The sequence below is a fragment of the Coregonus lavaretus genome (genome assembly GCF_964263955.1).
Source record: "Coregonus lavaretus genome assembly, chromosome: 2".
In the NCBI taxonomy this organism is placed as follows: Eukaryota; Metazoa; Chordata; class Actinopteri; order Salmoniformes; family Salmonidae; genus Coregonus; species Coregonus lavaretus.
The window spans coordinates 43,139,420-43,203,310 of record NC_139989.1 but is presented as its reverse complement, the minus strand read 5'-3'; the positions used below and the strand labels follow the sequence as shown (position 1 = coordinate 43,203,310).

Genomic DNA, 63,891 nt, shown 5'->3' with positions numbered 1-63,891 from the left:
TACTGGTGCATACTTCAGGTTTTTGTGTCTGAATAGACTAGAGAAGTGACATCAAACTGTCTTGTGGCTTTTCTTAGAGACCAATTATATTTAACTTATTGTTTTAGGCCCCAATGGGTCGTTTTGGATAGACATTCTGTTGGTTTAAGATTTACACAACCGTGGTTCATGGTATTTTAGATGATTATTTGCTATCCATTGCACAACATTAGTATGGAGAACTGCAGTGTTTTTTATAACTTTTTGACCACAGATGTATATTACTGATAAGACAGAACAGCTCTGAAGGAATCTTAAACCACAGTACTAATTCTAGCGATGTATTAAATATATTGTGACAGAATGATACTGATTGATGTTATGAACTGTTGTGACTGATGTCATAGGGCGGCGCACAATTGGCCCAGCGTCGTCCGGGTTTGGACGGTGTAGGCCGTCATTGTAAATAAGAATTTGTTCTTAACTGACTTGCCTAGTTAAATAAAGGTAAAATAAAACACAATGCAAAGTTCCCCTTAGGGGATCAGGATGAACTGCGTAAAATAATGGTTCACTTCAGAACAGAATATAATGAATATCTTTATCTTTTTTCTTCAACAGAGATTAACAAATACAACTTTTGGGAGCCAGTTTGCGCAGCCTTTTCCCCTCCTATTTTCTCATTTCCCACAGGAATCAACATAGAACAAACATGATTGATCACAACTCTTCTTGTCATGATGACAAGTTCCAAGTGCAGTTATTGCCTTCAATGTACGGTGTTGAGTTCTGCGTGGCGTTGGCTGGAAACCTGTTTGCCCTGAGACTCCTGGCGACCAAGGAGAGGAACAATTGGCACACTGGTGTGGTGTTGTCCTGTAACCTGGCCATCAGTGACCTGCTCTATGTCCTCACCCTGCCCCTGCTCATAGTCTACTACATGCAGGAGAACTGGCTGTTTGGGATCGAGGTCTGTAAGATAGAACGCTTCCTCTTCACCTGCAACCTGTATGTTAGCATCTACTTCATCATGTGCATCAGTGTGAACCGCTATGTGGCCATTGTGTACCCCTTCTTCACCCGGAACCATGTGAACCCCGCTAAAGCCAAGGCTGCCAGTGTCATCATCTGGATCTTTGTGACAGCCATCTCCTCTCCTGTGTTGAAGTTTGCCTCCACATGTCAACAGGGAAACAACAAAACCAATTGTGTATCCTACTCCTATTGCACCACCAGTCATGAGGTTACAGTTGCATACTCTCACATGTTTTACAAAATGTTTCTGTCTGTGGTTGGGTGTTTTATTCCCTTCCTGGTCACATTTGCATCATACTGCGCAGTGTTGAGGGTGGTGTGGAGGAATGCGAATATAACCTCCCTAGAGAAACGTAAGGTGGCCCTGATGGTGTTTGCAGTGGTTGTGCTATATGCCATTTCCTTTGTGCCTTATCACCTCCTCCAGAGCTACCATATCTACCGGAAGGTTAAACTGGGCTCTGTCTGCGACTGGGTGCACAAGGCCTACCAGGTGTCTAAGGGACTGGCTACACTGAACATGTGCATCCATCCACTGCTCTACATGGCTGTGTTTGATAGCATCAGAGTGGCCTGCTGTGGAAGGAACTCTGCAGACACACCCGTCGCTATGGGCGGGCCATAGGGGGCCGGGCCCGCCCCCAAAAATGCTTGTGCCCCCCCCCCCCACTTGAGGCACAGATCTCTTTTAAAAAATTACTTTAATTTTATAGTATAATAGTTGCTAATTTTGTGTTGCATTAATGTTGCATTCTTTATCATTAAAACATTAAATATATAAAGAAACAACAGTCCCTCCTGTCCCGCTGTACTGACAGGAGGGACTGGAGAGAGGACAGCGCTGCCTCCACTCAAAGTACCGGTAGGTTCAAAGTCTCTGTGTGTGTGTGTGTGTATGCGTGTGTGTGTGTCTCATGGCAATGCATATCCCTCTGTTGACTGCTTTAAAATGCAATGTTTGAGAGATGCTTCTGGTGTTACATCTAATATGTTGTATAGTCAAGTGTTTTATGGATATTCATAACATTGCTTCTATGTAATGTGGTGTAGGCTATAGGCTACCTGGTCATATTGCTGTTGGTTATGTTTAAATTGATGATTACGTGCTGCGCAAATAGAGTATACGATTATTATAAATATATGTACTGTAGGCTAATAATAATTGTGCCCTGCCCTCCCATGCATTTCATATGCCCCCTTAAGACTGAGGTCTGGCGACGGGTCTGTCTGCAGATAAGGCTATGTATACTACATGAACAAAATGATGCTCTCTCTGCTCGTTCGATGCTTGCACTGATGGTGTTTCTGATAAGCAAGTGTTACACACAGTTGATTTACTTTTCTGTAAATAACTGCAGCTATATGCACTTCCTTCCAATGTACTGATATAAGATGTTTTTGATGGTCATGTTTCTTTTAATAAAGTCTAAACTATATCCTCTTCCATATTCATTATTACAGTATCGGATAATACAAATTGTACACATTCAAAATAAATATTTTAAATGTAGCTACCTTCCTACATAATAACTTAAAGTTTTCACATGATGAGAAATATACATGAACACCAAAAGCACACGAGAAAGTTATTATAACCACCATTTTGTGCCCTAGGAGACAGTGGATGGTGGTTGGAAGAGCGCGCATGTTTGAAATGGAAAATAATCTGGTAGCTATTGATAAAGAAGAACATCAAAAGGAAGCAGCTGCTTTACAAGTGGGATGCACTGTTGAGCGCTACATCCTGAGTTCATGCTGATTGAACAGCGATTGTGACAGCCGGTTAAATGGCGTCCCTTTAGAGGGCAAGAAAAAGATGTATGTCAGGAGAAATGCAGTATTATCATAAGGATACATATACTTGGAACATGGAGGGGAAAAGAGAGGCAGAGGAGGCCTAATAGAGAGGGAGGAAAAGGGTGAGCTTGAGTCGGTTAAAAATGGCGGGGAAAGGGGAGATGGTTTGTTAAAGAAGAATGGTAGAAAGCAGTGGCGGCTCCTGAAAAAATTCTCAGGAGGGGCAATTTTTCTGATGATTTAGGTGACCTACACACATTTTAAAAAAGATATGTCCAGCAACAACATGAAGACAGGGGCAGCATATAAGTCAATACCAGAAGCATTTATTGACTGATCTGGGGAGATGGATTCCAGTTTCTGTGACAGATTATATATAATCTCTGATGCCTTTGTTATATTAGCTTTTGGTTGAATGTACTGTCGTAGTAAATATATAATGTTATAGCTTGGTCTGACTAAAATCTTGTGCATGACCCATTTTGTGTTGGGCGTTTGTTTTCAATCAATGCTGTTCCTATCCTATAACAATGGACAAAAGAGTCCTATCTTGTCAGCCTTGTCAGCAGGTGGCCAAGGACAACACCCACGCCATAGGTCTCTCAGTTCTTCCAACTCACGAGTTCTTGCTCTGAGGACACACACACACACACACACACACATCATCACTGATAACACACACACACACACACACATCATCACTGTTAAACACACACACACACACACACACACACACACACACACACACATCATCACTGTTAAACACACACACACACACACAAAAATCCCCTCTCTTTAGGCTGAACATTTGAAGACAGAGAACCCGACTCAGAGCCAATGCAACAGTGGAGGGGACCTCGCCCAACTCATCAGGACCAATCAGAAGATCAGAACTACTAGATTCAACCTACATCATTTATTGTATAAAATGTCAGCACACAATGTTTTCGGGGCTCTCTTCAGATAGCTCCCTAAGAGTTTGACGAACGAGTCCGTGCACGCGATTCCAGATATCTTTACCTCTGAATAAACTGCCTTTATTATACCATATCCACCCTGTCCAAAGTCTCTACTTGGTCTCAGTTCTCCAGTAAACTTGTGATTATCAACAGTACACAACGGTAACAAACAATTGGGGGAACTCACGGGGCAGATAGTAAGGTCACAGTGACACAGAAAGCAGTTCAATGTCGGGGCTCGGGGGTACAGAGTCGCTCTCTTACCAGGATCGATTTTCCCTGTGACTGTCAGATCGAGGTCCGCTCCGACCAGGGTGAAGCCGGCCGGCTCCACTTCTCTGTCCGGGACTCTGTCATCCAGCCAAGTCTCCCAGCTGTATTGGATTCCGCTGCCAGCAACGTTTTCATTATTTAGTCCGTTCGTAGCGGGTATGTACACGATCAACAAGATCAGTCCAAAACCCACCACTCGAAATCCATGGTTGGCAGAATGTTTGTAAACTAAGTGTACAAATTAAAAACATAAAATAACGCCACTAAGTGTACAAATTAAAAACATAAAATAACGCCACACTGCAGGTCGCAAAGAGACGCTGCTAGCCGCTATTTGCTTAGTTACGTTCATGGTTACGTCACGTATGACGAAAGCGCGTAAGTGCAAGCCCACAGACACCCATAGAGAATGTATTGAAAGCTTTGAAATTTGAAAAAAATAGATTTTACATGACAGGCTATGAGAGACTTCTGGGCGATTTTCAACCTGACTGAAATCGCCCAAAAACGGGCGGGGCCATTTGAAGCACGACTTTAGCCTGATTTGACATTTAGTGGCAGTCAGATCAGATTACAACACTGATAACTACTGTTGCCGTGATATAATTGATTAGAAAAAAAATCCCTTCCTTTTCCCGTTTGGCAGTGCGTCGCCCATATCGCCCTATTGAACAGGCCGTCCCTGGTAGAAAGTAACGGCTCGTGTACACTAGCACGCGGTAAATTGCCGCTTGCCGCTTTGGCCGCCTGGAGTGGCTCGCTTGTGGGACGCACAATCAAACGTGCTGCCATATGCTGCCAGCATCCCACAAGCGAGCCACTCTGGGCGGCCTAAGCGGCAGAGTGAGCTTTTCGCCAGATCGAAGACGGGAGGAGAAATGGAAGTGAATCAGGGCAAAGTATCGGAGGTGCAGTGGCGACCAGTCATTCAGTCAGGTAGCCCCACCTGTTTAGCTAAAAACTATATTCACTACCAGTCAAAAGTTTGGACACACCTACTCATTCAAGGGTTTTTCTTTATTTGTACTATTTCTTACATTGTAGAATATTAGTGAAGACATCAAAACTATGAAATAACACATATGGAATCATGTATTAACCAAAAAAGTGTTAAACAAATCAAAATATATTTGAGATTCTTCAAATTGCCACCTTTTGCCTTGATGACAGCTTTGTACACTCTTGGCATTCTCTCAACCAGCTTCATGAGGTAGTCACCTGGAATGCATTTCAATTAATAGGTGTGCCTTCTTAAAAGTGAATTTGTGGAATTTATTTCCTAATGTGTTTGAGCCAATCAGTTGTGTTGTGACAAGTTAGGGGGGGTATACAGAAGATCGCCCTATTTGGTAAAAGACCAAGTCCATATTATGGCAAGAACAGCTCAAATAAGCAAAGAGAAACGGCAGTCCATCATTACTTTTAAGACATGAAGGTCAGTCAATACGGAACATTTCAAGAACTTTAAACGTTTCTTCAAATGTGGTCGCAAAAATCATCAAGCGCTATGATGAAACTGGCTCTCATGAGGACCGCCACAGGAATGGAAGACCCAGAGTTACCTCTGCTGGAGAGGATAAGTTCATTAGATGATATAATATGCCAGCGATATACAGTACCAGTCAAAAGTTTGGACACACCTACTCATTCAAGGGGTTTTCTTTATTTTTACAATTTTCTACATTGTAGAATAATAGTAAAGACATCAAAACTATGAAATAACACATATATGGAATCATGTAGTAACCAAATAAGTGTTAAACAAATCAAAAATATATTTTATATTTGAGATTCTTCAATTAGCCACCCTTTGCCTTGATGACAGCTTTGCACACTCTTGGCATTCTCTCAACCAGCTTCACCTGGAATGCTTTTCCAACAGTCTTGAAGTAGTTCCCACATATGCTGAGCACTTGTTGGCTGCTTTTCCTTCACTCTGCCATCCGACTCATCCCAAACCACTAAGCCCAAACCAGATTGGATGGCGTATCGCTGCAGAATGCTGTGGTAGCAATGCTGGTTAAGTGTGCCTTGAATTCTAAATAAATCACAGACAGTGTCACCAGCAAAGCACCCCCACACCCCCACACCATAACATCTCCTCCTCCATGCTTTACGGTGGGAACTACACATGCCGAGATCATCCGTTCACCCACACCGCATCTCACAAAGACACAGCGGTTGGAACCAAAAATCTCAAATTTGGACTCCAGACCAAAGGACACATTTCCACCTGTCTGATGTCCATTGCTCATGTTTCTTGTTCTAAGCAGGTCTCTTCTTCTTATTGGTGTCCTTTAGTAGTGGTTTCTTTGCAGCATTTCGACCATGAATGCCTGATTCACACAGTCCCCTCTGAACAGTTGTTGAGATGTGTCTGTGACTTGAACTCTGTGAAGCATTTATTTTGGCTGCAATTTCTGAGGCTGGTAACTCTAATGAACTTATCCTCTGCAGCAGAGGTAACTCTGGATATTCCATTCCTGTGGCGGTCCTCATGAGAGCGAGTTTCAACATTGCGCTTGATGGTTTTTGCGACTGCACTTGAAGAAACTTTCAAAGTTCTTGAAATTTTCCATATTGACTGACCTTCATGTCTAAAAGTAATGATGGGCTGTCGTTTCCCTTTGCTCATTTGTCTTTGTCGGTCATTGTATATGTTGCCTGTTTTCCTGAGAGGAATCTCTCCTACTATTTCCTGAGTACTTTATAATTTTGCACTTTGGGTTTCGTCCCGCTTTAAGCTATGGTGCTTTAATAAATTCAGTAGTTCTAAACCTGCGACTGCCTCCTGCCTACTACTCTCTACACTTGTGACAGAATGACCAACCCAAGAAAACAGGAGGCAGCAGGACATCCCTACCTCTCCGCCTGGAGCACCTCGGGATTGCCATGGACGAGGTGATCCGGACCGTAAGCCAACTCCAGGCTACACCTCCACCTTTCCAGCTCCTCACGGTCGTTCCAGCCACTCCACCACCATCTACATAACCTGGTCCAATCAGCAACGTCCACCTGCCCCACCCGGAGCGGTTTGACAGCACCCCAACTCACTGTAGGGGGTTTCTCCTGTAGTGTGACCTCCACCTTGCACGTCATGCTGGAATGGCCTCCGAGAGGGACAAGGTGGCTTTGGTGATTTCAGTGCTGACAGGCCGGTCTCTGGAGTGGGCGCACACCGTCTGGGAGAGGGACGGTCCAGAAGTACAGTCCAATGAGCGCATCACCCAACTCTTCCATGCCGTTTTCGACCACACTTGTGACAACCTTGTCACAACACAACTGATTGGCTCAAACGCATTAAGGAAAGAAATTCCACAAATTAACTTTTAAGAAGGCACACCTGTTAATTGAAATGCATTCCAGGTGACTGCCTCATGAAGCTGGTTGAGAGAATGCCAAGAGTGTGCAAATCTGTCATCAAGGCAAAGGGTGGCTATTTGAAGAACATAAAATATAAAATCAAGTTTGATTTGTTTAACAGTTTTTTTGGTTACTACATGATTCCATATGTTTCATAGTTTTGATGTCTTCACTAGTATTCTACAATGTAAAAATAAAGAAAAACCCTTGAATGAGTAGGTGTGTCCAAACCTTTGACTGGTAGTGTATGTATACTGTAGCTAAGAAAGTAATACTAAGTGTATGTTGTGTAGTAAGCTGTTAGTAGTCAATTTGCCTCACACTAATAATTTGGTCCCTTTCCCCCTCATAACTTAGCCTACTGTTCTGACTTGGTGGTGCACATGTAGCCTATAGCCTGTTTTAGAGAAATGTCATCATTGAATATTGTAAGAGCTTTCATTGTCTGCTTATATGCCCCCTTTATTTATCCTACGGTTTTGACTTGGTGTACAGGGAGAACACTGTAAGAACGGCCCATGTTCTGATTCTGTCGCTGTACATTTCAAAAGTGCTGAACAAATAGTTATATTGACTACGTCTGTCTTAGCTCACTCATTAATGTCTTAATCGAAATTACGGATTGCCTCTTATCCGCCCATCGCTCCCTTATGCCATAGTTTGTACATCTCAATTGTCAGTAAAATACACATTTGTTTACCCAAGTCAGCCATATCAGCTATGTTTTTTAAAAAGGCAGCAAATGAACTGAATGAATTGTTTCGCTGCCAGAAAAGGCTCCGCTGATAGCCAGGTGTAGCGGTGGTAAGGATTCACTCCATGGTGCTGAAAAGAAAGCTCTGCTGTTGGGTCAGCTTTATGTAAGCTCTAACAGTTATTGGCCACCGTTTTTTACCGTTATAGTGCAATGAATGTATTGTTTAGTGTTGTGTAGTGTAGTGTAGTGGCTTTGCTGGCATGCATAAAACATTTTGGGGGGGAGTTTGCCCTACCAAGATTGACATGCTAAAATCGCCACTGTGGAGGTGGTAGGTGTGGTGAAGTTCTCGGAGCCCGAGGCTTGCACTGAGGGTCAGGATAAAGATGAGTCTGTGACAGTAGGAGTGAATTTTTGGGAAAACGTGGACCCTTGCCTTTTGGCTGATCCATTTGTGGTTTCAGGGTGGGTGAAAACAGAGTTGGGTGCTGTGGAATCGGTGAAGGTAACCAGAAGTGGTCTTGTGATAATTGTTTGTGTTTCAGGCGCTCCACGTTAAACGAATGGGGGGCAAGAGATGTGAATTGGTTTGCTCTCAAGAAAAGGGTGCCATTGAAAGGAGTGATTACTGTGGTAGCGGTAAATGTGAAAGTTGACCAACTGAAGGTAGTTTTGCCAGGTTCAGCTAAAAGGTCTAGCCCAATGACCTCTGAATACCTGCCCACAAGGCCTGAAAACGAGCCCCAACATTTTTTTGCGCAACAAGAGAGGAGTTGCCACATTTATCCATGAAACCCTTTTTCCATAACATTATAGAGCATGACCCCAGAACTGAGCATGAGTAAAACCCTTCGCTTGACACGGTTATCCATAAGAAAAGTCGACATTTGAATGCAGTTTACTTTAAACCACCTCTGAGCGAATTTACTCACTCACTCACTCACTCAGTAACAGCCTGCTCACTGCCTGATAGTCAGCAGCCGCAGGTTACAGTTAAATATATATATATTTTAAGAGAAATGCCATGGCGGCCATGGTGCAATTTAGAAGTAGCCCAAAAACCAGCCACCCGCGACCAATACTTTTCACCCGCGACATCGTATTCAATGTAGCCCAATTAGGAAAGAAAACTGCGAACATGGCAACCCTGAATAAAGGGGAAGATTCCCGGTGTTTGTGATGCTTGTCGTTTGGTGCGACGCAGATAGGGTGGCATGAGTGTTGAAACAGAAGGGTCGTTGTCTGTTCTTTTGAGTCTTTGCCCGACAAAGTGATGTTAGGATATATAAGTTATCCTGTATAAGTTATAATAATGATTATATATGTATTTATAAATTTTTTACCCCCAATTTCATCATATCCAATTGGTAGTTACAGTCTTGTCCCATCGCTGCAACTCCCATATGGACAAGGGAGAGGCGAAGGTCGAGAGCCATGCGTCCTCAGAAACACATCCCTGCCTAGCCACACTGCTTCTTGACACAATGCACGCTTAACCCGGAAGCCAGCCGCACCAATGTGTCAGAGGAAACACTGTACACCTGGCGAACTTGTCAGCGTGCATGTGCCAGACCCGCCACAGGAGTCGCTACAGCGCGATGGGACAAGGAGATCACGGCCGGCCAAACCCTCCCCTAACCTGGACAATGCTGGGCCAATTGTGCGTCGCCTGGTCGCGGCCGGCTGCGACATAGCCGGGTATCAAACCAGGATCTGTAGTACGCAGCTTGCACTGCGATGCAGTGCCTTAGACCACTGCACCACTCAGGAGGCCCTAGGATATATAAGTTATCCTGTAAGAGCTTTTGTGCCGAATACATTATGTTGTTACAGGTGTCAATATTATGGTCAGGGTTCCCCAACTGGCGGCCTGCGGGCCGAATTTGGCACGCTGGTAGTTTAATTTGACCCCCCAAGTTTTCTGGGCAAAAATGTTTAATTGTTGGACAAAAAGGACTGTAAAAACACCAGGAAATCAGCTCCACGTGATTTTAATTTAAGTAATCTGTTCCCAAATATTCCCACGTATAATAGAGAGACACATGATCGTATACAAATGTAAGCAAGGTTTGAAATGATTGTTTTAGTCAAACATATCTGTTTGGGCTTATTGCGGTCAATTTGTAATCTATAAATTATTTGTAATTATGTTCTGGCCCCCCGACCATCTGCTCAAGACAAAATTGGCTTGCGGCTGAATCTAGTTGATGATCCCTGCTTATAAGCATTCTGCCCCAGTGTGTAGGAGGGAGGTTCCTAGGTGTGAGAAGTGTGCAGAAGGGCATGAGACAAAGGAATGTGTAGCATTGGGGAAAGTAGTGGAATGTGTTAATTGTAAGGGTGCCCATGGGGCTGGGGATCAGAAATGTCCGACGCAAGAGTGGCAGGTTGAGGTTTCCAGGGTTAGAGCAGTGCAGAAGTTGTTATATGCTGAGGCAGTGAAGAAAGTAGAGGAAGATGGGTCAAGGGGCGGGATCCTGAGAGGAGTGGTGTGAGTAGTAGATCTGTACCAGTACAGACGGATAGGCCAACAAGTGATACATGTTTCAGTAAGATTGGAGTTTTAGCAATTATAGCAACGGTTATCAACTGAACTGTAGGGATGGAATGTAAATCGCAAAAAATGGAGGTTGTGGTGGCAGCTGCAGAGAGGTATTTGGGTGTGCGAGTCTTGACGTCAGAAGAGTTACAGGATGTGTTAAGTGGTTGTGTCCCATCCTTTCAGGCTGTTGACCTGAGGTAGGACTAAAGAGATTTAAATAGTGGAGTAGGGTGGTGGTTTCTTCTTCTATTTTTATTATTATATACTTTGTTTGTGAAGTGTAGGTTTAGATGGTAGGGTATTTGTTCATTTATTTATTTATTTCAAGCAAAGTATAAGGGAGTTATACTCCAGTCTAGTAGGTGGCGGTAATGCAACATTAATTGGATGCCAACCGCCGGTAAACCTAATCGAATAAGATTTTGTGCCCTATCGTTTCAGTTACATTAAGTAGCCTCCGTACCCGTTGGTGGCGCTCTAGCTTACCTATTTGGTCAGCTTTTCAGCTTGTCTCGTTCGTCAATCTTTCCTTGTTCTCTGGCTGCTGCGCACACCGACAGAATGCCGTCGATTGAATACGACGAGTGAGTTCTTCAATACAAATATGATAATTATCGTATATATCATGTGTTTGAATTCTCAAATACTGTGTGTTAATCCTTCTTTCTAGTTCCAAGCCTAGTTGGGCCGATCAGGTTGAAGAGGAGGGAGACGAAGGTAAGAAGCTGGCTAACTAGCTAACATTAGCTTGCTAGCATTGACATTAACTTGCTAGCTAAACCAGGCGATTTCCACGTGTACTCTTTCTTCATTATAGTCGTTAGTTTCTCTGTTATACCTCGTAGTCAGTAAGACAATATTTGTGATTTGACAGGGAGAAGACAACCCCCCCCATGTAACTTTAGTTGGCTTGCTAGCTACTAAGTAACCTTGGTGGTAGCTAACTAGTCTGTCAGGAAAATAATGTATACTGTTAATCGTCATGATGTAATTGGCCTGCCTTATTTGATTGCAGGCAGCTAACAATCTATTAACAGACAGTATCGATATTATTGTTAACTATCAGGACTTAATTTGTGTGTTGTCATCCCCACCACCAGGTACCCTACCCCCTCCAAAAGAAACCGTCAAAGGAAATATTAAAACCATCACGGAATACAAGATCGATGAGGATGGAAAGAAGGTCAAGGTGATTTTTCTTTTATGCTCATCCAAATAGGAGAACAGGTTTCTTGATTGCTTCCCACAAAGTCTACTGCACCTGATGTCTGTAAATCGTGAATCAGATGTAACTAACTAGGAAATTAAAAACATTTGTAATTTGTGTTGTAGATTATTCGCACCTTCAAGATTGAGACTAGGAAGGCCTCCAAAGCTGTTGCCAGGAGAAAGGTCAGTGTTTTCTTTGGGAACTTAGCACAATCTTAAACTTTGTTGCACAACACCTCAGTATTGAGTTTGACAGGATTGTACATTAACCCTTTGCACTCCTACCTGTATATGGGTGGAAAAAGGGCAGATTTGGACACTGATAAGCGCCTAAACTAGAAGGCAGTGGCTGTACAGTAACATGCTATGCACGACGTCAGAGCTCAGGGTCTCCTCTTCACAGCTTTGTATGGGGTTTTGACTGACCGCTGTTCTGAAGTTGAGCACAGCGTGTGACAAGAAGTTGCTCCCATCTGTCCTGCTAATTGGGTAACTTTAGAATTGTTTTGTCTGAGTGAGGGAAATGCTATAAATTACGAGGACTCAATGTGTTTTGAAAGATGAGACGTTAAGGATTATAGTAAATATCACTGTCATACAAGCAAGCCAAACACACCTGAGTCCAAATGGGCACTTCACATTTCCATATCCTAAGACTCATGTAATATACACTGTCAACGTTTATGATCCCTTTGTTTGATGTACAAGATGACATGGTGTTATACCCCCCCATCCTGAACAGAATGAGCCTACGGTTGTTGTATTGTGAAGAAAATCTGGCACTGAATACACATATGAATGCACTCATGACACCAAAATTACGATCTGCTTCTCTGAATTGCCTTGTGAAAGCCTAACATTAAGATCATATTTAATAATTTAGCTAGTCATGTTGGCAATAGAACAAGCTTTCAAATTATGCCCACCTGACCCAGATTTTGATTTATAATGGACTGTTTTTGTATTGCATAAACAACAGTAATTGGGTAAAGGTGGGGATGCAGGGCTGTGTTCCAAACAAAATAACTGCAAGTGTGCTTCCTCTAGTTCCTCAACAGCACAGCTAGGAGAGCTCAAAAAAGCACCATATAGTTGAATAATATTCTTTGAGTCATAAAAGTGCATTGAAATTGCTTAGGAACTGTGCACACTTTGGAGAGGTGTGTGGCCACTTGGAAACACCAGTTAGACCTCTCACTCGAACCCCAGTAATGTTTTGTTCTTTGTTGCACATACCCAAAATGTATCCATAGTATTTTCAAATTTCACTATCAACAAATGCGGCAAAAAGTACAGTACATTTTAAATGCACATAAAAACAACAGTGTAATGTTTTGATTCAGTCGTGTCAGGTGAACGGTTGGGTCCTCACCTTTAGTCTAATAATTTCCCCATAATCTCCTAACTGTTCCCTTTGAATTGCTACCATGGTTATTCATATGCTTATTCACTTTTCAATTTAGCCCTATCCATATAGGCCAATTCCCACGAGTGTAAAGGGTTAAAATGTGAAGGTATTTTGATTTGACTTATCATTGCTTTTCTATCCCCGCCAATCAGAACTGGAAGAAGTTTGGCAACTCAGAGTATGACCCACCAGGTCCCAATGTTGCTGACACCACAGTCAGTGATGATGTCTTTATGGTGTTCATCTCTAGCAAAGAGGTGAGGAGCCACTGAGATGCTGATCTAGAATTGTTCTCTTTGAGCCATCAGAGATCTTTTGGGAAGTAACTGCCTCTTCATATCTTCAGTCACAACAATCCACCAGTTAATTTGTTTTTGTATGATGTAGTTATATGATCCTAGTTCATTGTCACCTTTAGTTCTGGTAGGAATCAGTGTTGATGACATGTAATAATCTGAAACCTTCTCTCAGGACCTGAATGCCCAAGATGTGGAAGAGGACCCCATGAACAAGCTGAAGGGACAGAAGATCGTGTCCTGTCGAATCTGTAAAGGAGACCATTGGACCACCCGCTGCCCCTACAAGGACACTCTGGGCCCCATGCAGAAGGAGCTGGCCGAGCAGCTGGGCCTGTCCACTGGAGACCCGACGAAGACTGCAGGAGGTATTGTCATATTTGCCCATAGCTTAAAGTGATATTGTGCTGTACATTTACACAGTCATATTTGTGGTTCATGATTTTGTTAAATGGACATCACTGATGGATATAATTTTTTTGACTTTGTTTCAGACGAGCCTGAGCCTGCCGCACCAGCTGCAGGGAGCAAGACTGGGAAGTATGTGCCCCCCAGCCTGAGGGACGGCAGCACACGCAGAGGAGAGTCCATGCAGCCCAATCGCCGTGGTGCATGTACGTATGATTTGACTCTTCCACTCTGTTTCCTAGAATAAGGAGCATACTAGTCTAGAGTTACCAGAACTCAACACTGTAGTCTCGTTTGAGAAGTATCTTGATGTCTGGACAACACTCATGGTCCCGGTTCAGCATGGAGCAGTCCAATCTTGATTTCATTGGGAAATTCCAACAAAGCCAGGCATTTTGGTAAGATGCCTAAATGGCTGGGGGTGGGATAACACAAACCCAGACCTAAACTGTAACAAACAGTGTGTATATCCCTCCACAGCTGATGACAACGCCACCATCCGTGTGACCAACCTGTCTGAGGACACCCGCGAGACGGATCTGCAGGAGCTCTTCAGGCCGTTCGGCTCCATCTCCAGGATCTACCTGGCCAAGGACAAAAACACAGGCCAGTCCAAGGTGAGAGCAGCAGTAGTAGAAGTTCAAATGGTTACTAGTTTAGAAGTAGTGTATGCATACCCATTAACTTGCTCGTGCAGGGTTAAACTAAATAAGTGATTGAAAATTGCAGGAGCATTTACCGGTCTTCCTTTCAGAAGTTCAACTGGTTGTTGTGTGTTTGGTTTGTTCGCATTCTAACGGCCTCTTTGTTTGACTCGGTCCTTCAGGGCTTTGCCTTTATCAGTTTCCACCGCAGGGAGGACGCAGCCAGAGCCATCGCAGGAGTGTCAGGATTTGGATACGATCATCTTATCCTCAATGTGGAATGGGCCAAGTGAGTATTTTTGGGGACTTGTGATGAGTGATTCATGTTTGTAGAGTGGTGGGTGTAGTAGATGGAGCACCCATCAGGAACTATAATATATTCCATATGCATTGAAAGCCTAACCAGTGGCTACTGTTTAGAATCTAGACTAGATGCTTCACCACTAAATTGCATCAGATATTCTATTGGATCCATTTAATTCAACCATCTTTCCCCCCCCCCAGACCATCAAACAACTGAGATGAAGATATTTCAGGAGGTTATTCTTCATGTAGAATGTGGCTGTCTAAATAAAGCAGTGATGAAACACTTGTCATTCCCTGTATCAGACTGTGTCACTTGTTTGTAGGTAAATCCTGGTATGTTGTCATTCAGACGCTGTAAGCTTCTACAGAATATAAACCTTTTCATTGAATACTAACTTGGAATGACTGAATTCAATGGGGGGGGGGTGAAAGCAGAACAGATGAGCTGAGGGTTATGGCAGATCAGGCTACATAGGTAACATTGTAAATATGAGCATATGACTGGGGGGGGGGGGGATCCACTTCAACACCCCTCCCAACTACTAGTGGGAAATGAGTCTATCCTTGAGCTCAGACTTCTCCCACATGAACTTCGACATCACCTAAGGAAACTACCTCTAACATCATTTGGCAGCTAAATGCAGGACATTTAAACTGGTTTTTGAACAAGAGCTGTACTTTAAGCAGCTTGTTTGCCATTAGCGTTCTCAACGAGGTCAAAGCACATGAATGGATAAGTAGTTTCTCCCAATAGTGAGAGTTTCCACACTTGTCATGAACACCGCTTGACAGATGAGGCAGGGGATTTAGAGTAGGCAGTGAGCAACAGGAGATCCAGTAGGCACATTAAGATACTTTGGCATGGGGTACAATATAAAACATGTTTGACCCTTCTACATGGGAACCTCACTTTAGATATTTTCAACCCATTGTGAATAGAATGTTAAGCATTGATTACGAAATTAGTTCTCTTGGGCTCACATCCCTGTAGCTCAGCTGGTAGAGCATGGCGCTTGCAACGCCAGGGTTGTGGGTTAGTTTCCCACGGGGGGCAGTATGAAAATGTATGCACTCACTAAGTCGCTCTGGATAAGAGCGTCTGCTAAATGACTAAAATGTAAAATCCCATCATGCATGTACTGGTATTCACTCGGGGTAGGAATATCTATGACAAATTCAGTCAAGTGTATTATATTACATGCCACTTTGGGTATGCACTGATGTTTTTGCTACAGTTTTAAAAATCAAGACACATTGATGTAATAAACTAGGCCAAGATGATTCTGGTAAGAAAACTGCCATTTAGAGCTTTATTTGAAATATGACATAAAAACGACATAGTTTATTTCCACTTTCCAAGCGGATATTTGCAAATAGTTAAAATCACATTTAGAAATTCATAAACATGGAATGGTACTGCACAGACTGTCCAGAGAGGCCAAGTGGTCAGTGGCAAGGCTCCAAGCCAATGGCAATCTCATTTTTTTTAAAACAACTGAGGAGCTCCTGAGGCTTGGTGGGCTTCAGGAAATTTGATGATTCTCAGGGGAAAGGGGATTGGAATAGGGCAGGGCACTAGTCTGACAACTCCATCTTCTCCTGCTTGAGGTTCTCTTCCTGCTTCCCGTTCTCTGAGGGAAGAAAATTACATTCACAATATGGATACTGATGACACGCTTCCTAGCCACATTAAAGCCACAATCAGTAATTAATTGAACTGCCCAATGAGCAGCATTAAATACTGCAGAATGGCCCTTCAACAGGCCTAACCTTTCTCATTCTCTTTTGTATTGTCATTCTCCTCCTTGATCCGCTCTAGGACACACTTCCTGATCTCTAGTCCAATGGCTCTGGAGAGTGGTGGAGGAACAGCGTTGCCAACCTGAGAGGGGAATAAGAAAAATAAAATGTGTCACTCCAAGGCATTTTCTGGGAGGGGATTGAGGTTGAATTCCTGATAGAGAACAGAAACCATGTCCAGTACCTGTCTGTGTTTGTCCAAAACGTTCCCAAAGAAGCGGTAGGTATCAGGGAAGCCCTGAGAGCGCGCACACTCCCTCACACTGACCACTCGGTGCTGCTCTGGATGCAGGACACGACCCTGAACCATGACGAGGACATTTAGTATCCAAAGCATCCATCACAGGAGAGGGGCCACAATACAGCAAACTACAACCACTGTACATGATATTACATGGCTGTGTCCTGAGGTGAAATGGTCCTAGCCATTCAACAACAATTCTGATAGAGCTGGTACAGTATTAGGTCTTACCTGCTTGCCCATGGGCTCAGGGTTGGTAACTGTGGTGCTGAAGAAGCCGTCCCACTCCAGTCTGCCGTAGAGGCCGGCCCAGTGGTTGTGGCGGTTCCCCGTGTGGGGCAAACACCAGGGGATCAGAGTGTTGAACTGCCTGTCGGCAGGGTCACAGGGCACCCCTAGAGGACAGGATGTTAAAATCAGAACAGGTCTACAGACCAGCATTACAACTACACCTTGGATTTGCCATCCAAATTACATTGGCCATCTGACCTGGAAAAATCTGTTCATTTTTATAGTACTTTAAGACTATTTATTTTGCCATCTGTCAGAGTTATGAACACTCCAAGCACCCACTGTTTAAGCCAAGAGGCTAAACTAATTAGGTTGCTAGGTGTTGAAGGTTGCTACAAAAATAAAGGATTAGCTCACTTAAAAAAATGAAAACAATTAACATTTGTATGGCCTAAATATCCATAAAGGTGAGTACCTCCTGAACAAGTACAAACGCCTCTCAGCGCTCCAGAGCTGCTGCGGCCATTCTTCTTGTCTGGGTGGGTGTAGCGGAGCTTCTTGGATGTGGTCCCGTCTCTCAGCCGGACCTCAATGTTGGGCAGGTCCCTCCAGTCAGAGCCAGGCGCCAGGGGGATGTGCCTCATACGGGCCGCTACAAGGGCACTCAAGTCCTGGGAACCAAAGAGGGACTTAGCTTTCCCTGAAACAAACTATTGTCCACACCACCTAATGGTGCACCCACCCTCATGACAGTTCTCATTGCATATATGGGGCATTGCATAATTCCATTGAGAAGCAACAATTTTTACTCCTAGTTTTAATTCAGAGATATTCCTGTTTTGATATGCCCATGTAGACAGTCACGATGCGCCATTAATTTAACCAATGTCACAAGCATTAGAGGCAAAACAAATCTGTTCCCCAAGTGTGGTGCGCTCTGCTTCTGTAAAAACCAACCAGCACTTCACTAAGCTGCGATGCTGAGCACAGAGGTCTAATAGCTGAATAAAATATCCAAGAGACTCCAAAGACAGAGCCACACCTATGGATGTTCTAACAAGTTACTGCTAAGCCACCAGATGACTAACTAAGAGGCAGCAGCTGTACCTTGCAGATGTGGTCTTTGAGGATGGGCTGGTACTGTGTGCCTCTAATCTGCCTCTGGAACCAGGACTGGGGCTCTCCATTGTAGGAGATCTCCAGAGCAGACGCTCCGTTGCGGATCTCTGGCAGGTCAGACATGGTGTCCCTGACTGTGATGGTCCTGTACACACCGCCATTACCTCTGAAACGGGAAGGAACAGTCAGAACCTCGACAAACCACATAACCCTTACCTATACAACCACACATGCTTTTACATAGACTGGTTACCGTGTGACGTTGCTGAAATACTTCTTGTCGTCCACCACCACGTTGAGAGAGCATGCCCGGGGAGCGAACACATGCAGGGGCTCTGGGTAGCGAGGCAGCTTCTCCCCAGGGGCGGCCGCCAGGATGATGGCCCTGCGCCGCGTTTGAGCCACGCCGTACTGCCCAGCCTGGGAGGAGAGGGGACTCAGAGGTCAGGCATATCCCATGAATGACTTACACAATAACATACAGCCTATAGTACCATATCTAAAAACATTGCGTAATTCTGCAGACTATTGGATTCGTCAATCTGAAAGAAACATGCCAGCTTAAGTTCACTAATAACTCACCTGAAGGACTCCAAAGGTGCACTGATAGCCCATGCGGACAAGACAGCGAAGAGTCAGTTTCAGGACCATGGAGCTTTTGAAGGAGACAAAGTTCCTCACGTTCTCAAGTAGGAAGAACTTGGGTCTGTAGTAGTCACAGTAACTATAAGAGGGAGGACAATACACGTTAGTAGGGGCAAAGTAAATCATTACACACCAATCATTTAGACTGGAGCTTCTGTACTTGGACACATCAATAAATACATACAGAAGAATGCCAGTCATTGCATACATATGTTTGTATGGAAATGTGCAAATCTGTTTTACTGACCTGAGATAAGAGACCACCAGAGAGTTTTTGAATTTGGAGTAGGTTCTGGAGTTGAAGCGGTTCATGCCGCTGAAGCCTTGACAAGGAGGGCCTCCACACAGCATCTCCACGTCTCCTTTCTGGGGCAGCCGCTGGCCCAGGGAGTTGGTCTTCTCTCCAGACATCACCAGCTTGAGCAGCACATTGCAGTCCTCTGTAAACACTGTGGTGCCTGGGTTGTTCAGCCTGAAGGCCTGGGCTGCTGGGTCCCACATCTCGATGGCCCACAGAGTCTCAGCGATACCTGACAGGTAGGAGTATCAACACAAATTGCAATCACTATGTTGCCTGACGAACTCTTAACTTTATTCTTGTAAGAAAATCTACCTGTATATTAGAAACGTTCCCTTGTGGTCACCCACAACTAACTAGATATTTCCTGAGCTGTTGAAGTGAAGAAAGAACTACTAACCAGCTTGGTGGAAGCCTTCAGAGAGCCCACCGCAGCCAGAGAACACGTCCAGGGTACGCAGCTTGGGCACCTTGGGGTCCTGAGGCTCCTGGTCTGGAGTCTGAGCAGCAGAGGACTTCCCTTTGCCTTTACCTGGAGGGCAGGGAGTTTGGATCCAGTTACAACAGTAGTTGGAGAAGCCTCATTTAAAATGAGAGAACTATGTGACTGGCAATAAGGACCACAGAGGAGAGAGTAGTTACCTTTGCCCTTTCCTTTCCCCTTGCCCTTGTTCACAGCAGAGCGTGCGTGGTTGGGTGGGTCCTCAAAGCTCTTGGACTTGGCATTATAAGCCTTTGGGTGAGAAAGAAACCGATATTACCATCTTGAGCAAACTTCCTCGAACGAGCATCATCTCAGATACTTAGCGTGCAAGATTTATATGGGAAGTTAAAGTTGCTAAATTGCTTCTCATCTAGTCCAGCCTCACCTCGAGGAAGTAGAATCGGTCAGGTCCGCCTGAGGAGAAGTCCTGAACGGTCTCATTCAGGTCTTCTCCGTACTCCACACGACAGCGGCCCAACACCTCCGACATGTTGACCGTCACTTCCTCGTCACTCCAGTACAGCTGGTTAATGTCTGTGTGGTAACCGGCCTTCGCCCCCTTGTGAGTGTTCTCAGGCCTGACAGAGGGTGAACATTAAGCGTACAGTAAAACTACAGAAGACAAAAGTACAGACATGCACATATTGGCACCAGATCACTTCCCCTACAGTGAAGATGCATTGTCGGCTGAAATTCTCATTGTAGAAAGTTACTAAAATTGCCATGGATCCAAGGGGTCCTTCTTTGCAGTTATGACATTTGACTTGGGTGCTCACCTGTAGAACTTGTACAAGCGCAGTTTGACTTCAGACAAGTCAGCTTTCCCGTTGCTGCGTCTGTGGCAGAAGATCTCCTTGATGCGTCCCACTCTGAAGGGCTCAGGGGCGTCCAGGTTGGAGCCCTTGATGTAGTCTGAATGCTTCCTGTAGTACTCTGGGTACAACTCCTCATCCACGTCCTCCTTCCTGTGCGAACGCTTCACTGGACTGGCTGCCTTCACACTGAGCACACAAGAAAATAAATGTTATGGTAGTGGGAGATATTTAAAAAAATTGTTCAAAGCGGATGTCGAATTTGCCAACACTACGATTTGCCTAGTTGTCCCCAATGGAGACCCTGCCTATGTAATGCAGTGGTATTGAAACTTTCAGCGGGAACCCCTCCAAATTACCTTAAAAATCGATACATTTACATAAACAAATGACCTTCAATTCATTAGATTATCATCCCTTATCAGATCATCTTTCCCAATTGTCCCATACAATAACCTGTACTCTTAATTTGTTCCAATTATATTTTATTTTTATGCGGCAACCCCACTGCAATTCACCCACGACCCACGACTTTGAATACCACTGATATAAGAGAATCAACGAGGGGCTTTGCATTCTATGGAAAATAATGAACGTGGAAGGTGTTCCACAATGTGTTAGCATAGCCGAGCTAAGCTTCCACGGAGTTGCATTATTTTCCAGAGAATGCAGAGTCCTGAGTTGATTATCCCTTTTATACCAAGGCTATCATTGAACACATTTGCCACTAGAAATGTGTTCAACATCCACTGAAGTAGATAGCTAGTAAACTTGCTAACTAACTACAGTAGTTGCCTTGGTGACCAAACAGATTCACCTGAAGTTGAACGCATCAGGGGGCAGGTAGCAGCTTTCTCCCACCCTGAACTGCTCTCCCTTCAGGCAGGCCAGAGCATAGAAGGCCTTGGAGTCGTGGTCCTCGTCCTTTATGGGTTCAAACACTCGAGGAGTCTCCTGCTCTTCCTTCTCCTCAGCCCTACTACAGCTGGCACAGAAGCTGAAATACAGGGAACACATTTGTATTTAATTGTTGTGGTATTTGGGGGGGGGGGGGCTGCATTACCACTTTACAAGCCTTTCCAATGGCACTATGCATTGGAATTCAAATAATTTGCAATTTGAGATTAAGGGTATTGTATCATGTTTTTCAAATGAGAAAATCCCCAAAATGTCCCTTTGTAATGGAATGCTTTATATGGCAAGCCAAATTCAAGACAACATTTGATGTCCTCATAATATCCGTACATGGTTTTACCGCAACACCAGTCAATTTAAACTGTAGAAAATAAACTAAAGTCTACATCTCACAAACTGATCACAAATTAAATCATTGGAGCAGGAGAGCTTATATTGTTTTTTCCTACAACAATTTCAAAAGGACTTTAAGAACCAAACTGAGAAAATGTTAGCTTTAAGGCATTCCAGTACTTGATTTTAAGTACTGATAGGGCTGTCAAATGTCAATTATGACTCACTTGTACTTGCAGTCCTCTTGGGGTGTGAAGGTAGGCGGGGTCTCAAAGCGGGCACAGTCTCCTTCATACCACAGCTGATAGAAGAAATTCTTCCCATTGTCATCATCAATCACCTTGATGTCCTCTACCATACCACCCTGAAAACACAGTGGTACGAAATATATCAGTGACGAGGTGCACTGAGTAGTAGCTGTATAGACATTTGCAGGACAATCACTGTAGGAGTTGGAAAGACAGCACAAACAGATCTGGGACCAGGCTAGAGACTCAGCTTAAAGAGTGATAAAGCCAATTCATTCTTACCTCCAAGAACCAGTTGTCTGAGGGGGCCTTGTACATGACGTTGACCTTGCCCTCCACGTAGCTCAGCTGCATGTCTTCACAGTCATCGACAAGGAACAGCTCCAGAGGATCAGAGGACTCCCCCAGCACAGTGTCTGTACCACGGCAGAACCAGTGGGCGTGGAACCACTTCCCCTGGTTATCCTCCCACAGGGATGTGATCCTGGAGACCCAAGACAAGACTGTCAACACCTGACCCATACAGAAACCAATAGAAAAGGCTAAGTCGGGCCTCCCGAGTGGCGCAGTGGTCTAAGGCACTGCATTGCTAGCTGTGCCACTAGAGATCCTGGTTCGAGTCCAGGCTCTGTCGCAGCCGGCCGCGACCGGGAGACCCATGGGGCGGCGCACAATTGGCCCAGCGTCGTCCAGGTTAGGGGAGGGTTTGGCCGGCAGGGGTATTCTTGTCCCATCGCGCACTAGCGACTCCTGTGGCGGGCAGTGCACGCTGACACGGTCGCCAGGTGTACGGTGTTAAGTGGGCATTGCGTCAAGAAGCAGTGCGGCTCGGCTGGGTTGTGTTTCGGAGGACGCACGGCTCTCGACCGTCGCCTCTCCCAAGTCCGTACGGGAGTTGCAGCGATGGGACAATTGGATACCACAAAATTGGGGAGAAAAGGGGTAAAATAATAATACAAATAAAAGGCTAAATCAAGATTCTTAAACTGTTATAGAACCTACCTGGCCAGGTAGAGTGGGATTGATGGGTCATCAGAGCTGACAGAAACACAGTCTCCCACCTCCAGCACCTCATTGTCCACACACACCTTCATGTAGTACTGCTTCTTCCCCTCAGTCTGAACACAGGAGGGAGAGGTGAGAACCTTTATCCCAAGAGCTGTTTGCTTTGCAGCAAGTCAGTCAAATTACATACATATTAACAGTCTGGTATACTAAGGGATATTTTGATCAGTTTGAGGTTAATAACTTCCTACAATACTAAGGAGTACATACTTTGATAGAGTCTCCAACCCAGGTCAGCTTGCCATTGCTCTGCTTCTTAGTCTTGGCCTTGGACACCTTCTTTGCAGGGGCCTTTTGTACAGGCAACAACTCTTCCTCCTCTATGTTCTCATCATCCTCAGCCTCCTTTACTGCCAGGTTGGGGCATCTGGGGGGGGAATTGTCATTGATAAGGGAGCAGACCGCATTAACCAACGGCTTCCCAAGTCACCACACCTACAACATAAGAGCCCAATTTAAAATAAAGCGCTCTGAAGATGTTCATTAGCTGGCTTGCTTAGCCCCCTATCCCCAGTTCCACCCCATGGCCAAGTTGACACTGTGTCAGTTGTTTTTTTAAGAGAGTCTGGAGTTAGTTAAGAGTTTCAGAACTGTTTAGTGTTAGGTGTTTTTCAGAACGAGATCATCGGAAGGAACAGTGTTCTGGAACAAATGTAATGAGTTTGTTCAGAAACAGCCATGGCAGGAACCATTTATCTAGGTGGCTAAGGGGGAAGAGAGGCACTAAAGATCAGCCAACTTACCTCCTCTTCTGGCAAGCCTGCTTGCTGCGACCGCTACCCCCGAACTTGATCATGTCCTTGCAGGCTGAACACTTGCCACAGTCTGGAACAAGGCAAACCTGGAGACAGAAGAATTAGTGTTTTAGACTAGGGCATTTCTAGAGCACTACATGCGTCAATTATGAACAGAAGACTTTTCCAATTAGTTGCATAAAGGTTTAGCTAGTTTGCTTGGCAGAATGTTTGCACTTACTCAAAGGGCAATTAAATAAGGCTCCCTCCAAGCCTTGGCTCAACTGTATTCAGATTGGCACTTAGTAACGCACCTCACACACACCACAGCGCTGGCGTTTGATTCCTCCATCCTTCTCATTCTGATCAATCTGGTCAGAGAAGAAAGTGTCAAAGATCTTGTACACCAGCTTGGTGGTAGTCGCTCTAGTGGGCCCTCCTTTGCTGTCCTTCTCAATCTTGGTGGGATGGCGGATGGCCTGTCTTCTAGCAGCTCTCCTATTAAGGGAAAGAAGCAGGTGGTTGGGTGTTTAGTGCTAATGCATTTGATTATTATAATAAATACTGTTAGTAATGCTGTGTTCAAGCTCTTGACAACCAAAGCAGCAGTGCTTTTAGAAGCCATGCAGTAGATGTATTTTTTATGACAAACAAACACCAGACATCAAATTGGGATGAGCTTTAAGGTTCACCAAATTGATCCATGACAAAATGTTGCAATGCACACCAAACAAGCCAAGGATATAGTCAGACCGAAGGGCTGTAGAATACCTACCAGTACAACAGCATGCTGCATTAGGGAATGTCAAGAGGAGTGTTAAACACCGGGGATCAGAGGAAACGAGCAGCAGTGAGACAAACATTGCCCCTTACTGTCCCACAACACAAATCAGCATGGGAACATACACAGCTCTGGTGGCTGGACCTTTAGCTTTATGGTTTGAACATCAAATAACCACAGCCAATTAAGACTGAATTGCACCTTCAATCCAGCTATTGACTGACACTGCAATTTTAACTTCATGCTGAGAGAGTTGACTCTCTTCCAGCCACACTTACTAGTGACAAGCAGACAGCACTACAGGGGAAGGACAGGGGGGGGGGGTTGCGCTCATAACGGCCAGTCTAGTGTTGCAACATCAGACAGTACCAGGTCCTATCACTACCTCTTTCCCAGGGTGACCCCAGCCAGCTTAATCAGGTCCCTCATGCAGGGGGTGACGATGATGGGCTGCTCGTCAGAGTCCCCGGCCTCGTCGTAGCTCTCCACCTGCTCCACCACAAACTGGGCGTGGCGCAGCAGTGTATCCTCTGTGAAGCGGTTGAAGTTCAGCCCAGCAGGAGGCACTGTGGTCTGAGGGGCAAAAAGGAGAGGTGGTCAGTCAAGTCAGCTGATGTTGCCATGTGGTGCATGAAGATTTGGGCCATGTTCATTAGGCACCAAACAGAAAAAGAACTACCTGCACTTACCCAATAAGAAACTTTAATTGTTGCATAACTTTGAAACATTTTGCACTAATGAACACGACCCTGGTCAAGAGTCTACACCAAATGTTCTTGTTGTTAGTGTTTCACCTCGATCTTGTTGAGGAGGTCCTCATAGCTGACGTCAGGGTTCTTCTGCAAGAACTCCACCACCATCTTGCTCATGTAGATCTTCTCCTGCATCACAGCAAAGATGGGGGCATACTCCTCCCTGGGATCCATCAGGATGTAGTCAGCAAAGGCTGGAGATGGGGAAGAGGTCATGGGTTAGAGGTCAGAGTCATTATATACACCATGAGTATAGGCATTAGGCTAATGTTTTAAAGTTCAATCCACTTAAACCTAAAGGAAGATCTTGATGAGATTACCTGTAGTGAATCCAATTAAGGCCTTCTCCCCTCCATCAAAACCAGTGATCCACCAGGCGTTGATGGGACCAAGCTTTTTGGCAGGAACCCCACCTAGAAGAATAGCAGTACAGTAGTTCGGCATAGGTACACCACTCAAGTATATCTCACAAAATTGTTTAGTAAAGACAGTTGCTTTACAATGGTTGGATGAATACATGTGAAGTATATAAACAGTGTTCCTGTGAAAAAGGTCAGGGCCTCAGGGCCATACCATCCATGCAGGGGTTGTCATCATAGATGGGCTTGACTGCACAGCTGAAGTACAGCTCAACGTTCTTCTCAATGAGACCAGAGTCAAATGGACACAGGTGGCCACGCTTGTCATAAACACTGCAACAAAAAAACACTTCACTTTCACCAAGATGACAGCAAAGAACATGCACTAAAAGGCTGATGCTATATACAATTTTGAAGGGACAGCAGGAAGGGACCACTCACCAGAAATTGGTAATCTTGTGCTGGGGTAGTTCTTCGTAGTTCTCAAAGCCGTCTTCATTTGAGTCAAACAGAGAGAGGCGCTCGTCTGTTAACATTTCTGGCTCATCCAGCTGTAAGTATACAACATAAGTAAGAAGACTCACATTGACTGGTAGAACAATCAATGAAACAATAACCAAACTAGAATAGATCCATATTGTTTTACTCTATAAAATCCTATTTTGTGCAAATCATTCAGCAAATATCCAGTTGGCCCTAATGACGCGTTAAAAATGTCACCTTACACACTTTTAGTATTACACCCTCGAGTTTCTCACCGCATTATCAGGATCTCCCTGAAATAACTTGAGGTCCGAGTCATCTAGATACTGCCTGCAGTCTGGACATTTAGGGGGTGGAGTCTGAAACAGGAGACGAGCATCAGTGATACTGACATGGCAACTCGGCACCGAAATGATATAACAGCTTGAGTGCAGGAATGGGCCTCACCTTAGCTGCAGCCACTGGTTTCATATTCTCACTAGTGGCGTCCTCTGCAACTGACCTGAGAGGAGAATAGAGGATGGAGACAGTCAATGCAAATTGGAGGAAGGGTGTGGCCAATTGACGGGAGGGGGTTAAAAAGGTGAAAGGTCTTACTTATTGTCTGGCTCCACTTTAAAACGCTTCTCTTCCCGTGTCTACAACAGAAAGGACTGATTAGGAGGTGCATTGATTAATAAAGAGTAAAATCACATGACGTCTGAGTGACAGGTGCCACACAATAAGATCACCTCACCTCCTCTTCCTCTGTGTCCCGCTCCACTTTCTCTTCTCCATTTGTAGCCTCTCCATTCACCTCATCAGACTTGCGCTTCTGACTGCAAAGGAGCAAGGGGAAAGTTTACTTATGAGCAGAATGCTTAAGAACTTGAAAGGTTAAGGGAAGCAACATAGATTAATCTAGTGCATGGGAGTAGAGTTCCTACTCACATTTTGGAGAACATTGATAAGATGGTGGGTTGTTTCCCGGAGGCAGAGTTTCTTGTGACCCTGGAACCAGGAGATTCTGGACAAACGTAAAGAAACAATGTTGCATTATTTAAGGATTAGGAATCGATTTCACATGCATCCAAGTGCCTCAACATTTCCCAAAATGTACAGTCTTCTCTAAAATGTGTGTGGTGTTTCACAAGTTGCTTGGTCAAACAATTAGGAGATGGACATCTGAACAAATCTTTGAGCATGAGACATCACAGAAAAGGGATACTGTATAGATTAATCCAGGGAGACATTTGATGTTCCCAGCCACTCCTACTCACTCTTAGGCTCAGAGTCTGACTTGCTCTTCCGCCCTCCCTTGCCTTTGGGGGCAGAAGGAGACTTCATGGCATCAGCCTCTTGGGTGTCTGTGGTTTCCTCATCATCCTCTTCCTTGTGAGAGTCGCCATTTGCTGCAGAGCCATTTGTTTTGCCATTCTTGCAGTTTTGCTCCACAACATCACCATGTGAGCCATTCTCCACACACAGCTCACGTCCCAATAGGGCCTTCACCTTAGAGAGGTAGCCATCCTGAGGGGAACATGCAGACCCTGGTCAAAAGGACTGCACTATATAGGAAATAAGGTGCCATTTAGGACAAACCCAAAGATTATATTTCTATGGAGTGAGTGATGAGCCAGAGTGAGGAGGCAGTGGATTAGTTAGATTGCAGGATGCATCCACAACTCACCATTGAGATCTCTGAACTTTTCATCTTGGCTTTCAGGCTGCTGAGCTGGTCCTGGGCATCCGCATGCAGGAAGTCCTGCACCAACTTCAACTTTTCGTTGACACGGTCCTATGAGGAAAATAAACTGGTTTAAGACATGCTTTGGAAGGTTCTACCCCATCTAAGTTATTGAAAGTGCTTAGCCACAAGCTGTTCACTCGCTTACCGTCAGGAAGACTATCGGAGCATGAGGTCTGATACCAATAGGCTGAGACAGTTTCTAGCTACAAGCCATCAGACTGCTGAACATTAACCGGCTCGCTGCGCACATATGCACTCACACACAGATATACACTCATCCACAGATGCTACACTTCTGCTAAATAATGCACAATTTAAACACTTGCCCCCCCCCCCCCCCCCTTCCCCAAAACATGTGTAAATATTGGACTATAAATAGTGCATTCTTGTATTATCCTTATGCTCAAATGTTTATTCTAGTCTGAGCCATTTACCCTGCAAGTAAGCATTTCGTTGGACGATGTATACCATGTGTATTACATTTACATTTTAGTCATTTAGCAGACGCTCTTATCCAGAGCGAATTACAGTTAGTGAGTGCATACGTTTTCATACTGGTCCCCCGTGGGGTATTCTTGTACATAAGACTAATAAAACTTGACAAAAGGATATTCATGATCGGCTTTCTGGGCATCAGTCAACTATGAAATAACATTGTAGAAAACGTAAATAAGTATATGTGGTCCTCTGTAGCTCAACTGGTAGAGCACGGCGCTTGTAACGCCAAGGTAGTGGGTTCGATCACCGGGACCACCCATACACAAAAATGTATGCACGCATGACTGTAAGTCGCTTTGGATAAAAGCGTCTGCTAAATGGCATATTATTATTATATTATTATTCAGCAACCGTAACAAAAGGAAACCAAATGTCCAACTTAGTAGTTCAGGTTACTCACCTCATCTGAGATCCCATCTTCATCTTTTTCCAACACCTGCAGCCTGTAGACAAAAACAAAGTGTTACCCACTTGCTACAATGACCTAAACAGGTACATAGTCAAATCCAACATGTCAGCATGGCACAACTGGTTGGCAGGTGGCTAATGTTAAAGCTATCTAGCTAATTAACGAAGCTGGACAGTTGATTGTGAACCTGACTTGACTGTGAATTCCTAACCTAGCTAACGTTAATGTACCAAGCATTAACTAAGAAAAGCCAGTTAGCAAGCATAGCTAGTGTAACGTTATCATGCTGTAAACAGACGATGTAGATAGCAACTCAAAACGGCTAGCTAACATTTCATAAGTAGTCGATGATAGCTAGCTAACAATTACTGAGCGATAACGCGAATGTTATCATTAGTTAGCTAACTATGAAATAAAAACATGCATGCATCCAATATTGAAGTGAGAGGCAACAGTTGACATGAGCCATAATGTATTATTTGGCGCCAAATCTATTCCCAGCACAACGCACAGCGCAATGTTGGTACAGCTAACTAGACATGGCATTGGCAAACGGTGTGGAAGATGCTAGCTAGTTATCCAGTTAGCTGAGCAGTTTCAGCGTGGCAAAATGTATTTGCAGTATTGTGCACGAGCCACATATCACCACGCATGTAATGATGGATCGTGTGATGTAGTGAGAATAATAATTGCCCAATGCCATGCATGTGTTCTTATGACAGGACAATGGGTAAACTGAATTCAGTGTGCTGCTAGTTAGCCGAACATGACAGCACTGCAACATTACATTTGCGCTAGCTAGCTTGTACCGTAACGTTACCTTTTCCTGACATCCACCGGCAGAGACAAGGAGGTATTGGCTGGCATTTCAAGTGTGAGCGTGATAGACTAAAATATAAAATTCGTTTAGCTAAAACCAAGAAAAGAAAACCAAGAATCGTTAAAACAATGTGCTAAAATCAGAGCTCTCTGAACAACAATGCGTGTGTGGCATCTGTTGTGGGCTGGCTATATGCAGTTCAGGCGCGCGGGCCGTCTTTTCGCGCGGAAACCCGGGTATTTTGGCCTTTACCATTACGTTGATGTATAGGTGAAACGCATGGAGAATATGGGATCAAATTTCATTAATAAATGTATCGAATATGGTTTTAAACAACTTTTACATTAATGGTTAAATTAAATGATACATCCATAGCATTGCCTGTTTGTTTCATACTCTTTTTTCATCTCTCTATGGAATTTTGTGAATTGTTGACACCCCCATGTTAATTGTTGACACCCCCTACTACGAAACTTCGTTCACAACAATGGAAATGATTTTTCGAGGGAAATCGAGGAACAATACAAATGCAATCGGATTGCTAGTGATAATGTTGATCTTTTTTGACTTGTCAGAGATGGACATAGCTGTCTTTTTGAAGTTATTTGTTATGGTGACCTACTGAACAACTAACGCTTCATGTCCACGAGATGCCTCAAACTCTTTGTGTTTCCGCGGAAGTAATTCACTGTCAATGGAGCAGTACCAACGCTACGTTGGGGATACCGCACTAGGTGGCGGGTGCGTTCTGTGTACCATGCGTTCAATATTTTCAAAACGCATATACATCTGGTGGACATGGGGCATAACTTGGCAAATGCACACGTGGTGGCGGCGGGGGGTTGGTTAGTTTATTATGGATAATTTCAGTGCCAACAGAAATTGTATTTGAATTCCATACTTTTTTATTTGTGTTAAGACATTGAAATTGAATTTTAAAAATGAATTTGTAATGCACAAATTGAATTCATAAATTGAACTTGTATTTCATGATTTAAAACTGAATTGAATGAATATTGCATTCAGTTTTTAAATTCAATTTAATTGAATATTCAAATTCAATATTTATATATTCAGTTTCAATGTGGTAGATATTGCATCCACTGTCTGTGTACCAAGTTTACAAACTATAATTTCAAGTTGATCAAAGTTTCATATATTCAACTTCTCAGATGCATTCAGATTTCAAATTCAGTTCTATAAATTCAGATTGAAAACCAGAGACAACATCCTGCTCCAGAGCGCTCAGGACTTCAGACTGGGGTGAAGGTTCACCTTTCAACAGAACAACGACCCTAAGCACACAGCCAAGACAACGCAGGAGTGGCTTCGGGACAAGTCTCTGAATGTCCTTGAGTGGCCCAGCCAGAGCCTGGACTTGAACCCGATCGAGCATCTCTGGAGAGACCTGAAAATACCTGTGCAGCGACGCTCCCAATCCAACCTGACAGAGCTTGAGGGAATCTGCAGAGAAGAATGGGAGAAACTCCTCAAATACAGGTGTGCCAAGCTTGAAGCGTCATACCCAAGAAGACTCAAGACTGTAATCGCTGCTAAAGGTGCTTCAACAAAGTACTGAGTAAAGGGTCTGAATACGTATGTACAGTGAGGGAAAAAAGTATTTGATCCCCTGCTGATTTTGTAAGTTTGCCCACTGACAAAGACATGATCAGTCTATAATTTTAATGGTAGGTTTATTTGAACAGTGAGAGACAGAATAACAACAAAAACATCCAGAAAAACGCAAAAATGTTATAAATTGATTTGCATTTTAATGAGGGAAATAAGTATTTGACCCCTCTGCAAAACATTACTTAGTACTTGGTGGCAAAACCTTTGTTGGCAATCACAGAGGTCAGACGTTTCTTGTAGTTGGTCACCAGGTTTGCACACATCAAAGGAGGGATTTTGTCCCACTCCTCTTTGCAGAACTTCTCCAAGTCATTAAGGTTTCGAGGCTGACGTTTGGCAATTCGAACCTTCAGCTCCCTCCACAGATTTTCTATGGGATTAAGGTCTGGAGACTGGCTAGGCCACTCCAGGACCTTAATGTGCTTCTTCTTGAGCCACTCCTTTGTTGCCTTGGCCGTGTGTTTTGGGTCATTGTCATGTTGGAATACCCATCCACGACCCATTTTCAATGCCCTGGCTGAGGGAAGGAGGTTCTCACCCAAGATTTGACGGTACGTGGCCCTGTCCATTGTCCCTTTGATGCGGTGAAGTTGTCCTGTCCCCTTAGCAGAAAAACACCCCCAAAGCATAATGTTTCCACCTCCATGTTTGACGGTGGGGATGGTGTTCTTGTAGTTATAGGCAGCATTCCTCCTCCTCCAAACACGGCGAGTTGATGCCAAAGAGCTCAATTTTGGTCTCATCTGACCACAACACTTTCACCCAGTTCTCCTCTGAATCATACAGATGTTCATTGGCAAACTTCAGACGGCCCTGTATATGTGCTTTCTTGAGCAGGGGGACCTTGTGGGCGCTGCAGGATTTCAGTCCTTCACGGCGTAGTGTGTTACTAATTGTTTTCTTGGTGACTATGGTCCCAGCTGTCTTGAGATCATTGACAATATCCTCCCGTGTAGTTCTGGGCTGATTCCTCACTGTTCTCATGATCATTGCAACTCCACGAGGTGAGATCTTGCATGGAGCCCCAGGCAGAGGGAGATTGACAGTTCTTTTGTGTTTCTTCCATTTGCGAATAATCGCACCAACTGTTGTCACCTTCTCACCAAGCTGCTTGGCGATGGTCTTGTAGTCCATTCCAGCCTTGTGTAGGTCTACAGTCTTTTCCCTGACATCATTGGAGAGCTCTTTGGTCTTGGCCATGGTGGAGAGTTTGGAATCTGATTGATTGATTGCTTCTGTGGACAGGTGTTTTTTATACAGGTAACAAACTGAGATTAGGAGCACTCCCTTTAAGAGTGTACCTATATAAAAGACACCTGGGAGCCAGAAATCTTTCTGATTGAGAAGGGGTCAAATACTTTCCCTCATTATAATGCAAATCAATTTATAACATTTTTGACATGCGTTTTTCTGGATTTTTTTGTTGTTATTCTGTCTCTCACTGTTCAAATAAACCTACCATTAAAATTATAGACTGATCATTTCTTTGTCAGTGGGCAAACGTACAAAATCAGCAGGGGATCAAATACTTTTTTCCCTCACTGTAAATGTGATATATTAGTTTAGTATTTTTTTTTTATAAATGTGCAAACATTTCTAAAAAACAGTTTTTGCTTTGTCATTATGGGCTATTGTGTGTAGATTGATGAGTGGGGGAAAAGCTATTTAATCTATTTTAGAATACAGCTGTAAAATAACAAAATGTGGAAAAAGTCAAGGGGTCTGAATACTTTCCGAATGCACTGTATATGAAAATTTGATCAACTTGAAATTATAGTTTGTAAACTTGATCCACAAACAATGAATGCAATATCTACCATATAGAAACGGAATATATAAATATTGAATTTGAATATTCTTTAAAAATTGAATGCAAATCATGAAAAACTAGTTCAATTTATGACTTAAATGATTCCTTAGAATGAGGGACAGGTTGATTTATTAATATTTTACCTAAATAACTAATCACATGAAATAAATAATAATCTCCAGAAATTACTTAGTCAAAGCATCAAAATAACGAGGGCTTTACAACAATGGTGAAAACTTTTGGGTTTAAGTGGGTTAAAATATTCCTAGAAGTCACAGAGGGTGCACAGAGTGACATGCCAAAATGCTCAATTTTAGCACTTTAGCAAGTCTTTATTGATATAAAACAACATGTGTTCTATATTAAAGGACACTAAATTTAATATAAGAGGCTTTTAAAATGTAATATTGGTGCACAATTTCTACTTAAAATATCAAAGGGACGCAAAAGGGACTCATTTCTTGGAACCCAGTACACAATAGCAACATTGGGTCTATGGTCTAAAAACAAACCTACATTATTGCAAGTATGTGCAGTAAAATGTAATTAAATTAATCACAGAACCATTGAGCACATAACATAAGCCAGCATCTCTTCATACTTATTTTGGGTTGGACAAATGGAACGAATAGATAGATATCTATATTGTTATTTGCATTATACAACCGAAAACAAAAGTTAATAATGAATGTGCAGAAATACAAAGTAGCATGAATAGAATAAAAATAAATCATTATATTAATACTCATCATGTAACACATCACACTTTTGATAGAGCTCCCGAGTGGCGCTGCGGTCTAAGGCGCTGCATCTCAGTGCTTGAGGCCTCACTACAGACTCCCTGGTTCGATTCCAGGCTGTATCACAACCGGCCGTGATTGGGCGGCGCACAATTGGCCCAGTGTCGTCCGGGTTTGGCCGGTGTAGGCCGTCATTGTAAATAAGAATTTGTTCTTAACTGACTTGCCTAGTTAAATAAAGGTTACACTTTTTTTAGAAATTAGGACTGTGAATGAAAGTGAAATGTAAAATTAAAAAGGCTGTTTCACCACAAGGTGGCACTATTTCATTACGGTTGATGTGCAGTGAATTTCTTGAGGCTGAGAGAATATGAGCTCCTTCATATGTGTTTTTATTGCGAAGTATCTATACAGGAATGTGAAGCTGACTCCAAGTGCCTGTATGTCTTAAACTCGGAAGTGTGCAGTCTTGTTTTTTCCAATGTTGATGCCTGTTTGTGGGTGTGCATGTGGGGTGTGAGTGTGTTCATGTCTTTTTAAGCATATGCAGCTGTTTCAGTTGAGCTTTATGCACACAGGGTAACCCTTTATGCCTTTTGTGTTCTTCACTTACAGGTTTCTGGAGACTGATGTCATATCCTGCTGCTGAGGCTGGAAATTCTTGGCCACGTTCCCAGCAGCGCAGGGTCATGGCTAGAAGGGATCCAGCTTTTGTCAAATTAACTTCAAAAGTTGAATGTTTTTGCATTTTACCTAACCCTAACCCGTTTCCTAACCATAACCTAATTCTCCTAACCTGCTACGTTAATTATCCTAACCTACTGCGTAAGTTCTCATAACCTGCTACAAAAAGTCAAATCTGACTTTAATTTGACAAATGCTGGATCCCTTCTAGCCATGACAGCAGCGCAGCCTCCTGGGACTGATTTAGCCAATGTTCCCACCCAGGAATCCTGGACGTCTGACAGCAACCAGGCCAGACTCTCTTTCAAGGCCACACTCTGTCAGCCTCTCCCGGGCCGTGGCCCAGAGTACGCCCTTGAGGCCTGCCAGGAACCTCTCCCTCCCAAGGCTGTCTCCAGTCTTCATGGAGCTCCCAGAGAAACTGCCACTCTCTCTCCTAAATAACAATTTCTCAAAACTGCCTGCCACACCCCACTTTCTTTCTCTCCCTCCCTAACCTCTCGCCCCACCCCCACATGGTCACCCCTAACATTTCACACAACAACTGAACTCTTTCTCATGTAAGTCTGGAAGCAGTTAAAACCTTTCTGTTAGATGTGAAGGCCAAGGTTAACTGGGGAAAGTTTAATGGCAACATTTGCATAGAGCTTTTTCATGTTGAAACAAGTATTTTTTAGACTTTGTTGGAGCATGTTTGGATTAAATATCAGTTTTCGATTACACCTCATGCAGCCATGTGGGATTTTGTAAGATGGCAATAGGCCTGGAAAGTGAAGCGTATCAGGACATGTGGATGGACAGTTAATTCAACCCCGTAAGCATTTTTCCACATACAATACATGCACAAATATGAACTATTGTGTGCACACATTCACTTGATTAAAAACACACACACACAAAACACATTGGATTCTTTTGATATTTAATTTATTTTATAAAAAGGAATGCATTTAAGAAAAACAAATTATGTACCACTATTAGTGTTTAAGATGTACCGGTCTGACACAGGTAGCATGCTACTGGACACACAAAGCTATTGCACACAAGACATTCCATACATGAACACAGTTCATACATACATACTGTACATACTTACATACATAGTTATTCATATATTTTATACAGGGTTAGGCAACACATTAATGAAGTGATAGGTATGTTTGCACAGCCTAAAACACATCTCTGTCTTTTAAAACCCGGGAGAGAGCAGGCAATCAGGCAATATGGAAGCTGCCAAAGTGCTTTCACTATTCCTACCGGTCTGGCCTAGCCTGGAATCTACATTTATATTCTCAGTTTATTGTGAAGTGAAACAATTGTGTAACAGAGCATAGCAGTTTGGATTCCAGGCTAGGGCTGGCTGTCTAACTAGCAGGCTGTAAAAACCTGCATGGAAATATGAAGCGTGGCCAAGTGTGAGTGAGTGTGTGTCTGGACAAAGGCAGATGAGGTTCATCTTGAACAACAGGAACCTATTTATGAAACACAGGACTTCCTGTGGTTAGAGGAAGTAGAGCTTATTTAGGTGTCTAAGAGAATACCCCGCTCCCCTTGAAACTGGATCTTCTCTCGTTTATGGAGGGGGATTATTGGGATTGGGGAAGATGAGACGTGTCTACTCCGGACTAATCCCATGTCTTCCTGTGTTGAACAGGACTGTACTGCTTTTCAACCATTCTACCTGGACTGGCTTGGTGGTGATGTTGCTGTTATTTGTTGTGGTCTGTTTTTAAGACTTCACAGTGAGATTGACCTACCCTGTTTAATCCCACTCTCTGCACGTCAATGACAAGTCAATGATCAATAATACTGTCGAAAATAGAGCAGTCTCGCTCCAAACACTTCATACTTACATTCAGGCCCATTCCCCTGGAGCAAGGCCCAATATTAACAGAAAGCACAGTCTGCCACGGTGTTGCTACAACATCGTTATGACAACAGTCCTGTTGGTTATGGGCTGCTGGGTAGCTGTCATTGAGTGAAATTTATCAGTGCCTTCTCACTTCAGGAAATGTGTTTTCTGTTTGGGCCTTCCTCTTAGGAAACTTTAGTTACAAAAGACAACAGTAAAAGCGAGAGGGACAGATTAAAAAGTGGGCAGAGAGAGAGAGAGAGGGAAAGCATGTTAATGATCAAGCTGAACTTACTGGAGTACACCAATACACATTAGTTCTTACAAAGGAGTTAGAATGTCATGCAATATACGTAAGCAGAGTACTTTTGTTTTTGCAGTTAATCAAAGGGATCTATGCATGTTTTATATATGAGGATATATAGCCCTGATTTAGAGGGGTACTTGTAAGGGTTTTGGCCTGCGTGGAGCGCAGTACTGATTGTGGACTAGTCACTGCCTGGGTGCCTCCCGTCTCTCTATATGAGCAATGGCCTATGAGTACTGTATGTATGGATACATATATAATTCACTCAGGGAGACTTCTGTGGTTGAACCTTTCAAGAGGGTGACATACATGAATAATCACACAATGCTTACATGTCTACAAAGTGCAATATTTGAAAGCTTTCCATTATCAGGGAGCTGTAAAACACCCCAACAACAACTCAGCATCACGATGATGTATTATTTAAATGGTGTCTGTGGATTTGGCTTTCAATAAGAGTCTCAACAAAGATTGTGACTTCACTCTGTGATAGTTGAGAGTCCCTAAGAAAATGTTTAAAACATTGAAAAAAAAAAAAAAAAGTCTCAGCTACGATTGTGAATTCATTGAATAATAGTGAATTCACTCGAGGATGATTGTGTTATCATGCTCTTGTGGTGAATCGGTTGAATGCTGATTGTGAATTGACACAGGTATGACTGTAATGAGAGTCAACTATGTTGTGACATCTCTCCAGACAAACAGTCTTCTGTGTCACAGGTCTGGAGTGGGGATGGGGGTTGAGGGTTCACAGGTGTGCTTTCATCTTTAAGTCTCCTCACCTGCACACAGCCCCATCACACACACTATCCCTCTCACACACCCAGTCTCTCAGACACGCACGCACGCACACACACACACACAAACGCATTCACATTCAGAAACACATACTGTGTGATTATAGCATTGAGTCAGACAAAGGTGGTGCACTCTGCCTGCATTATGGGTGTGGTCTGGTGTTCGTGTTTGTTGGTGCAGTGCTCCATAGAGCTGGAGCTCTTGAGGGGCACCAGGCATCGGTCGGTGGGGCGCCCGCTGGTCAGCAGCCCCCAGCAGCACAGCACACGGAGGAACTCTTTCCTCATGTCCTTGCTGCGTAGCGTGTAGATCAGCGGGTTGAGTGCTGAGTTAAGCGTGGCGATGCCGAAGAAGATGTCTGCCTTGGAGAGGACGGGGCAGTCCGGCCGGCGGCAGGAGGTGTCCAGGAGGAGGACGGTGAAGGCGGGCAGCCAGCACATGATGAAGACGCCCAGCACGATGGTGACTGTCTTCAGCAGGGCGTAGGCCGGAGAGTTGGTGGCCTCCTGGTGGCTGGAGCGCACGATCAGGTAGATGCGCACGTAAAGGATGCCGATAGAGAGCAGGATGATGCTGAAGATGGTGACCACGAACAGGATGTACTTCTTGGAGTAGAGAGGCAGCAAGGCTGAGCACTCAGGCAGGTTGTTGATGCAGTTCCAGCCAATAATAGGCAGGCCCCCCAGGAGGATGGAGGTGACCCAACACGCCCCGATCAGCAGGAACATACGACACGTCCTGTTGGAGCCGTACACCTTGACCTTGGTGATGGCGATGTAGCGCTCTATGGCGATGGCCAGCAGGCTGAAGACGGAGGCGGCCAGCGCTATAAAGGCCGTGCCCTCCCGGATGAACCACTGCACCGGCACCAACTCAAAGGTCCTTGGCCCTGATAGGAAGATGTTGGCGATGTAGGCGGAGCCGGCCAGCAGGTCGGAGAAGGCTAGGTTCCCGATGAAGAAGAACATGGCGGAGTGAAACTTCTTGTTGCGGAATACGGCAATGAGCACTAGCAGGTTCTCCAGAATGATGATGCTGCAGATGATGACAAAGACGATGTTGAGGGAGCTGAGCTGGGCCTTCCCCTTCGTGCGCTCCTCCAGCTCCTCCGAGGTCATGTCCTTGGCAAACACATAGTGGGTATGGATCAGGGTCCGGTTGTAGTACTGGGAATACTTGCTCTTCATGGCAACGACGGGGTGGCAGAGCACGGTGGCTTTTCGGCAAAGAGTCATTCACACAGTGGTATGGTGGCGGTAGAGCTGGTCTGGGCCGATGGTCATTCTCTCAAGAGGAGACGTCTGGGAGACAGGGGCAGGACGCAGGGCAGGAAGGCTGAGGGAGAGACTGTGCCCGTCCCAGAATCACGTCTCAGTGGCCCAGGAAGCCTCGTTGGGTCACCTGCAGAGAAACAGAGAGACATGGTCAGGATTACTAACAGGGCACATAATGGACATCATCGGTGTGCATTGTGTGATTTTAACCAATTATGAGTAGGCATTGCCTACTAATTGTCTATTAATTGGTTGATGATGTCATTGGAAAAACTTTTTTACTACAAAACATAGAAATGCACAATTTTCACATATGTTGAGGTGGTGCTGGAGATAGTGAATATGAAGTTGAACATTTAAAACATTTCCCTTTAAAAATACATTTTAAAGAGGGAAAAGGGTTAATTCAAGTGTCAACTCATCTAGGGGAGACATACAGTAATGAGTTGGTCTGTGTTACAGTGAAATCGTTTATAAAAGGTCAGACTTGCTTAAGACACAAATCAGAGCAGTTATGTGTGACGTGTGTGTGACTGGTTCTTCCTGCCATAGTGCCTGCTTTGGCCTGTGGACCTGGCATCTGCCTTTAGGCACAACTCTCCCCTGAGCATTACACAGAGAGGACCGTGTGTGACCACATGTGCTACTGCTGCTGCAAATACACTGTGTACTGTGTCCCTTTGCTACATCTCCAGCTAAACACCCACACAGGCAGACACTGTGTACTGCTCCTTTTGTCTGTGCAACAGGATTGGAATGGCAGAGAGATAGTGTATTAGTGTTGAGCTTAGAGACTCCAGGGCAAGGTTTACGTCATCAGAATAACCTATCATGAAGAGTTACACTCTTTGACCAATCTGGAACTGTAATTCCTAGGAAAATCAGTACGAGGAAAAATAGGAAACAGACATTTTTCTTCCAGAACAGTAGCCAAGATATTTCTGCAGACAGAGATCACCTGTAGGCTGTAGCCTCAGAACCTAATGCTCTGTCAGGTCAGAACAGATAGCAGCTAGGTCTGTCTGTCTACCGAGGATATTCCGCTCACCATTTCTAAGCACTTTGCTGTCAACACTCTCCTCCGTCACTCCATTGTTGTCCGGACTGAGCAACATAACTCCATTGAACTACCTAACCCCAGCATAGCAGCATAGATCATGGATCAGCCAGACCATGGCCAGGGGCAGGCCTCAATGTGATGACCCCCAACCCAACCCTACCGTGTAGCTCAGTTGGTAGAGCATGGCGTTTGCAATGCCAGGGTTGTGGGCTCGTTTCCCACGGGGGACCAGTATGAACTCACTACTGTAAGTCGCTCTGGATAAGAGTGTCTGCTAAATGACTAAAATGTAAGTAAACACAACAGAGAGATGGGGACTTTCCAGACTTGTGGTATTAACCAATCTAAAGTGAAGGAACAATCTATTCTCATGGTCATTGGTCACATGGTTGTAAAAGCCACAGTTGGGTCATAACATTTTAATTGGCAGATGTGTGTTACTGGTTTTCAGATCCACTCTACCCTTAAACATTTACATTCAATAATTAATTCAAATTAGGCTGTTTGTTCATTTGAATGATACAATTTAAATAATTAATTTCAAATCAAATGTATGCAAATAACACACACACACACACACACACACACACACACACACACACACACACACACACTTGTCCATAAAGAAAGCTTGGAATCAGTAGGCAAAAGTCAAAACAGCTTTGAAAGCAAATGAGGGTCTGTTAAAACAAAAATAAAAGCTGTCCAGCAGTAAGGAGGTTTAAAGAGGTTCTGGGAAGCTAACTAGAATCTGAGCTGGTCTCTTCAATATATTGACAGTAATGAGATGCCTCTGGAGAGCAGCTCATAGTAACCTGATCCTGATGCTTCCACCACTCCCCTCCACTCTGCCTGCTACCCTTCCCTATTCTAAACGCTTTTACTGCTGGTTTGGGTAGCTAGCTAGGTAGTCTAACTGCCGTCCTATCTACTGGGCTGGGACAAACCTCAGTGAGGGTGAGAGAGGGACTGGGCTGGGGAGAGTGGAGAGTGCGGCGTGCCCATGTGGAATGGCATCTGGACACAAAGGCAGGAATCTGAGACATCTCTGTGACGCACACACACCCCCTCACCCACTCGTGCACACACACCCACAAAAACACACACTGATACCAGCACACACAGACCCCCACATATAAGCCGTCATGGAAGGCTTGAACGTCATGTGCCTGTACATGCACTGTACACAAGAATGAAATGTACTGAACATAGACCTATACACTCTTTCACATACACACACCTAAGTGTATATACTCGACACACAGAGAGCTGAGGAGAGCAGCACACGAGTCCAGCTGCACACAGACAGGTTGAACACACACACAGCTGCTCTTGACTACCAATAATAACCAGCATGCTCTGCTGTTTCCTCAAGCAGGAACAAAAGAACAATAGTCTCCTTCAGTGTGGAGGAGCTCTGCCTTTCAGCCTCAATAACACATCCACACCAAGCCATGCTGGAGTCACTCCCTGCCGGGACAGACTACTGCCAATAGGGCCACTGCAACTGTATTAGCCGTTGGACATGTGCTGATGTATGCCCATTTTATGCTGGGGTCAAATCCAATGTCCCCTCTGGTGATCAATAAAGTTGATTCAATTCAATTAATATATTCTTATTTCCTTATCAGAATCATAGCATCAGGTCTCCGCCCTTCCCCCGGTTTCCTGGGCCCATAATTTGAGAGAAATTAGGGCTTGAGGCAGAGTGGCTTTGCCAGCCGCACCAGTGTAATTACATTAGGTTACATTACTACTGCAGACGGTAATGATGTTGTTATTGGAGGAGTCAATATAAACCAGCTCTCTAAAAACTGCTGAGACGGAACAGAGCAAGAGGAGATGATGTGATGTTTTGGAAGGAGCTTCTTCCTTCCTCTCAGCTCATCTTTCAGTTAGTTCTCTTCAGTCAGGTTTCTAAGGAGAGTTTCCCGACTGTTTTCCGACTTTGCTCGTAGACTGCAGCTCAAGGCCCCGTCAGACGTTGCGTCACCGTGGAGACCTTGGCGTGTCACATGACATCTCTGATCAGGGGATTTGACAGCGTGCGAAACCTGATGGGCTGGTTTACCTGCAGTGCTGTTGTCTCGCCCCTGATCTGCCCTGCCCTGTGCCACACAGGCCCAGACGTCTCCACAGCAACTAGCTGACAGACAGGACACGAGAGCAGCAGACTTCCTGCTCCACTGCTCTGTGCTCCTGCCCCTCACACAGCACGAGACAAAGCTGTGCACTGTGTTGACCCGTCATATGTCACTGTCATATCCCCGCTGCTGTAGCCATAACAGATAAACACATGCTTAGCACCAAGACCAAAACACACCTGCTACGATTCCTTCCTTCCATCCCTACCTTCAACAACAGGACGTGATGAGAGTGACTGAGATTTTCGATTACACTGAGGGGTAGGCCTAGATCCAATGAGAGAACAAGTCTGTGTGCTATGTGAGATTTATGTGGTTCCACTGACAGGTTTTACCCTGGTGCAAGAACCTAAAGCCTTAGGCTTCTGTACTTCCATGGCTGAAGGCCCTACTCTAACCCACATTAGTGTTAAACGGTCTACTGCAGGACCAGGGGTCTCGGCCATACAGTTCAGGCTGGAGAATGGTGTCTCCATTGTGAGTGTGTAGAGTCTGTGTAGAGTGGAGAGAGAGAGAGAGAGATGGATAGATGGATGGATGGAAAGAGAGTGAGTGAGAGGAAATGAGAGGTAAAAGGCAGCAGCGAGAGACAGGAAGACAAGCACCAGACATATGTTTCTCAGGTGTCATTCAGACAGGAAATCAAAAAACGCTTCAGGGAGTACATTTGTATCGAGAGAGGAGCCGAAGACGCATCAACAAACGTGTATGCTCATGCTGCATAGCCTAGATATGGGGTCATTATCAAAGCTATGTAGTTTGTCACCATGTAGCATATCTAGTTTGTCTCGTATTGTTGTGTATTTAGTACGATATTCAAATGAGCCATGCTGAATATTCAGGAGTCTGAATAGTAAATATGTCCCGAAACCTTATCCTCTGCTTCCTCATGCTCGACTTGCTCGTGCATAGAGCCTGGTAACACTGTGCAACAAAGTGGGACTTGAAAGGGGTGTGGTTAAAATTGAGGGAGCGAGCCTGCTACAAGCTGTATTAGATGGGAAAATCGGCAATCAAAATAAATGTTCTCACTCATTGACCATATTATTTTTTGGAAGCCCAATTGAGTCTGAATTCGGTCATATACATTTTATATGTCAAAACTATTTCTAAGATGCGTACTTTCAGATTTTCCGAACTCACTTCCTTGGTTACATCACTTGCTTTACTCAATGTAGGAGGGAGGTTCTAAGGGTTATGCTAGATGATGATGGACGGAGAGATCAGCCAACTAAAACCAGCGGTTGTTTCTTCCGCTCCTGCCATAGACTTCCAGTCAAGTCCCGTTCTGAGGCGCTGTAAAACCAGACGGTTCGACAGAGAGCCGGCTGGTGGACAAAATTATCTGGGTCCACCCCCTTCAGGCCCAGTGGTCATGTGACCAACTGATGGCTCCCTGCTCTGCCCTCACAAAAGCCCCAGGTGGTGTTTTCCCTTTCCCAGCAACACCTGATAAGCCCCAATTAGCAGTGTGTCTGTGTGTGTGCCTGCTGCTCCCCTCCCAGATAGCTGTTCCATTACCCACCTGCTAGGCTAAGTGTCACCTGCTGTCACTGCAGCACTTTCTCCTGCTGCAGGGGAAACCACTGAACCTAGACATCAGTGTTTGAGATAACTCAGACACAACAACGTCTTGTATAACTGCACTCAGTCACATGGACACATACATATACAGTACCCTGAGTGTTCAAAACATTAGGAACACTAATATTGAGTTGCACCCCCTTTTGTCCCCAGAACTGCCTCAGTTCGTCGGGTCATGGACTATAAAGTGTTGAAAGCATTCCACAGGGATGCTGACCCATGTTGACTAACTTGTTTCAACTGGGCCCTCACTGTTTCCTGCGCCAATGAGCTCGGAACAGACACAGCTGTATTTGCGCAAGGGAGAAGTGTTCAGGTAGCCTATTTCATGACGTTTTCACTGGAGATATGGGATCAGCAATATGTTGCTATTTCACACCTAGGCGCGGAGGTTACTTAAGCCTATCGAGAAGGAGAGTGTTGGAAAGATTTTTCAAATACAGTGAGGAACTATCATCATTCACAATGGATGTACAACACTCTGTTGGCTTTCTGTGTGAGGTGACGAAAAAAATACTTTGAGAATCTCCGCAGCTGGTGGTGAGTTTAGACAATCAGAAATAGCCTACTATCAGACATCCCCAAATGGTAACTTTTATAGGCCTACATTTGCACACAGGCCAGGTACTTCTATACATGTTCAAAGGAAAACATATAAAAATAAACATTAACAAACAAAGGGCAAACAAGTCACACAATGAAACAATGAATGCACACAAATTAGCATGAAACAAAGAGCGTATTCTGGAGAGGGACGCGCCTATAGTGCGTTGTTGCCACACACCCATTCCCTTCTTGTGTAGACATTTTTAATTAGGGATGTCATTTATGATAATACGAGGCTGTAGTGTGTAGGCAACAACTACATTATTTTAGAAAGGCCTACAACAGGAAATGAATGTGAAACATCAACACTAGAACTGCCAAGACAGTCATTCTGACCATTTTCAGTTTTGTAATTTCAATAACCTAATTTCAATATAAACCTTAAACCTGACTTTTCCAAAATATGTGTATTTTACACTCTAGCAGTAACTTTCAGATAAATAACATAAGACAAAAACTTTGAGCATTTCATCCTGAAGGTCAACATGAAGGTCAACATGACCATATGCATATTTAACAGTAGAATAGCCAGGCCTCGAGGAGTACCAATAGCTACCAGTCTAATAAATCAATTAAACTAGAAAAACCTGGCCTCATTGGGCCCCCCTTCGTGCTAATGTAATTTGGTTGTGTTTATGAAGGTGTTAGGTAACAGAATACAAAATGTAAATATTTGAAAGAACATAACATTTCCATTAGTTTATGTTCCTGTAGGCTACATGTAAAACAAAACAACACACAGAATGGACCTCTGTAGGATGATATGGAAGAAGTGCTATTTGGTAAGCTCCTTGCTTCTTTGTCAATGCACGCTGTCAATGCAAATACCTATCCCCATGCTGTGAAATGAATCTTGCTGTGTTGCGTTAATAATGATATATTATTGATAAAGAAGCAAGGAGCTTACCAAATAGCACTTCTTCCATATCATCCTACAGAGGTCCATAATAATAATAATAATAATTATAGGTGTGAAATTAGATTCAATATAGTTTTGGTGTAGTTTGGACGGGCCAGGTGGGCAGGCAACTTGTCTTACAGTCTTGAAAATACACTATCATCTTTTTTTAGTATTTACAGTCTGTGCACTTCTGGACAAATCAATACATTTTCTGACTGATTATCATTTGCATTTGGTGTACTGAGGTTTCTTATGACCTATTTTAACATAATAAATGCATTCATTTAGCAATTAATATTTATACAATTGAAATATCAACGGTCAAAATGACATTTTTCCTGTCATGCTAAGCATTCAATATGTAACAAGTACTTTTGGGTGTCAGAGAAAATGTATGGAGAAAAAAGTACATTATTTTCTTTAGGAATGTAGTGAAGTAAAAGTAAAAGTTGTCAAAAATATAAATAGTAAAGTACAGAGGACAAGCCCTCCACAGCACACCGACTAAGCAGCCCCCGCAAGCCAGTCAGCCACACACTGAGCTTAGCTTCACAGTCAGGCTGTAGTGTGACTGAATTTGCTGGTGATAGCAGGTGGCAGCAGTGTGTCTCTCTACATCCCTGAGCCCCAGGGCTCCATCCATGACATGAAGTGATTTCACAGCCATCACTGTAGCACAGCAGCATTGATCGTCCTCAGCCAGTTCCCAGAGCAAGAGCGCGAGGCAGAAGCAGAGGCAGAGCATTCAAGTTCACAGAACCAGCAGGACCAGAGGGGGGGTTAAAAGCAGAAACCCTTTATTTGCACAGTCCATCTGTAGATGCTCTACAGACTATCAGTAACATTTAAACTAACTATCTACTAACTCTAACCCTAGCTTTAACCGTAACCTTAACCCTTATCCTAGCTAACCTTAAACTTAACCCTTAACCTAACCCTAACCCTTAGGGAGGTGACCAAGAACCCGATGGTCACTCTGACAGAGCTCCAGAGTTCCTCTGTGGAGATGGGAAAACCTTCCAGAAGGACAACCATCTCTGCAGCCCTCCACCAATCAAGCCTTTATGGTACAGTGGCCAGACAGAAGCCACTCCTCAGTAAAAGGCACATGACAGCCCACTTGGAGTTTGCCAAAAGGCACCTAAAGGACTCAGACCATGAGAAACAAAATTATCTGGTCTGATGAAACCAAGATTGAACTCTTTGACCTGAATGCCAAGTGTCACGTCTGGAGGAAACATGGCACCATCTCTACGGTGAAGCATGGTAGTGGCAGCATCATGCTGTGGGGATGTTTTTCAGTGGCAGGGACTGGGAGACTAGTCAGGATCGAGGGAAAGATGAACGGAGCAAAGTACAGAGAGATCCTTGATGAAAACCTGCTCCAGAGCGCTCAGGATCTCAGACTGGGGCGAAGGTTCAACTTCCAACAGGACAACAACCCTATGCACACAGCCAAGACAACGCAGGAGTGGCTTCTGAACAAGTCTCTGAATCTCCTTGAGTGACCCAGCCAGAGTCCGGACTTGAACCCGATCAAACATCTTTGGAGAGACCTGAGAATAGCTGTGCAGCAACGCTCCCCATCCAAACTGACAGAGCTTGAGAGGATCTGCAGAGAAGAATGGGAGAAACTCCCCAAATACAGGTGTGCCAAGCTTGTAGCGTCATACCCAAGAAGACTCGAGGCTGTAATCGCTGCCAAAGGTGCTTCAACAAAGTACTGAGTAAAGGGTCTGAATACTTATGTAAATGTGATATTTCTAAAAACCTATTTTTGCTTTGTCATTATGGGGTACTGTGTGTAGATTGATGAGGGGGGAAAAGAATTCAATCCATTTTAGAATAAGGCTGTAACGTAACAAAATTTGGAAAAAGTCAAGGGGTCTGAATACTTTCCAAATGCACTATAGATAGATAGGTTTTTGAGTTCCATATGCTGTCACAAACAACATTAACAACCCAATTGTGAGGCATACATAAAATAACACTAACTGATACATGAACCCAGGGTAAGTCATCAGGGTATGATTCATACAGTTGGTTGGTGGTGGTGGTGGTGGTATCAGTGATGATCTGTGAGGCCCAGTGGCCTTCTTCCTGTCTGTTGTGATCTCCTCTACACAGCTCAGTGTTGACAGGCAGGCTGATAACACCCACAACCTCTCAGCCATGCAGCCAGGGATGAAACCCACACCAGAAGATAAACCCACACAGCTGACACTGAAACGATACACAACAACACACAGTTTAACATGTTTGTCTGCTAGTGGACCGGAAACACACAGAGATACACATAGACGCATACAAAATGCCAAAAGATCAATACTATCACTCACACAGACCCACCAGTATAATCTTATCTCTATGCATCTTCTTTGACACTGACATTCACTACTGTTTAGAGCTCAACTTCCTAAACAAAGGAAATGGCTGTGGTGAAATCTTCACGAGCAGTCTCCGGACTTTGGACTAGAGAGTGAGAGGGAATCACTTGGTCTGTCTGTGATTTGACCTTCGACATACAGTACTGTAGCACTGGGCTATGTGGAGCTGGCTACAGCGTGGGCTGACTGACTGTGGGGGAGTGAAACTCAGGCTCAAGAGAGAAGAGGCTCTGTTGTTGGGAGACTTGCACTGTTCATATGACCGCCAGGCAGCTAAATGAAAAAAACTGAGAGGGGAGAGAAAGAGGGGGTGGTTTTGGGGAGGGTGGGGGGAGTGAGAGGAAGAGAGGCTGTTTCTGTGTCGCTCTGCGACTTGTACTGTAGGAAGACTGCAATATCTCTAAGAGGAATTCCACAGGGGAACTTAGTGCACATTCGGAGAAAGATGAAAAAAATACATGCTGGATAAACATCTTTGTTGCTTGCTTTGTGTAAACTTGCCAAACCATTTCCCAGACATACACATTCACATTTCTCTGGCTCTTTATTGTTTAGATTAGTTATAGTGAAATATTAGTCCAGTAATGATCATTGAGTCCATATTTACATTCATGCGTTATCACTGCATAGCTATAGTAGTACAGAGTCAGATAGGCATAACTTAAAGTGGTGCAGAAAAAATAACATAAATATATTGTGTTACATACTGTGACTAGACATTCACTTGTTTTTTGTTACATACAGAACTCTTATTTACAGAGATGCTGACTACTTCCCTGGAAAGGCACACATGTTTTTTAGCTTCAAAGACAGAATGTGTCTTCCTCTCCCCCTTGTCCGTATGGTGTGGGGATTTCATAATTCTGGGAGGTTCGTTAAAATCTTGCTGAAGCTGGCAGATTATTTAGGAAGTGTAAAAATAAAACAGAATGACGGGTAATCTTGTAATTAGGGATTAACCTTCCCCTCATTCGCAGATGACAGTTTGAGCACAGACTCTTTTGGGGGTCTAGTCTCTGTCTGCACAGTTCAGTCCAGTCAAAGTGCGCTCTCTCTCTCTCGTGGGTTTTTTGGTGTGAGAGGAGAAGGAACAAAGGGACAAGTGAAGAGGGGCATCGTGCAGCGGAGCCCCCGGCAGCGGTTGGTATCCCACATGATCGACAGCCCTCCCAATCTGCCCAACGGGAGGGGCAATGCCTCAGAGGGGGTGGCACCTTTGAGGCAATTACTGTAATACATTCACCCTCAGACCATTCCTGTCAACCCGTCTCACAGGGCACAGTGCCAAATTATTCATATTCTTACGTAGCACTTCTGCATATTTCTCTTTCATCCGGCACCCTGATTTAAAGGAACCACATTTCTCTCCCCTCTATCCGCGTGCCCCCTCCTCCTCTGGTATACTTTAAACTTACCACAGAGATCAAAGCACAAAGAGGTGATTAAAACCCCATCAGGAAGGATTTAGATTTAGTACACATCTGGAGCAGACATGCTCTTATAGTTCCGTATTAAGGCCTCATTACTCCATATTCTATATAAAGGATCCACTCTCTGGTTTGAGGCTCTTCATAAGTCTCATCAGCAGCACCATGCAGAAACTGTTTCAATTGGACACCCTGAGCTGTCTTAACGCCATAGGTTTTCAACACTCCTTTCACATGAAAATTACGCAAAATCCTGAGCAGTTATACGTTGCTCAAGAGATCACAGTAACTAGGTTTCCATCCAATTGGCGACAGATTTTCATGCGACTAGTCTAACATCGGTATAAAGAAAATATGCAAATTTTCCCACCAGTGGTGTGTTTCAACCAAACGGACTTGTTGCGGATAAAAATCAGTGCGTGATGACATTTTTATTTGGTACAAGCAAAAACCAATCTAAAAGTTCAATGGATTTCTATTACATTTTCAACTCTACCGAGAGTTTTGTCACAATTCTTCTCTCTGGTTAAATAGCAAATGTTCCTACTCTAGTCTTGGCACGTGCACTCTAGCCAACAGCTCGCAGATACAGTGTGGGTAGGGTAGTCTACATTATGAGATTATTATTGATAAGAGAAAGAATATTTGTATTCAAGCATTGATCATCAATCATGTCACCAGAATAAGACCCTCAACATTTATTGGAAAGGAGCGTCAAGATCACTGTGCACTTTCACCACCCTGTGAAGTTCACCATAACTTATTTAATCTGTAGCCTAATAAACTGAATGGTTTCCCGAGTTGTAATTGGAGGACCACACAACATATCATCGCGTGACTCTGAGTTTGCTTTGATATGATGGTTATTATATCAATATTTGCGCAAAAAGGTGTTTCCACCGCCATTTCTCGCATAATACATTTTACAGACACAAAAAGATCCCACCATGTCGAACGAACAAATGATCTGTCTACATTTTAAAAAATTGTACCAAAACTTTCTGCTTCCATCATAGCTGTCGTGATTTATTTTTATAAGGTATGACTTTACTTGCATAAAAACTGTGGATGGAAACGTGGTTAGTGTCACAAAGGAAGCGTGGTGGTAAAAGCTAACAGTATGCTAATGTTCTCACGACACTAAGACATGTACACACATCACTGGTAAACCACAGCGGCAAGGCTCGGTTGGATTTACACTCATCCGGGAGATCTGCTTGTCTCCATCTAGCTCTGAAACTGAAATGAATGCCAGCGCAAGGCTCAGTAGAGTTCCAGCAGGACAAGTCAGTATCCTGGCTCGCTCAGAGCAGTGGGGGGACCAAGGAGCTCTGTTCTGCTGTTGGACCTGAACATAATCAGTTGGTCTGGATCAGAACCCTTTAGTTTGGAACAATGTGTTCCATTATGGGTCAGATATCAGAAAAATACATGGTTGCCTAGAGAGAGAACACTCTCTACAAACATTCAACAAAGTTTTAGACAGATTGACATTTTCATAAAAATACTAACAAGAGCTAGCCAATGTGTCTCCTGAAAAACAACAAGGATATTTCAACATCCAGAGACCTCCCTGGCGCTGACATATAAGAGCGCCAATCCCCCCTGAGACTGGACACAAACTGAAGTACTCATGTAACTTACAGTACACAGTAAAAGCAGACCACATACAGAGGCAGAGTGAGCTGTATGGAAACAACCCGAGAGGTTTGGGAGTTTGGGGGCTTTTGAGCCATGCTATGACTATTTCACTGCCTTGCAACCTCTGTAAAAGTCCCTTGATGGAACAGTTGTATACATATGTGTATATTTGTGTATGTATGGTGTAATATTGTGAGCAGGACTGACAGTACTCTGTCATGCTGTGGGCTGTAGCGATATGGTTTTGAGGGCAGGGAGAGAACAGCTACTTGCCTTTGACCGGGAGCAGAGAGATGATCTCACAAGAGTTACAACATTTGATCTGTTGTCACATTTAGTTGAGACAAACATCGTCCATTTCCAATTGATCTGCCAACTCCTATAAAGCATTCTGAACTGTTGCATGACCTCACTCCAGTTCAGTTACTTGTAGTATATTTTTCTTTGTGCAGTTCACTTAAAATCCTATTTCAATATGTCAGTCAGTTAATGAGACAACTCAATGCCAGTGCACTACAGAGTAAACAGTCTGTCAGTCTGCCACATCCATCTTTATTCATAAATCACACATTAGAGCTGTATCTCCAATATGTTGTTAATGGGACAGACCTTCTTTCAGAGTTCTAAATCTTAGTAAGCGGGTGCAATACTGCTCTAAGAACTTTCATCTGAGTTGCTCCCACTTGAACAATCCTGAAAGGCCTGACTCCAATTCCTTGTCTCCCTCCTTCTCCCTGTGGGGGGTTGAAGAAGCACAGATTTTCTTCAGCTGCACAAACAAAGTCAGCTCAGAATAACAATGGCTGCCAGAAAAGAGGGAGGAGGAGGGAGGGGGGTTCCAAACCACACATCTCCATGTGTACCTGCTCCAACATCACTGAAACATGACCACTGACTGGGATTGACCAGACACCAGGAAACCACAATCTGACCACATTGATTAACCGTACAGCTGTAGCAGGAGCTCTGAGCTTGTTCCACTCCCTCCCTACCATAAATCACAGTAGAATAGTGTTCGTACACTGTACAGTTTTCAAAGTGTTGTCGCCTTCTTCAAAAGCCACAAAACAAAAACAAAAATGTTGAGATGGTTTGTCATTGTTTCAAAAAGATCTGTAACATTTCTATGTGCCATGGATGAAAGATCCAATATTGCAATCCAATAACCTTTCTTAGCCTAATTACTTAGACTTGCAGAAAGTTTCTCTAAATATATGGGTGGTCCTCAGTGAAGTTAAAAATACTGTATGATACAGACATGCCTTTATCACAACTGTGCAGGATGATTTGAACCAAATCCCTTTAATGATATGTCAGGCATGCTGGTATGTTGGTGAGGATATTAGGGTGTGTAACCATGGATACTTTTATGGTTAAGTGATTAGAGAAGACGGGAGATGTAACATGACCTTTTAAAGCTGTTGGATTTGGGTAAGGAATTTAAACATCATCCTGGACTGAAATTGCCCAAACTTTTTCTCTCCTCCAAATGTCTGCTCAACTAAATATTTATAAAGTATTCCTAAGAGCACGTCTGACAGTGTGTTAGACAGATTATGTTTTGAAATAGTTTCATATGTGTGTGTCTGTGTATGTGTGTGTGTGTAAGAGGTTGGGAATAGGGGAAAAGCAGAGCAGGCCATATATTTCCTGATCGAAGACACTCCCAGTTCTTGGCTGTGTATCAGAAAGCTACATGTTGTCGGCTGTTTGTTAAGGCTTGTACTTCTGCAGCCTGCGAACAGAAGGCACGTATTTTGCTACAGCTGCCACACCCAGGAAAAGTGTTTTTCAGGCAAGCAGAGATTCTCATTTGGGCAAAAGACCTTCCTCTCATTGACTTCTCCTTCCTCTCTCCTCCGTGACCCGGAAACCGATATGTGGTCGAGGAGAGTGTCAATTCTTCAGTAGGCAAACGAAGGAGGCTGCTCCCCTCCTCCATTACCAACTTCGACAGAGGATGCACAAGGGTATCCACACCACAGGAGGTTGGTGGCACCTTAATTGGGGAGGACAGGCTCGTGGTAATGGCTGGAGCAGAATTTGTGGAATGGCATCAAATACATCAAACAGATGGTTTCCATGGTTTCCAGGTGTTTGATGCCATTCCATTCGCTCCGTTCCAGCCATTATTATGAGCCGTCCTCCCTTCAGCAGCCTCCACTGGTCCTCACAGCAGGTAGCGCAGAAGTGTTTTAATACCGACCACACCCCCTTTGAATCAGCTGTTGTTTTCTCAAAGGAGAAGAGCATGCACACATTTACAAACAATACGCTACTTATCCTTTTATCTATAACATGTCTAGCACAACTAACTACATTTGTTTTGATCACGTCACACATTTATTTTGGGATTCCACCCCTGTAAACGTAATTTGCCTGATGCCACGCGAGTGGAGAAGGAGAGTCTAATTTCATTCAAGCACATTTGGTTCCTCTCCTCCCCTCGATTACCTTTGACCTTTTTCAGAAAAAGGAGAGGAGGGGACGGAGGAGTTAGCAAAACCAGTTGAGAATCTCCCAAGGAAAGGCAAGGGGGAGCTCTTTCAGCTAAAGTCAGTCAGCCAGATGTCCCTGGCTCCACAGAGCAGCTCTATTAAATTAATTGAGGAAAGACCGGTCCGGCCCATAACCAAATGAGCAAACGCATTACACACATTGATTTGTATGATACATTTTTTGTCAGTGCTGCTGCTCTTATCTGGAAGTAGTGGATTGACACATGACCCATGACTGTTTCCTTTTACCCTGTCTGTACAAGTCAGAATGCTATTGGCTATTTGGCAGGCATCCGTTGTTCCCTTCTCTGATCTTTCCGATATTTGTACTCCTTTAGAAATGGCTAAAGTAAAAGTGGTTGTGTGTAGTAGACAACAAAAGAGGCTTCAGCGTCCCCAAGGAAAAAGCCTTCTCACAGCTTCGTATTAGCGGCCTCTCTCTCCCAGGCCGCAGCTGAAACCTGAGCATCCTTCAGGGACGACCCCACCCACACCCTGACACATCTCCCTCCGACTTCAACCCCCATGTGACCCAGCTCCCAGCCTGGCCCAAAAATAATCCCACACGTCCAGTTCCCACTGCTGAATTCTCGTTCATTTATTTATCCATCCGTTTACTTTCTACATCGGTTTATTTATTCGCCCATTGATTTTACAAGCATTTCTCACGCGCTACTTCTCCTCGCAGTCTTCCTCCATTCAATAGGCTTTGGTTACATTACATTGGTGACCCTGAGGCTCATGGGGGGTGTTCAGTTCATGAGGGATGAACTGGTGACTGAGCAGGGCAGGGGCCTGGGTGGGTAACAGCACCCAGAGAACTCCTGACCCCAACACGATGATGTCATGATCTGCTGGATTTAACCAGAGAGCAGTCTACATCATGGAGTTTACAGTCACTCTATATGGACTGATAAGCCCAAAAACATGTGTCAGAGCCAGAGATCCTATGAATCCCTTTAAATCTATTTTTTAGTTTTTAACAGTAAGTCTGCCTGGTTACACTGTGTGGATGCTGCTGTCATGTCTGCCTGGTTGACTGCTGGTGTGTTGGAGCTGTTAACAGCAGCACCCCAGGACTCTGTCACTTGGGCCAGAGATGAGAGTGTGTGAAGTGAACATGTGTGAAGAGGGTTGTCAGCGGTGGCGGGTTTTGTTCTAGTGTAATGAGCCGTGAGGTCACATGGTCCCAATGCAGACGGCCAGCCGCCTGGATCAGGTTCTATCTCCAGCCTGTTAGCTGGCCGGCCGCCGATCAGAACCCACTACCCTGGCGTTACAAGCGCCATGCTCTACCAATTGAGCTACAGAGGACCACAATCCATGTCTCAATTGTCTCAAGGCTTACATATTATTGTTTAACCTGTCTCCTCCCATTCATCTACACTGATTGAAGTGGATTTAACAAGTGACATCAATAAGGGATCATAAGCTTTCACCTGGATTCACCTGGTCAGTCTATGTCATGGAAAGAGCAGGTGTTCTTAATGTTTTGTATACTCAGTGTATGTACCGGCTTCCTCCCCCTCTCCCACCTACCACCCCTCTCAATTGATGTTATCAAGGAGAAATGTTTGCTCGTCTTTATTTGGTGTTCTGTGTCTGTAGTGGCTCCCATGTGCATTTGAGCATTCAGTTAGTTTAGCACTCTGTTGCCATTGGTTAGGCATGAGCTAATGTCATCAGGAGCTTTTAAAATTTTAGAGAGGCTTTCAGCTTAATGACCAGCACACTGAAGAGAGTGAGCTGAGGAGAGAGAGAGAGAGAGAGAGAGAGAGAGAGAGAGTGTGCAGCTTAAGCTCCACCCTCTTCAACATATATATCAACGAATTGGCGAGGGCACTAGAACAGTCTGCAGCACCCGGCCTCACCCTACTAGAATCTGAAGTCAAATGTCTACTGTTTGCTGATGATCTGGTACTTCTGTCCCCAACCAAGGAGGGCCTACAGCAGCACATTGATCTTCTGCACAGATTATGTCAGACCTGGGCCCTGACAGTAAATCTCAGTAAGACAAAAATAATGGTGTTCCAAAAAAGGTCCAGTTGCCAGGACCACAAATTCCATCTAGACACCGTTGCCCTAGAGCACACAAATAACTATACATACCTCGGCCTAAACATCAGCGCCACAGGTAACTTCCACAAGGCTTTGAATGATCTGAGAGACAAGGCAAGAAGGGCCTTCTACGCCATCAAAAGGATCATAAAATTCGACATACCAATTAGGATCTGGCAAAAAATATTTAAATCAGTTATAGAACCCATTGCCCTTTATGGTTGTGAGGTCTGGGGTCCGCTCACCAACCAAGAATTCACAAAATGGGACAAACACCAAATTGAGACTCCAAATATCCTCTGTGTACAACGTAAAACACCAAAAATGCACGCAGAGCAGAATTAGGCCAATACCCGCTAATGATCAAAATCCAGAAAAGAGCCGTTAAATTCTATAACCACCTAAAAGGAAGCGATTCCCAAACCTTCCATAAGAAAGCCATCACCTACAGAGAGATGAACCTGGAGAAGAGTCCCCTAAGCATGCTGGTCCTGGGGCTCTGTTCACAAACACAAACAGACCCCACAGAGCCCCAGGACAGCAACACAATTAGACCCAACCAAATAATGAGAAAACTAAAAGATAATTACTTGACACATTGGAAAGAACTCACAAAAAAAACAGAGCAAACTAGAATGCTATTTGGCCCTAAACAGAGAGTACACAGTGGCAGAATACCTGACCACTGTGACTGACCCAAACTTAAGGAAATCTTTGACTATGTACAGACTCAGTGAGCATAGCCTTGCTATTGAGAAAGGCTGCCATAGGCAGACCAGGCTCTCAAGAGAAGACAGGCTATGTGCACACTGCCCACAAAATGAGGTGGAAACTGAGCTGCACTTCCTAACTTCCTGCCAAATGTATAATAATAAATAATATGCCATTTAGCAGACGCTTTTATCCAAAGCGACTTACAGTCATGTGCGCATACATGTTTACGTATGGGTGGTCCCAGGGATGGAACCCACTACCCTGGCGTTACAAGCGCCATGCTCTACCAATTGAGCTACAGAGACCATATTAGAGACACATACTTCCCTCAGATTACAAAGACCCACAAATAATTCGAAAAAAAAAATCCAATTTGGATAAACTCCCATATCTATTGGGTGAAATACCACAGTGTGCAATCACAGCAGCAATATTTGTGACCTGTTGCCACAAGAAAAGGGCAACCAGTGAAGAACAAACACCATTGTAAATACAACCTATATTTGTTTATTTATTTTCCTTTTTGTACTTTAACTATTTGCACATAATTACAACACTGTATATAGACATAATGACACTTGAAATGTCTTTATTATTTTTGAACTTTTGTGAGTGTGAGTGAGTGAGTGAGTGAGTGAGTGAGTGAGAGAGAGAGAATGATGGATGGGTGTTTTTAATCAGGGTAATAAACACTAGTTCCTCCTCCTTATCAGCTTATCTCTGTGTTTCTCTTACACATGACTAGATTACAGACACCCTCATTCTGTGTGGGGGTGTCTGTGTGCCTGTGTAAGGTGTTTTTGCATAATGCTATTCTTTCAAAGAGCAGAAACATGCAGGGTGCGTTATGCATTTCATTGTCATTGTGACCCAAAACTGTGCTCCTAACAAACACTATTTCATTCATCTTGGCCAAGGTGCAGAATAGGTCATAAACACACCATAATAGACAACATGGCACTGACCTCAATCCAGACAACCCAGACAATTATGACATATCCTGTTCCACACATCTTAATCCACATATTCAACACACTAAACTGTTATGTCAAGCAGTGCCAGAGGAAGGCCCTAAAAATTGTCTAAGACTCCAGCCACCCAAGCGGTACCGATGCACCAAGTATGGAACCAAAAGGACCCCAAACAGCTTCTACCCCCAAGCCATAAGCCTGCTAAATAATATATACTATCTGCACTGCACCTTTTGCACTTTCTTTTGACTCATCACATATGCTGCTGCTACTGTTTATTATCTATCCTGTTGCCTAGTCACTTTACCCCTACCTATATCTACATATCTACCTCAATTACCTCGTACCCCTGCACATCGACTCTGTACTGATACCCCATGTATATATCCAAGTTATCGTTACTCATTTTGTAGCCCCGTGTAGCTCAGTTGGTAGAGCATGGTGCTTGCAACGCCAGGGTTGTGGGTTCAATTCCCACGGGGGCCAGTATGAAAATGTATGCACTCTGGATAAGAGCGTCTGCTAAATGACTAAAATGTAAATGTCAAATGTGTATTTTACAATGAGACTTAGGCTGCCAACTATAAATAGGTTTCTATAGCCTAATGTGAAAGTGTGCAGCAAGTAGGTCAGAGCTTTTACAATATAATTATGAACAGTTTCTTTATCTTTTAAGATGGAACTGAACAGTGTTGCTAAAAAATACATTAGTCTTTATTAATTTTGGAACACTTAAAAACATGTTAGAATGGAAATTAGGTGTAATCGACCAGGCACTGGGGACCCCGAACCCGCGGACGCACACCAAGCAACTCCGCTCCGGTGAGATGGTATAATGGAGCCTTTTGTCTTATTAATACATCCTTTCAGGACAATGCGTCCTTTACAGTGACTGATGAGCGGACCTCGACAACACCCGAGGGGGTAACAGCGGATCTTGCAACGGCTACAAAACGTATAGGAGCCCCCATGCGAGGCTAGAGCCAGGGGACCACACCCCCCCTCGACAAACTACGATACACATATCGCAGCAGTGAATCCGCCAGCAGCGGGCACGGTGGCTTGTTAATATTTAATGGATAATTTTACTCATTAAACACAGCGTTCCAAAACATCTGTCATTATCGGAGAATAAAAACAATATATTTATTGACGGATAATATTCTGGTTGTTTGATTAACCATATATTTTACAACCATGAGAAACACTGATAAGGCATCACCCAAGACACCCATACGCTTCTCTTAGAATTTGTGTGTGGTTCCCTTTTATACTATCTACTGTGTATATATTAGATAACCTCTCAACACGTTTGACTGCATCCTGATAATCATTCATGCTGCCCAATTCTAATACCATTAAGGTTACTAAAACAATCCTGTGTGATTAGATGTCATCGGTTGCCAATAAATAAGTGCAATTGGTCTTTGGGTATTCTAATATAAAATAATAGTCTATGTTTTCCCAAAGTAGGCGCTGTTCATAACCGCCCTCGTGTGTTGCAGACTCGCTGCACATTGTTCATTGATTGATAGTTTCTTTGTTTTTCAACGACAGCACGTGTAGAGTGTACACTCGCCATAATTGTACAATTTAGCTAGTAGGTTTATTGATAAAACCACTTACCCCATGTACGAAGTCGGCGGGTGCAGCAAAACCAAAGTAGGCCTATGTAGTTGTAGTTGTTGTCGACAAAGTTTTATCGTGTGGCTATCTATCTCCAAATCAACTGCCTTTTCAAAAAGTTCACTTGATTTGTGAGCGCGGTCTTCTTCTGGGTCGAGGGCAATGAGGACAATCAAAAGTTCCGATGACGACTGGACAGTGTTGCTTGTCTAGTCATTGGTAAATCCATAGGTGGAACAACCGCCAAAAAAAAAAATCCGAAATCAAATTATATACTGCGAAGACTGAATGATTCCCAATACAAAAGATTTTAACGACAATGCGTAAGACTTTTCGTTAGGCTCATACTCTATTTCCCAGTGTCTGTGTGATTGTCCCTTCTCCAACTCTGAGAACAACAGCTCCACGGGCTATGCAACTACAGGGAGGCGCGCGCACATTACGCGCCGGTCACACACACATTACCCCACTCAAAACCACTGTAGAAACGTCCTACTACAGAATATGAACACCAGTCCCATTTGCGGGCTAATGGTTTTCACTTAGAATGTTCAGATGAACCCTCTACCTTTATTCATAGTCACTAATTAGACAGGATTAAAAATTGCATTTTTATTGTGAGTTTTTCTCTCTCTCCAGTGTACAAATGAAGTCCAGATGTTTTCGTCCTTAATGTTCCACCACCTCACTTCCGGAGCCCTCGCGCTCCCTGGATGAACGTGAGTCCAGTGCTTCTCTAAATCTAAACTAGCCAGAAATCCCAGGAGTCTTCTGACTGACTACAATAATGCAAATACTGTCTCTGGGGCTGATCCATTCCATGGAGACTGCTGTTCAAAAACTTGTCACGCATACTGTATCAATGTTATACTGTTCCAAAAGCATGCAGGCTATTCATATGCTGAAGAATTTCAATGTTTCCCATACATTCTTTTTAATTTCATTTTACCATAAGGGAAGGGACTTTTTGGCCAATGTATTTGCGTTTTAACTTTCATATCGCTCATAGCAAAACATGTAAATAAGCATTGAGTCAGTTTTTCATGTTGACTCATTCTTGTTTTTGTCTTTAATCAATACATCCTGGCATTTGGTCAGCTGTCAGTCAAGAAGGTAGGGGAGAGGTGAGTCTGGGCATGATCTGTCAGTCATTATCAAGCCAGAAGTCTAGCCTAGCTACTGTACCATGATGCAGAGTGACATCAATGTAATGGTGTTGTATATGGAAGCCACACACCACATGACACATTACACACATCTTGGTGGCAAATGAAACCAGGTAATGAAACGCACACAGATGAAACATAAAGTCCATATACTGTCTGTCTTCTTTCTCTCCCCGTGTTGGTGAGTGAGTTGAAAGTGAATAGAGCTGCATAGTAAGAGGATGTCTCTTGTGATTGGGCAACCCCCCACCCACTAACTGTAGTCATCCCTTCCTCCTTTCTTCCTACCACCTCTCCTCCTCTACCAGCTGCGTGGGAGGGGTTCTCTCAGAAGAGGGGGAATTGTGAAATTATCTGAAATAGAAACACTGTACATTTAGGAGAATTCAAAAAGAGACTCAAAGTAAACTTTCTGTTTCTCTGGAAACTGAGAGAGGTTCTTCAACATGATGGCGTACCTACCCTCTAAACCAATACTTTTCGTACCTCCATGTGAATGACGTCCTCCACTTAAGCGTTGGCAGTTTGAATGGACAGTGAGTAATCTGGATGTCTAGCAAGCACTCATTATGGACTGACTGCACATTGTCAGGGAGTTTATGATGGGACAAGACGTTTGAGAGAGAGTGCACTGCAGAGCCTCACAGAGGAGAGAGGAACCCCCAACCTTGCAGCTCCCACTTAGCTCAGGGGAGGGGTCAAGAGACCTGACCTCACTTCCTGTTGGGGCTACTCACAAGCATTCCATTGTCTGTGAGAATGTGACTGGGCTCTTGGGACTCCCCACATCTGGCAGCTTTTATTACGGCCCCTGCATGGTGAAAAATCTGTCGATGTGCCCTTGAGCAAGGCACAACCCTAATTTCTCCTGTAAATTGCTTTGGATAAGAATGTCTGCTAAATGACAAAAAAATGTAAATGTGAAATGTCTTTCTTGTAAGTGAACATGGATTGTTGTGACGCAGTCTGTGGTTACTTGACTTGTCTCCAGCCCTATGTAGTAATGTGAAAGTGAGAGAGAGCGAGAGACAGACAGACATGGAGAGAAACAAAACAATTTCCCGTAATGTCTAGCAAGCAGACCTGAGCAGAAAATAGTTGTATTTTATTAGAAAATACCAACTTTTACCTGACGCTCTTATCCAGAGTGACTTACAGTTAGTGAGTGCATACATTATTTTATTTTTCATACTGGCCCCCCGTGGGAATTGAACCCACAACCCTGGCTTTGCAAACACCATGCTCTACCAACTGAGCTACATCCCTGCCGACCATTCCCTCCCCTACCCTGGACGACGCAGGGCCAATTATGCGCCGCCCCATGGGTCTCCCGGTCGCGGCCGGCTAAAACAGAGCCTGGATTCGAACCAGGATCTCTATTGGCACAGCTAGCACTGCGATGCAGTGCCTTAGACCACTGCGCCACTCGGGAGACAAGGGATTATTTTCAAATACTCAAGGTAGTCCAAAGGTAGTCACATATAGAGAATCGACTAAAGGCAATTATTTCCTTTGATATTCAAATATAGGTTTCAGAAAAAACAAATCACATTAAAAATAATTTTGAATACATCCCAGAAAATCAAATACTACTTTAAGGTATTTGGATATATGCAAGTTATTAAAAAATATATATATATACAGTACCGGTCAAAAGTTTGGACACACCTACTAATTCCAGGGTTTTTCTTTATGTTTACTATTTTTACATTGTAGAATAATACCTTGTCACAACACAACTGATTGGCTCAAACGCATTAAGAAGGAAAGAAATTCCCCAAATTAACTTTTAACAAGGCAATTGTTAATTGTAATGCATTCCAGGTCACTACCTCATGAAGCTGGTTGAGAGAATGCCAAGAGTGTGCAAAGCTGTCATCAAGACAAAGGGTGGCTACTTTGAAGAATCTCAAATATAACTATATTACTACATGATTCCATATGTGTTATTTCATAGTTTTGATGTCTTCACTATTATTCTACAATGTAGAAAATAGTAAAAATTAAGAAAAACCCTTGAATGGGTAGGTGTGTCCAAATTTTGACTGGTAATGCATATATACAGTGCATTTGGAAAGTATTCAGACCCCTTGACTTTTTCCACATTTTGTTATGTTACAGCCTTATTCTAAAATGGATTAAATAGTTTTTTTCTCCCCTCGTCAATTTACACACAATACAATGACAAAGCAAAAACAGGTTTTTTGAAATGTTTGCAAATTTACATAAGTATTCAGACCTTTTACTCAGTACTTTGTTGAAGCGTCTTTGGCAACGAATACAGCCTTGACTCTTCTTTGGTATGACGCTACAAGCTTGGCACACCTGTATTTGGGGAATTTCTACCATTCTTCTCTGCAGATCCTCTCAAGCTTTGTCAGGTTGGATGGGGAGCGTCACTGTGCAGCTATTTTCAGGTCTCTCCAGAGATGTTTGATCGGGTTCAAGTCCGGGCTCTGGCTGGGCCCCTGAAGGATATTCAGAGACTTGTCCCGAAGCCACTCCTGCATTGTCTTGGCTGTGTGCTTAGGGTCATTGTCCTGTTGGAAGGTGAACCTTTGCCACATTCTGAGAACTTGCTCCAGAGCGCTCAGGACTTCATCAAGGATCTCTCTGTACTTTCCTCCGTTAATTTTTTCCTCGATCCTGACTAGTCTCCCAGTCCCTGCCGCTGAAAAACATCTCCACAGCATGATGCTTGCCACCACCATGCTTCACCGTAGGGATGGTGCCAGGTTTCCTCCAGATGTGATGCTTGGCATTCAGGCCAAAGAGTTCAATCTTGGTTTCATCAGATCAGAGAATCTTGTTTCTCATGGTCTGAGAGTCCTTTAGGTGCCTTTTGGAAAACTCCAAGCGGGCTGTCATGTGCCTTTTACTGAGGAGTGGCTTCCGTCTGGCCGCTCTACCATAAAGGCCTGATTGGTGGAGTGCTGCAGAGATGGTTGTCCTTCTGGAAGGTTCTCCCATCTCCACAGAGGAACTCTGGAGCTCTGTCAAAGTGACCATCGGGTTCTTGGTCACCTCCCTGACCAAGGCCCTTCTCCCCCGATTGCTCAGTTTGGCCGGGCGGCCAGGTCTAGGAAGAGTCTTGGTAGTTCCAAACTTCTTCCATTTCAGACTGATGGAGGCCACTGTGTTCTTGGGGACCTTCAATGCTGCAGACATTTTTTGGTACCCTTCCCCAGATCTGTGCCTCGACACAATCCTGTCTCTGAGCTCTACGGACAATTCCTTTGACCTCATGGCTTGGTTTTTGACTGACATGCACTGTGGGCCCTTATATAGACAGGTGTGTGCCTTTCCAAATTATGTCTAATCAATTGAATTTACCACAGGTGGACTCCAATCAAGTTGTAGAAACATCTCAAGGATGATCAATGGAAACAGGATGCACCTGAGCTAAATTTCGAGTCTCATAGCAAATGGTCTGAATACTTCTGTAAATAAGGTATTTCTGTTTTCAATTTTCTAAACATTTGCACACATTTCTAAAAGGGGTATTGTGTGTAGATTGATGAGGAAAAAATCTATTTTAATCAATTTTAGAATAAGGCTGTAACTCAACAAAATGTGGAAAAGGGAAGGGGTCTGAATAATTTCTGAATGCACTGTATATACTGAACAAAAATATAAACGCAACGTGCAACAATTTCAACAGTTTTACTGTTACAGTTTATATAAGGGAATCAGTCAATTGAAATAAATTCATTAGGCCCTAATCTATGGATTTAGCAAATTTAAAACTATAGTTATCCCAGGACTGCTAGCAAGCTGTTACGGGGGGGGGGGGGGGGGTCGCAGTTCCGGAGCGATCCACTAGGTGTCATCCTCCGACAACCTTTGGCACCTCCTCACTCATAGTCTGGACTAATCAGTATCCTATTGGTGTCACCTGTGTCTACCTGTTCACCTGTGTATTTATGCCCTCACTTCCCTGTGTTCCCTTGCTCAGTTTTCTCTGCTAGTTTCTCGATGCTCAGCAGTACTATGACTGTCTAAGAAGGAAGCTAGCGGTGGTTTAAATCAATTAAAATAGTTAAACATTGTTTGTAACTAATGTAGAGAAGAGTCGGAGCAGTGGTGCGAGCGCTATTCTCCTCGCGGAGATGGCGAAAAATTGGAATTTTAGGGTGATTCACAGGATTGGGATCACAAACGCAGTTAGGTTTGCGTGGAAGGAGAAGGACATTGAGCCTTTTGGAAGGGAAACGTTTGGGAGGACTTTGTTGATGGGAGTGTTAAAGCTGGCGGTAAAGGACGTGATGTGCCTCCAGGCGAACCCCTTGGAAGGGGCTTATGATGTGGTTTTTCACACGGAGGGGAAGCATGACGAGGT

At 43.9% G+C, this 63,891-nt stretch overlaps 4 protein-coding genes across 5 annotated transcripts; 2 read left to right on the top strand and 2 right to left on the bottom strand.

Annotated features, from left to right (window-relative positions):
* Positions 1 to 691: 691 nt before the first annotated feature.
* Positions 692 to 1,639, top strand: LOC311139108 (P2Y purinoceptor 11-like; the record flags this gene model as incomplete). The annotated part of the gene is made up of 1 exon (XM_084173997.1): positions 692 to 1,639. One exon carries the CDS (start codon positions 692 to 694, stop codon positions 1,637 to 1,639), a length of 948 nt encoding a protein of 315 aa, XP_084030123.1.
* Positions 1,640 to 11,168: 9,529 nt separating this feature from the next.
* On the top strand, positions 11,169 to 15,206 carry LOC311146753 (eukaryotic translation initiation factor 3 subunit G; the record flags this gene model as incomplete). Of its 2 annotated transcripts, XM_084183317.1 has the most annotated exons (10): positions 11,169 to 11,229; positions 11,316 to 11,362; positions 11,746 to 11,834; positions 11,978 to 12,037; positions 13,415 to 13,519; positions 13,734 to 13,926; positions 14,053 to 14,172; positions 14,447 to 14,583; positions 14,793 to 14,899; positions 15,115 to 15,206. In XM_084183317.1, exons 1-10 carry the CDS (start codon positions 11,207 to 11,209, stop codon positions 15,128 to 15,130), a joined length of 897 nt encoding a protein of 298 aa, XP_084039443.1. In that variant the 5' UTR covers positions 11,169 to 11,206. The 2 variants fall into 2 exon arrangements, with proteins under 2 accessions (XP_084039443.1, XP_084039444.1); XM_084183318.1 differs by lacking the exon at positions 15,115 to 15,206 and having other exon boundaries at positions 11,170 to 11,229; positions 14,793 to 14,903.
* A 989-nt stretch (positions 15,207 to 16,195) lies between these two features.
* Positions 16,196 to 29,866, bottom strand: LOC311146433 (DNA (cytosine-5)-methyltransferase 1-like). The gene is made up of 34 exons (XM_084182938.1): positions 29,673 to 29,866; positions 28,844 to 28,886; positions 27,886 to 27,993; positions 27,476 to 27,725; positions 27,147 to 27,222; positions 26,953 to 27,034; positions 26,814 to 26,854; positions 26,664 to 26,718; positions 26,492 to 26,575; positions 26,175 to 26,284; positions 25,948 to 26,066; positions 25,695 to 25,787; positions 25,417 to 25,568; positions 25,008 to 25,195; positions 24,156 to 24,339; positions 23,851 to 23,948; positions 23,318 to 23,474; positions 23,045 to 23,160; positions 22,325 to 22,526; positions 22,022 to 22,158; positions 21,364 to 21,543; positions 20,511 to 20,735; positions 20,120 to 20,312; positions 19,893 to 19,983; positions 19,651 to 19,782; positions 19,200 to 19,482; positions 18,890 to 19,031; positions 18,561 to 18,727; positions 18,296 to 18,473; positions 17,664 to 17,859; positions 17,189 to 17,352; positions 16,901 to 17,017; positions 16,687 to 16,798; positions 16,196 to 16,547 (listed from the first exon to the last, which is right to left on the bottom strand). Exons 1-34 carry the CDS (start codon positions 29,717 to 29,719, stop codon positions 16,492 to 16,494), a joined length of 4,578 nt encoding a protein of 1,525 aa, XP_084039064.1. The 5' UTR covers positions 29,720 to 29,866; the 3' UTR covers positions 16,196 to 16,491.
* Positions 29,867 to 35,472: 5,606 nt separating this feature from the next.
* LOC311146019 (sphingosine 1-phosphate receptor 2-like) lies at positions 35,473 to 58,775 on the bottom strand. The gene is made up of 2 exons (XM_084182458.1): positions 58,387 to 58,775; positions 35,473 to 38,896 (listed from the first exon to the last, which is right to left on the bottom strand). The coding sequence occupies exon 2, from the start codon at positions 38,728 to 38,730 to the stop codon at positions 37,609 to 37,611; it is 1,122 nt and encodes a 373-aa protein (XP_084038584.1). The 5' UTR covers positions 38,731 to 38,896; positions 58,387 to 58,775; the 3' UTR covers positions 35,473 to 37,608.
* Positions 58,776 to 63,891: the final 5,116 nt, after the last annotated feature.

What these genes read in the sequence shown, in the direction of transcription:
- LOC311146019 (XM_084182458.1), bottom strand. Translation starts at nt 38,730, where the DNA reads ATGACTCTTTGCCGAAAAGCCACCGTGCTCTGCCACCCCGTCGTTGCC.
- LOC311146433 (XM_084182938.1), bottom strand. Translation starts at nt 29,719, where the DNA reads ATGCCAGCCAATACCTCCTTGTCTCTGCCGGTGGATGTCAGGAAAAG. An exon ending in CAGACAACTGGTTCTTGGAG is followed by an intron (nt 22,159 to 22,324) that starts GTAAGAATGAAT and finishes CTGTGTTTTCAG; the next exon opens with GGTGGTATGGTAGAGGACAT. An exon ending in GGGGAAAGGAAAGGGCAAAG is followed by an intron (nt 19,783 to 19,892) that starts GTAACTACTCTC and finishes CCTGCCCTCCAG; the next exon opens with GTAAAGGCAAAGGGAAGTCC.